Source organism: Brugia malayi, assembly GCF_000002995.4.
Source record: "Brugia malayi strain FR3 genome assembly, contig: Bm_v4_Chr1_scaffold_001, whole genome shotgun sequence".
Taxonomy (NCBI): domain Eukaryota; kingdom Metazoa; phylum Nematoda; class Chromadorea; order Rhabditida; family Onchocercidae; genus Brugia; species Brugia malayi.
In genome coordinates this window covers 6,503,754-6,564,701 of record NW_025062475.1, presented here as the reverse complement: position 1 = coordinate 6,564,701, position 60,948 = coordinate 6,503,754, and the positions used below count along the sequence as shown (strand labels likewise).

Here is a 60,948-nt window from a genome sequence, read left to right as displayed (position 1 = left end):
AAATCCTTGCCATTAACGATTTCTGCAAATTTTAAAATCATACTACTAATAATAAAAGAGCTCGGTCAACAGTTACAAAAACAATAATAACGAAGATTTGCTGCCTACAGATAATATTTATTTGTCTGAATATATAAGTTGTTACAATGTATGAGAATCTTAGAAAATAGCAATCAAAATAGCAACAAAATTAAAGTGGGGTCAGGGATATATGGTCGGTAAGTTCTGAAAAGGAAACAGATCCTAGGTTCATTCCATAAATCTTGTTATGAAGTAAGCAAAAACAGAAAAGGGAAAATTAAATTGCATCATTAATGTCTTCTGCCTTATATTTAAAATTTCATGAATTTTCCAGTTCTTGGAAAATTCAAAATCGATTAATGAATTCAACCTTAGCATGGATCGTCTCGTTGCTCGTATCCAGCGACAAAGCCGTTCAAAACAGTTTTCCGATGCATTACTTTTCACCGTACTTGGCAACAGTGATTGTAAACCAAAGCAAATTGCTAACGGAGTCTTACGTAATAATTTCTATATTTAATTCTAATATTTTTGAAGTCAGAAAATTACTTACTTTACTTGATACTTCTACTCAGCTTTTCTCTTTTCCTGAGTACAACCACTTTATGGCATGTTTGATGTAACTGTAATATTGTTACTAAAGATTACTATTATTACTTGTAATAGTTTCACATAGCAGAATTTTTAGTCACTATTCAAAAGTATGAGAGCATCAAATAATGAAGAGATTTTGAGATAAGTAAATATTGACAAATGATGCGTAAGTGATGCTGAAGATTAAAAGTAAAATTATTCGACAACGTTATTCCGAATACTGAGTATTGTCAGAAGAGTCAAGTTTTTGCAATACATTCCTAAAGACGAAGGAATGAGTTTTAATCCTTGGTGTAAATATACCTTGCAAATGTATATAAATAGTGTACAATTTGAAGGGATAAAAAGGAATTGCTAGTATTATTAAATATTAATAAATTTCGTGAATTCTACCATTATGCATCATTAAAAATCAGTTATCAATCGATACATAAAAGAGTTATGTTAAAATTTTTTAAGTGAAATCTTTTTTAATCTCTACAAAGAGCCTTTAACATTGCTATTTCCATTTATTTATGGTCGCACCAATTTATTTAGCATCATTTATTCATTTCTAAAGCAAAGTTAAAAGCTTATGCGAGAAATTTTTCTCTTTCAAGAAAGAAGTTTCTCAACTCTTTTACATATCCTGATAGCATCATTTTAAATAGTACTATAGAAAATTTGTCAAATTCACACAGTTTTTCAAATGACCAAATTATTTAGCAAAAGAATAAAAAATGAGAAAAAGAAAGAATAAAATCCTTTCTTGATAAATCATTTAGCGTTCATTGCAAATTAGGCATAACTAGAGTGTTCATTTCGTGGTTTTGAAGTTTCTCTCCTCACTGATCTTTTTTATTAAGAAAATAAACGAAAAAAATTTCCAATCCGAAAGTTTGCAATTTTCAAAGATTAAGGAAATATATATTTCGAAAATTAAGGGCGAAAAATTAAAAAAACACTTTTTTTTAGAAAGAAATTAAAAAATTTTTTTCGGCAATTTAACGTGATGCGTCAAATAAATGATCCAAGCTGTATGAGCACTTTTTTTTACTTTCAGATTTATTATTCAAAAAAAAAAAAAACTTGAATGTGTTCACAAAGTCTTCAGTCTTTTCAGAAATAAAACCGAATGGACACGACATTTTATGTTTAATTTTGAACTTTTCATGTTTTTTTTTTCTCAATATAGTACAACTTATTGAACAAAAACTTCGTTCCGAATTTTTATATGAAAATTACTTATTTTAATCATCAAATTTTATAAAAATATATTGTCGGTAATATAACATTGTCTGATGAAAAGAAAAAGTAATTTATTGTAGTTGGAAAAGTTGAAATTATTTGAATAAAATGAAATGGAGTCTATAGCGATAATAATACGACGAAAATAGTACAAAATGAGTTTAGTTGAATCTAATTTTGTTGAATTGTAAGCATTTAGAATGCAACATTACTTGCAATAAAACAAGCATACTAAATAAGCTAAGATTAAGGCCCAACAAAAAAGTTCACTAGTATTAAAGAAGCATTAAGCTTTTCTTTCAAGTATTTCTCCTTTCCTCACTTTGAGAAATCAATGAAACTTTCACTAAACGATTAATTAATTGAAAGCAAAAGGATCATCTATGATCTTTTTATTCAAAATGTTTCTCTTCCATTTTGCAGTATTCCAAAGTGGCGATCAGATTTTTTACTGGTATTTACTACTATCCGGTGAAGTTCAGCTTTTTCTCTCTACGGCCGATGTTAGTTTTCTTTCAAACGTTCTCTTTTTTAAGGAAAAAAAAAACTTTTTGAAAAGAAAATTTTTGTGTATGCATTTACTCATTATTATATTTGCATGACATTATTGATTGATAATCAATAATCAAAGGAAACTTTTGTCACCTAAATTACTATTGTGCCAACAAATTGAAGTGAAAGATTTGAGAAACTTATGTTCCTATCGCAGATATAATCAAACCTTAACTTAAAATATTCATAGATCATAAGGTATTACATTGCTGAACGTAAATCTATCATTCATATCTGGAAAGATTTTTTTCAACTTCCTCAAATTTTTTTGTAAACAATTGCTAATAACAAAGAAAAGGAAAAAATTTCATCAGAGGTTGCCAGACAGAAATAATCTCTTTATCTTATCGTTGATCTTACTTGAATGAAGCAGTTCTTGAATAAACATCACTTAGATGTATTGTAAAATAACTTGAATGGAGCTGAGAAATGAAATGATTTTAAGTCACTGTCTCATTTTTTTTTTGTATATATGATTTAAGTAATTATAAATATTATCGCTTTGAGTTTGGAGTTTTTCTGAACACTTCAGGGTAAGTTGTAAGTATGCCATCTGAGACTATTTCTAGTAACACTGAATTTTGAACTTCTCTGCTTAACTTATGCATTGCATAAAAGTGAGTCAAAAATCAGGTTAGCACTTTAGGGATGGGTACTTGATTGTAATGGTTACTGTAATACACTAGACACGATCCACTATCAACTGCTGAAAGAGGGTTATCACTCACTTTAAACCGTCAATTAGCAATTAGATTTTATGTATTCATATGCTTTTATATTCGCTTCCATATTTGGTACTAACAATTGGTTTTCTTGTTTCATTTACTTAAGAAATTTTATAACTCCAACTCGAGCATGGAAAGTACGTTTTTTTTGACATTTCTTGCTCCCTACCATTTAGTATTGCACATGGACATGGATGATTGTTAACAACAAATGATTGCTTACAGCTCAGATTTTGATTTCAAGTCGGATTTTATTCCTCATTAAGACAATAGCAGTAAACATTGAAAACCTATGATTAATTTCAATTTCAGATTTCTCTCTCTTTCTGTCTTCCTCTCATTCATTCCGTCCTGAAGCTTATATTATCAAATTGATATTGACTTATATGCTTTTTTTTTGAAATATGCACCAGTAAGAATCATTTGTGTTTCACGAAAGTTATTTAAAATAAAATGTGCGAATGAAATAAAAAACAGAGAAGCAGAAAAAAGCTGTCATGATGCTGTCAGCTTTCAGAATGAGCGTATAATCGAAACGTTACAACCAATTGCGCTTTTTGGTGAATTATCAATTTCACGGCATTCCTGCTCAGCACGTATTATTCGTCCAGCTGAAATTGTCACCATCAATCAAAGTCATTTTGTCGCCATTTATAACGTTTGTGTCATTTTCTTCGTCATTAATTTCAATAATAATTAGTTAGGGAAATAAAAGCAGCAAGCAATTATGTCGAGTTTCTTTCCTGTGCTCAGCCTCTAATTGTTCCCACTGAAGTTGCTTTTTATCAGTGATTGCAAAAATACGATGTAACGGGAGTGATTTGATCTTGTTAGCTTATTTCCGTTTTCACAAGGAAAATTCCATTGGTCATTTCTGGTCTCACAAAGAATAGAAAATAAAGCTGCAAGAAAAAAAAAAAACTTAAATTGTTTCTTATATGATTCTGTTCAGATAACCTCCTAGTTTGGGTTATACCATTTCACTTTTATTGCTTCTTCAGCGTATTTTATGTATTTCGGAAAATAAGTTTTCTTATCATAAGTTTTAAGATGTAAACTAATGATGGTAAAAGGAAACGTTACAAGAAGATTATATAGATTTTGGAACCTTTATTTTGAAATATAACACTGCTTCCATCATTTCGACTTCTGATATCTTGTGCGAAATTCTGGAAAATGTAACATATATGATGAACTTGTATGCAGAACATTTGGTGCAATTTGTATAATTTATTGGAATCGCTCTAAAATGCATGATTAATATCAAGTATATCACTACCTTGCTCTATTTACGATGTACATTTTGGAATGACACTTTTTTGTTTCTGACTATTTCCATCTAGACTGAATCAGTCAGTTAAGGGATGTTAATATCTACTTATAAAATTTATGTGAATCTATACAAAGTGAGTACGATGAGATTGACATTAACTAATTAAGCTTCTGCATAATGAGCATTAATAATAAAATGATTCATGTTTACCTGATATAATTGTTTATGAATCATTAGCTAGCCTTATATTTTTATCTTATAAATCTTTTATTTTGAACTGAATTGGCTGATATGTCGAGTAATTATTATTATTATTTTGAATAAACAAATTCACTAAAATATGAGATGAAGATTTTAGAATTCTCTCATCGATGGCACTAACTCTATTTTTGGCAGATAATAGATTTATGTTTAACTTGGCCTCATTGTCAAAGTCTTTTTCATGCGCCAGAATTAATTAAAATTATTCTTTTCTCTTCTCGCTGCTCCTTTTTTGCTTCTCTATCGTTTCATGTCGATTCTTTTTTTCAAATCATTAATGTCTTTGCAGTGAATTTCACATACTACTTTTTCCCTATGGTTTTTGTCCGGAAGCAGTTTTCTCTTTTCTCCTGTCATTGAGACAATCCTGAATTAAATTCAGCAATTTTTGACATATTTAGAACGGAAAAATTCTTCTATCCATCCATCAAATGATAAAATATTTTGCATTGATTTTCTTTGGACTCATTTCTAATGAATGTTCGTTTGTACGAAAATTGCTTTCAGTCCGGAAATTTCAAACTTCACGGACTACTCTATTTCTAATCACAGGACGACATGCATATAAACACCTGTCAATTATTCTGTCTCACTTATTTGCTTAGCTCTTTCTCTTCCTCTCTCTCTTTACCAAATATAAATAATAAGCAGATAGTGAAGTATTTTCTATACTATTAAATGGCCAATAGTTTAGCATACTATCCCTTAATGGAAATAGTTTGAATAAATATTTTGTGATATTACCGAAAAATTGAGTAAACTACTCTGAATTGCATTCTTCCATTATTCCTCCCACTCAACTGCAGTTGCTGTCGGTGCTGCTTAACTTTGATTGTGTAATTAGCAGTGCAAAGTAACAGTTTAAGCAAATTGAGCTTACGGCTGTAATCATGCCATATCTTTTTCTATTCACAACAAGCTAATCTTATTACAGAAACACGCGGATAATCTGCAACCACATATTGTCGTCATGCAAGATCTCATCTCCGATGACCTCGGTTCGTCCACTTCATTACAATTTATTTTCAGCTTGCTCTTTATTATCCAAAATCCTTTTTCTGTTTTTAGTAATAATTTACATCAAATTTATATTGTATCGTAGCATTTACTATATTCTGTCAAATAGCTGCATCTAAAATACCGAAATACTTTTAAAGAGCCAAAAGACATAGCACATTGCAATTAAACTATAATTGTTTTTAATAACTTAATAACCCGAAATGTCACATATATAGATCCCAATATTATTACTTCATACAACATTCTTTGTCAATTTCAGCAGTTAAAAATGAAATACGAAAAATCGTTTGAAGTAGTCTTCTTTTTAAACAAGCCATTTAATAAAGTCAAAAGTGTAATTGTTTTTTGATAAGAAATATATGAAATAATGGAATAAGAAATTTCTGATAAGAAATAATAGAAAAAATAATTCGAGGCAAAATCATTTGAATAACATACTTATTTTGTCGATAGTTAGAATATCAGAAAAATAAAATAATAGAAAAAGCGATCTTTTTGAATACGAGAAGCAATGCTTCCTTTTTTCAAAAAAAGTGTTAATCAGTTTTCAGATTTCTTTTTTCTAGTTGGTATGCTGAAAAATTGTTAATATTTTATTCCTTGAACCACCAAAATTACTTGATTATTTAATTGTGAATCTCTTACTTGACGGCTAAACTTATTCAACTTTGCCAAACAATATTTATGGACTAATAAGCTCAAGATTTTACTCTCTTTGCTATACAATATACGAATAATTGGTATTTCAGGAAGAGGAAACTTTTAAAGAGTTGCAGATGCTAAAAATTCTGTAGTGATTAAGATAAACAAAACATCAAGTATAGAATAATGGTATACTTTACAGCAATATTACTGTATTCTGATTCAGGAATAGGTAGCATGGATTTTAGGAATAAATGCCACACTCTTGTTGATTCTGCCTTCAATTTTTTTTTACTTTTTTTTTGTTTATCTTAACTTCACCGGAAGAGTGAAGACTGATTGATTATCGGAAATACGATATATAATATATTATACATGTATGCATATTCTTTTTTACAGACTACAGTGTAGCGGCATTAGTTCCGCAAGACCACAAACAGAGGCGGAACATTAGACTGGAAGGTGATGTAATGACAGATTTCAATCAGCCTGGTAAGTATTTCGTGATAATGAGTGAGAAACATTAGCATTAGTATTATATTGATATTAAAACTCCGTAGAAATTCGCCTTGTTCTCGCTAATTATTGTTAAAAGGCATACGAGATTTAGAGATTTAGAAGAATTCTTGAAAAAATAAATCCTGAAGGAATAAAAAAGTGAAATTTATTTTACCTTCAACAGTAATAATTATTACATATTGATATAAGCTAAATAATGCGCAAATGATTAGGTGGAGTTAGCGCATTTTACGTCTGCAAGTGACGAACATAGTAATTATTTGACGATATACGGAATGTAAAAAATAGCATTTGGACGTAAATTGTTTCAAATCAACTTAGACTAAACTGGAATTTGATTTTAATGGATTTGTGGTATTTTTCTATAGATGGCAAAATGGCTTATAATTTTTACGAAATGCTACAACGTAACAACGAAATTGCGAATGATGTGCGATATGAGCCAAATACAATTACTGCTGATATTGACAGCGAAGTGGAATGCGATTGGAATTCTCCTTCAAGTTACTTTGAGCTCAATAATTCTGCTGTAAGCATTCTTTTTACAGTTTGAATTTTTCCTTATCTTAATGTCTTATTGAGATTTTTGTCAGCTCAAATGCTCAAAAAAAGTATCCCTCCATTTCACAACATATCGAGATCTACTGATATAATTTATAAAAGTGAGTGATGCTACCTTGTTAGCATCAGCATATCTCTCACATTTAATTGAAATTATTATTGATAATAGCATTAAGATTTTGAAAATGTATTTTGCGCAAAATTTTTTAGTTCGAAGAAGTTTGAAGACCAAGTTTTTCACAGTTTGAATTTTTCTTTCGTATCAAAATTTCTAGTCACTGGAATCAAGGATCTATGAAGCAGGACATATACTTAAACAGACTATGGAGCTGCGTGACCCACATCTCATCAGGGATCGTAGAGGACATTTGCAAGTTAGAATTTAAAAGTTCATTTACAAGTTACTATGCAAGAGACGGTACTTTTCATTCCGCTATGCTTTGTTGGGTTTTAAACAAAATAAAAAAAGTGATGCGGAATAATCTGAAGCACACAAGAACATTTAGGAAATTAAGAAATATACTAAAGCACTCTAAAATAATACAACAAACGACACAATTTATTAGGTCACCGTTAATGAGGAGAGGAGAAATCAAAGAAATCAAAGGAGGGAAGTTTCATTTTCTAACACAAGAATCTCTCTTTTTTTTTTTTGATTTCGATCAAAAGTGCTTCAAAGGCAAATGTTTACTTTACAAAAAATATTTATACTCAAATTCCATTAAAAATCGTTGTTGAAAACAAAAACTTTAGTAGATAGTGTGCTAAGTAATAAATAAAATACAATCTCACTAAGTCCGTAGATCACTCAACAAATAATTATGACGTGTCATCAAAATGGTTAGTGATTCAATTTGGTTAGAAATTAATTAGATTCCTGAGATTAAAACTGTGATGTAAATTGAAATAAAAGAATTTTTTTCCTTTTTCTTCAATTTACTGTATATTCAAATTTCCGAATCATTAAAGCTTAATGAAGACTTTATACAATTGATCAAAAGAAATAATTAAGAAATATTTCTCTTCTAATACGAAGTCCAATTTAAGTATATGATTAGAGTAATAGGTCTTCAAAATTTAGCTTAGATTTTTATTTTGATCATGCAAGAGATAATTATGCAACACTGCCAACAGTACTTTTCCTTATAATGCATCTTTTATTTATTTTTCTCCTCTTCTATTCAGTTTACTTCTTACCAATTAATTCGTTGCCATAACGTAACAAGATTTAATGAATTCCATTCCGAAATATAAAACGTATGAAGTTTTATTGCAACAATGCGCATTAATTATACCTGTAATTTGAGTGTGGAGAGAAGGATCAGTAATGAAAAAGTAAAATTTCTATTCTTATAGTTATGTCTGCTTATAATTATAAAATTTAAATCTTTGGAACGAATGACCTTAGATTAATTGCGAATTTTTTAATTAATAACACTACGAGATTGCTTTCAGTCTTTCTTGTCGTGCATGATTGGCACGGAAATGGTTGATTGGCTGTGCAGTCTTACTACCAAAACGCTGGACTCAACTAAGAATATATCGCTAACACGTTTTCAAGTGGTTGGCATGTGGCAAGCTTTGTTGGAAAACGGTGTCATTGCACATGGTAAAAGAATTTGATTTCATTTTTGTCTTGTTTTATTATTCAGGCTGTGACCTAATTTAATGATTACTCTGCTCACTGCTCGAGTAAGATCTGAGATAATTAGCATAGCGTATTAAAATATGAAGTGATACACTTTTATTGTATCAGAAATAAACGATGACAAGTAAACAAGGAAGCAAAATTCATTAGTGAAGGATGACGTACGTTTGATTTTCACTTAACCATTTAGAAAACAATATTTTGGTCACGTGAAATGTTGAATTAGGAAGTGTGTTAAGTTTCGTCTTTGAATGAATAATGTTCAAGTGTGTTTTTGGAAATTTATTATTTTAAACCATAGCAAATGCATATTTGAATGATGTAAAGCCAGTACTAAACAAATAAAAATTTTAGAATCAGAAAAAATACAGATACAGAAAGTTATGGCTGCAGAAATGAACAAAGAGACGTAGAGTCATAATTTTAAGAGAAAAATTATACGGTATTGAAAAAATAAAGACTTGTCATAGAAATTTAGAAGATCATACTGATTAGTTTTCAGTAAGCAACGAACTGCAATTTGCCGACAAGCAATTTTTTTATCGTTGGAATATTGGCACCACAGCTAATTTTAATATGAGGTACTTACAATTTATGATAACATTAATCTCAGTTACAAGACAGCGAGTGCGTAATGCATATTTCTGAATATAATTTTGTTTCTCAATCAAAAAAAAAAAATCGATTCTTCATGAATTTATGCAAATTAGAATAGTTATACGTTTGAACGTATGAAAGATTTTGCGTGAATATGTACATTCAATACTCTGATTCATTTACCGCCTAATTGTGTGCCCCACTTACAAACTAGTGTTTTCGTTTTTCTTACGGTAATTTCAATTTGAGCTTTATATTGTTGATCGATTACATTATTTCACTTGATAAATCTAGTGTATTTTGTAAGATGATAGCAAATAACCTAATTATTTAATAAATTGTTAACAAATTATTAGAATGAGAGTTATGTATAGTAAAACTTCCAGGTTAATAAGTGGTGTAATGTTTGACGGAGAGCAAGAAACGGTACCACGCATTAGTGATATTGCTGCAGCCATATCCTTCCTCAATACGATTGGACCTGATTCGCTATTTCGCATGATTCTCTGCAAACCGTCTGTTTAATCTTTTTAAACTAATCTAAAAGATAAGAAGGACTGAACACAAAAGGACTTTCTCAGTGATATTTAATTGATAAATGACAAAACATTTTTGTATGCTTATTAAATATTTCATTGAGTTTTGTTTAACATTTTCAGGTCATCGGAACGTACGATGCAGGAACTAGAGCACGTTTACAGGGAATTATTACACGTAAAAGCACTAACTCATCTGAGTACAATGGTGAAGCGTGAATTAGCGGCGGTTGTTTTCTTCGAACAGCACCAACACGCTGGACATGTATTGTTCCGACAGGGTGACGCGGGTAATTGTTGGTATATTGTCCTTAAAGGATCCGTTGATGTAATTATACACGGGAAAGTGAGTCTTTTTACTTGAAGGAACTTAGATTTTTATATGCACAAGCTAAAGTTGTTCTTAATTTCTTGGCATCTTTGATTAAAATTTGAATTTTAAAGATTCTTCGAGGAATCATTGCATTATATTTCTATATTGCTATATTTTTTCCTGTATTGCTAGCACTGAAGATTATTTATCGAAACAGATAGTGTGATAATAGCTTAATATCTTCTTTGTAATGATTTAGATATAAACTATGACCTTCGTCCTCTACTTTATCTTCCTCTTTTTTTTGGTGTTTTTAATATAATCATTTTTTTCCTAAATCTAACAAATAAGATTTGAAAAAAAAAAAAAAAAAAACCAAGTATGACATTGAGAATTTCAAAAAAGTAAAGTTGAGGTTTTATATGAATGGCATTCTCTAAGTGTACCTCAAAGTATATTCAAGATAACATTTGTTCATGTAAAAAAAAGTTCCATTGTCGATATTCACTATTTCTGAGAATATTTACTCTCTTTCGGTCACATCTTTTTATACTTCTTCGCTTTCTAAAAATTTTCACCTCTTTATAGAGCAAAATGCAATTCTTTTGTCCAGATAATAATTCCATCATTACTTGCATATAATTCAGGCTGGAAATGGTTCTTTTAATTTTATACTTTAATTATGAGATATAAGTAACAGGTCAGATAATCGATTCGCCCTAATCTCTATGATTCATAAAGGTTTTTACTCCAAGGTCGACGGCTTCATTTATAGGACAAGCAGTTTTAATCTACTCTGACAACTTTATTAATTATCGGTGCCTTGAAAACTCGCATAAATTTCGCTCGAGAAGAAAAAGAAATATTAAGCATCAAAAGTGTTTTTTTTTTTTTTTTGCTATTGAATTCATTAAAAAATAGATGATAACTGAAATGTAATAATAATAAGAAATTCCAAGTGAAAGTGATGTGTTGCGTATCATAGTGATAATTTGTAAGATGATAATTTATAAGACTTCATTTTATTTTATTGTGGAAAAACCCGATAAGAAGACTATGAAAATCTCTGCTTGAATTTCATTAAAAGTAATATTTTAAAGAGATAGTTTTAAATTTCTGTTTCATTATTTTATTTTTTTATAAGATAGCAATAACTTTTTGCTCAGTGCAACAGATGTGTAGGCCAGGAATGCATGTCCCAAGAGATGGCAAAGCAATCTGTCATGCCTTTTGCAACTAATATTTTATTGGTTTCTTTTTCTGAGAAGAAAAATCTTGATATCCTGTTTATTTTGTAATAGAAGTACTGGTGATACTAAATGATTAATAATATTTTTGATAGTAGCTATCATGACGGTAGCGTCAATATTAATATGATAAGGATGATAGAATTTGTAATTATAATGGTAATGATAATGATAATGAGCCGTAAGTTTTCCCGATTTAGGGTGTCGTTTGTACTCTTCGAGAAGGTGACGATTTCGGTAAACTAGCTTTGGTAAATGATGCGCCTCGCGCTGCTACAGTAGCGCTTCGGAAAGATAAATCACAATTTTTACGTGTTGACAAAAGCGATTTCAATCGGTGAGTTCCATAAAATTCACTTGGTAAATAATTAGTAAATGATTTGAAGGTTTGATAAATAATAAATTTTCAAAATTTAATTACAAAATTACAGAGAGCTTCGCTTATCTGAATAAAACTACCCATCAAGCAATTTCGAAAAAAATCTCTAAGAGTATTATTCAAAAAAGCAGGATTTTCTTTGAAGAAAAGTTTCAAAGTTGATAGTAAAACATTGTTATAGGAATTTACATCTATGCAGGTAGGGTATGCAACCTGCCGATTGCAAGGGGTCACGTTGTTTGATTCCTTCTAGTCTTTTATTATGCGCCGAGGTTTTAAGATTTTAATTTATGCGAAATTCGAAAATCATATTCTGTGCGTATTTTCAGTAAGTCTGTTCTCTCATTCATACAAATAAATATGCTGGAAACGGAAAAATAAAACTGATTGTGGCACTTTTGAGGGAGGAGATAAGAGACAAAGCGGAGCAGGGATTGCTATAATGATTGTGATCGATTGCTTTCTTTGCTGATTTTAATCGCATTTGACAGGATGAGAGAGATGGCAAGGTTTAATAAATTGTCTGGAGAATGTTTGCATTTAGTACTGGCGCAGATGTGACCTGTTATCTGTTTAGTTTTTCTCATGAACAATATTCTTTCTTTGAAATTTTGAGATAAACGATTAAAAGAAGATTCAGATAAAAACAATTTTGGGAATGTGCTTTTTTGCTTATATTAGATCAGTGAAGAGATGCGTATTTAATTTCAGAATCCAACAAATCCACTTTCTTACAGGAAAATTCTTTAAAAAATTTAAAAAATTATTCGATTTAGTAAAAATTTAGGATTCAGGACCACTGCATTTTTGAAATAATCAAAACTCGATAAGAGTAAATGTTTGCATTCTTGGTTGTGTTTCAACATATTTTTTTTGGTTGTTTATTGAATTTAAAAGTAAAAAATTCACTTTCCATTGTTGTAGCATAGTTCATTGAATGACCATCTCCGCTTCATGTTAACACATTCATACACAGAAAACATTTTTGCTATATTTCTAGCTATTTCTGCTTATTTTCGTCACTTTTCTGTGGGACATTAACTCTTTCGGTGCTGCAAATAAAATTATTCTTTCCAAAAAACATTTAAAAAAATTATATTTGAGCCAATACTCATTTCACATTTCGGATATTGATAAAAATTCATGCATAAATTTCTGATCAATTGAATTTTTTTCATGGTTTTTACCTTGAAATTTATTGAATTTAAGAAATTTTTTTTTCCATAATTTTGCTGTTTGATGACATTTTTCTTTTTTTTTTTTTTGTTGTCAGTTCGTTATATATTTGAAAGGAAGCAATTGTAATGAAATTAAAGCACTCCCAGTGCTACAACAATTACTCGTTTTCGCTGCTCATTGGAATCGCCAGGAAGTATATCATCGTAGTATTCTTTTATTACTTCTATAATTGGTGAATATTTCATGTCCATTTTCTACAAATTTTTCCTTATATTTCCCTCCATTCATTTTTTTTTTTTTTTTTTTTTTGTTACTCAATTAATTACTATTGTGAATAAGTTCGTTTGAGGGGTTGTTTTTAATTTTTCTATTTATTTTATACTATTTTTGATCTTCAAATTATTTTAGCTTCTTTTTAGAATCAACTATTACTGTGTTGCATTGACTAAACTCTTTTACACCACTTTTTCCAGGACTCTTCCAGATTTATGATTTTTAGGATTATTAGGTTAAGCTAACAATAATTTCTCCACCTGTAACTTTTCTGCTTATATCATGTCATAATTATCCTCATATTAGGCTCCAGTTATTTATAATAATTAATCATTTTTGACAATTAATAAGCCATAATAAAAAATGTATTACCGCACAAAAAAAAGAAGTAAATTTTGTCACTATCCATCATCGTACGTACCTTTTTCTGCTTGCAAAAGATCTTACGGCATCGTTGAAAGTGTTTTTCGCCTGTTACTTTATCTTTTCAAAGTTTAGGGACAGCCATTTAGATTAATTAATTGATGCATAATTTACGATGACTTCTATTCATAGTTATTTATTATAACACTATGTGTAGCATACAAATGGAATACTGAAATCCAAAATACTTTGACTGTTTCACAATAAATGGTAACTGTAAGTGGAAATTTTGTGAATTTGTTTTGTCGATTCCGTTTTGTTTTCTGAATCACTGTGATAAATCTGGACTGTTCCTGATCAGTGTACCATCCACTGAATATTGAAACTAATCAAAATCGGAATTAATACCAGTAATGAGTCAATTAATAGTAGCTTAACAAAGAGATATTAACAGTTGTTAATATCAGTATTTTAGCATATAAAAAAAAAATCCCGAAATAGTTCTATAGGAAAAGCTGGAAGAAACAAGTGAGCAGTGTTCACTCAAGCATAGTAATATCAAGAGGCAGTGCTTAAAATTTTTCCACTGCGAAAATTTTGCTAGTATTCATCCTGTTCTCAAATTTTCTCCTTTCTACATGCGTCTCATTTGTTATTCTACCTGTTACTAAAGTGCATTTGTTATCACACTGATAAGTTATTTTGCCTCGCTCACACATTTCTAATGCTTTTCTAATTATTTTCCTGCTATAGGAAGCATCCAGAGAATTTTAATTTTTCGTACTTGCCAGATTACTTGCCAAAAGATCGTTGGAGCAAAGAAATTGTTTCTTGTCTTCTATTTAAAGAATGTCAAATGTCAACTTCGTCTCTGAATAAAGATTGGACTTTTTTTTGCCAGAAGTGGACCACATCCTAATATTAGCTCTTAATGGCACTTCATTGTATTCTCGAGAAAATGAAATTGATTTTTTCAATCCAAGATAGAATGGCGCTAAACTTGAATGATATTGTTGCTGTTGTCTTTCATGATATTTGTACTATACGAAGTGTAAATCAAATCTTATTATCTTAATAATCCTTTATCTTTCTTATCTCAAGAATTAAGCAGTTAGACTCTACATAACTTTTTTTGCAGAATTTTAAGAGATGTCGAAGCGAATACGGTGCGGTTGAAAGAACACGGGCAAGATGTGCTCGTGTTGGAGAAGATGAATACCGAGTACAGAACGTTTAACGACACTTATCACGGTTCTGTAGCAGTTGCAATTAATGCTACAGCAATAGATGCTACCAGAAATCTGTCTACAGATATAAGGCCAAGATGCTGGTTGGTGATGATTTTCTTTATATGAATTAGTAACACTTAGCATTTGTTTTTATTAAATAATTGTTCATTTCTTATTAATTTTACTAATTACGGAAACATTAAATTTTTTACAGTTAGCATTCGTCGTTATTTAGTATTGAGTAAAGTCGGGGAGGAAAGGCAAGCAACATTAAACACTTAAGTTTTAAATTTTTGTTTGTCTATTTGTCAATCTTATCGAGTTCCAATTTTATCATTTCTAATTTTGAACAATCTTTGGGAACTTCAGTCGTGATCTATTCATGTTTATATTTTTCTTTGGTATAATTTGAAGTGACCACGAATCGCTTTAGAATCAGTTTTTCACTTTTTTTTTTTTTGAAGAACAGAAACTTTAAGAAGGCGTTTATGAACTTTTAATAGTTTGAGGGAAACATTTTTTCTCAAAATTTGAAATGTATATTTTTTGGTATGTTGAAAAATTGATTAATCACAAATATTTATCTGGGGCGTGTGTTGGGCCAGTTTGTTTCCATTTGATACCTGAACTCAGTTAGTTTTAAAGAACTTTTTTGTTTTTCGTAGCAAATCCTGCCATTATTTTGCAAAAGACTCGCAGTTGTTCATTTTTGTTTTCAAAAGTTTCACAGATGTCTTTTTGATTAATTAATTCTACCATTAACTTGCTTTATCGTCTACGGTTTTAGATGACAAAAAATCAAGCATATAAATAGTTCTATTAAAAAAAAAAGAAAAAAAAACTGAAGCATTAAATAGCAGTTAAGTCGATTCAAGGATTAACGAATGAAAACATTATTAAGTTACAAAGATTATCCAGAATTATCTATCCATTAAAAATAGATTCTAGTTACTCTGTGATGGCCGGAATGCCGGAGAAAACTGTAGAATATTTGCTGGAAACTCGAATTGATGCGCAAACAGATGATGGCTTAGTGGATACATTTTTGGAGGATTTCATTCTCACTCATATCACTCATATGCCTGTGAACATTTTATGCAGTTATCTTAAAAATTATTACATGCGTGGTTCTACTGTAAGTTTCTCAGAATTTTTTTTAAGCTTTCAATCATTTGCAAAATGTCACATATCTGAATATTTTACCAACATTGCTTTCTTCTCAATTTATTTATTGATAATGGCATACATTCAGTTTGCCAGATCTTATAACTTATGAATCTTACACTAGCCTTTTTTTTTTTTTTTTTTTTTTTTTGTTTAGGTTGGAGTGGATGGTACTCTGCCAATAGATGATTATGAGCATAAAATTGTTGCAAAACGACGTGTGGTTGCCTTTTTGAATTTATGGGTACAAATTCTTGGTTTACGATTCTTCCTTGATCCTGCATCTAATAGTTTCGTTGAGGTCGATTATTCAGTTCTTCTTTACGCATTGTGACTGAGTTAATTTATCAGAAAAAGATTCTAATCATGGAACAGCTGATTACTCTTTTTGTAGTGAGTAAATAGTTTACAGGTATATAGTAATGCCAATCTGCAAAAGAAGAAATAAGTGATAAGAAATAAGTTAAATAGTTGAGATAACATATCTCCGGAAGTAAAAATAGCGAGCAAAGAAATCGAAAAGTCAGTTGTAGGAATTGTATTGTTATGTTTTGGAAGACAGTCGACAATTCCCAGAGATGTTGTCAAATCTGGAACCAATGTGCACAATTCGACAACTTCGTGAAAATGCTATGCAAACGATTAACAGGCACTCATCAGTGGTACTTGACTGTGGTATTTATTGCAGCCATGCTCCTGCACCAAACCCCGTACTACCATTTGATACCTGTTGGTTCCCTTTGCCACTTTTATTCATCTTTTCTTGTTTCTTTGTTCACATTCACTCTAGCTTACATCGCACTTCTTGTTTCGTTCCTCCAATCACTGAATATTTCCGCAATTTTTCACATTGTTATTCTTCGTTCAGTGAAGGTATATTTATTGGTTATTCTCTTCAGGTAACCAAGTAATTTACCTATCTGACACAAGTTCTTTTGTAATGAGCATAAGACTTGATAAAACTGCTGCTGATATCTGTGAAATGGCAAAAACAAAAATTCGATACAGCGGTTCTAGCGAAGAATTGCATTTAGTTGAAGTGAAAAGCAATGGAGGTAATGGAGATTTTGCAAGTTATTGAGAATTTTAAAATTCAAATCTACCTGTAATTCAGATTCTCAACAATTGTAATTACAAATACAAAACATTTCATTATTTTTTTAAAGATAGAAAAAGCATTTGGTGTAGAAATCTTTGAAATCTTATTTCTCACTACTTAACACAAGTTTAGAAATTCATTGTCATAAAATGAAAATAACAATGTAAATCAGAAATAATCACTCGTTTATACCATAGAATAGATCGCACATTTCATATAGATGGTTAAAACTCATTTCAAAGCTCAGTTCAATTTTCTGGAAACTTTGAGGAAAATACGTAGTTGCGATAATCACAAATTTCAGTAGATTTTCTTTCTCAAATGGCGCTTTGATGTTTTCAGAAAGAATAGTCTTTTCACCGAATGATATCAGTATTCCGACAATGATTTCACTGAATGGACTTTTGTACGTCGCTCACAACGACGAAATCGAAACTTTGGTAACTTCTAGTGCTCGGGTAGACTACTTTACAAGAAATCTGAATTGAGTTTAATTGAAACTAGCAATTCATTATCAATTTTACTTCATTAACATTCAAATTCTAATCATAATATTACACAATAGCTGTTGATTTTCTTCGGTGTCAATAAAGGATTCATAAAAGATACTTCAGGCTCCGCTGCCGCAGCAATATAGTCCATCGGAAGGCATCCATACCTCATTACTGGACTATTTAAGTAGTACTGATATTGCCCAACAGTTGCTCATATTTCATACCCAGCTGTTAGAAGCAACTGATGATATCGAACTTATCACTCAGGTTTTGATCCTGAATTACTTTTCTATTAAACTGTTTGAAGGAAATAGGAAATTTTCAAAGGCTTACTCAGTCTTAAAAAACTTCCGGAATTCTCGAATTATTTAAGGTATTTGGACGAGAGCAGTTTCCCAATCGGATAACATCAAATTTGGATCTTTTAATGCGTCGTTTTAACGAGGTACAATTTTGGACAACAACTGAAGTGTTGCTTGCTCAGAGCAATACGAAACGTCTTTCCGTTCTCAAAAAATTTATCAAAATTGCTGCGCAGTGAGTTTTGTATAATTTTGAACAAAATAATAAATGTTTCGGTTGATAGATTTGGAAACATAAATTTTTCATTTTTTTTCGTTTTAGTGCACACTTTAATTTCATTACCTAATTGAAGTTTATTTTAAAACTCGACTTTGACTTGCTTCACACCTTAATTTTACTGAACGGCAAAAAATAAAGTATGTGAATTCTGCAGCGCAAAAGAAAACAAGGACTTGTTATCATTGTTTGCGATTATCCTAGGTCTCAGTAATATCGCTGTTAGTCGAATCAGTCATCTTTGGGATGTGAGTTTATCAAAAGAACTTTTTCTTTTATCGTGTTTTTTTTACGGTTATCGTAAAGGTTCGAAATATTGAAAGTGCTTTAACCTTAAATACATCTAAGATTCAAGTCTTAAATAAGAGATGAAAAAGACACATTGGATAGCGGCAGTGCTCCATCAAATTTTGGATGTGATACTTTACTGATTTCAGAAACTTCCATCTAAATTGAAACAACAGTACGCGGAATTCGAAGAACTGCTTGATCCGTGCCGTAATCATCGTGCTTATCGGATGCTTACAGCCAACATGAGTGCACCAACGGTGCCATTTATCCCACTGCTCCTTAAAGATTTAACATTTACACACGAAGGCAATAAGACCTATTTCGCTGGTTTAATTAATTTCGAGAAAATGGTAAGTACCACATTCACAGCATGTATTCTTCTCTATTATCAACATTTGTGACTCTTCTTTTTATCAGAAGTAATCACTGCGTGTTTCATATGCAGGATTTAAACATTTTGATAAAGAGGTTGTTTGCAGCCGCTTCCATGAATCTTGTGAAATCGGGCATTAAACTAGCTTTCAAGCTCTTTTCATCTCATTTTTCACACTTTTCGAATTGCATTCCAAATTATATTTAATACTAGCCAATGTCAAAGTATCATTTTCTTTGCCGTTCATTTCATTATTGGATCAATAGAATAGCATGAAGAATTTTTTTTAAAAAGTGATTTTTTCATTGTTTATGCCTCCTTTGATTCAACTTTATCTCGAGATTAATCCTGAAGGAATTATTTCAAATATTTGATGTGATTGCAGCATATGATTGCTAACATTTTGCGAGGCTTTAGACAATGCAAATATCCAGGTATTTATATAACTACTGTTATAACTATTGTTTCTAATTTATCAGGAAAGATTTTGGGATAGTATGAATCATGTTGCCGAATAATACTTGCATGGTGTTCGTCGCATCATTCTCACTGTGTTTTAGTACTTAGGACATCTATCAGTGCTGCTAATATTTGGCATTGTTCTCAATATGTCTAGTACAACATAATAATTTGAACCACTTTTTTTTAGTTATTGCTTACGAACGGAAGGTTTTCAAGTCAAAAAACCTTGTTAGGTAGGTTTTTTTTTTTTTTTTTTTTTCATTATTGAGATAGTGGTTCATCTTATTGTGTATGCTACGGAATTATTACTCACTGACATTCTCTTAGAATTTTTTAGAATGTATAAGATCTTGCAAATTGTTCGAGATTTTCCAATCTTTTCAAAAATCTATTTTTTATCGATTACACTTTGTTCATCGGCGACACTTTTTCGATACTTTTTGTAGGAATTTCAAAGTGATCGACAATCAGCGGCGTATGATGGAATTATCTTATCAAATTGAACCATCGAAAAGAAAACATCTCTAGCGACTGTTAAGTGAAGTGATATCTGTAGTTAAAGCAAAAGTAGTGGTGATGATGATCATTTTATGAGCTATAATGTAATGATAAACTAATGATGATAAGACTAACAGAAATAATGATTTGATTCGGTGCTGGGCTAGCATGGGACTACATATGGCACAGTTGTAGAACTAGTAACAGGCATCGAAGGAACCATTGGTATTAGTGATAGTCATAGTGATCTTCGCCGTATTACAAACTCTAGTAGTAATGGTTGTTCTAGCGTAGAAACTCGGTCTCAAAAGACCATTCTCTAGTAGTACCAAAAGTAATTATGGTGACACTTCTGTATATTCATGTCCGTGATATGAATTCTCCCTGTTTGTACCTCCTTTCTCCGTGATCTCAGTTTCCGCTTTTTCCTTATTTTTATTAAATAATTTCTACCAACATCTTCCAATATATTTACTTACAGCTACCATTTACTTTTCTTTACAAACATCCCATCTATACATCTTGTTTAAATCATTGCAGTACTGAGATATAACATCATTGCAGTCCGAGATACAACACAGTTTCGCTCCATTAACGAAAAGACAATGTAAATGTAAAGTGAAACATTTGTGGAAATGTGAAATCTAATTTTAAACACAAATCAAAATAAATCTGACAAGTCCATAACAAAAAATCTATGGAAACATCACAGTTGGGAATACAACAATCCTTCTATTGTGGGAATATTTTCCAGAAAAACGGTGACAATATAGTATAGAAGGATTTGAATGCTTTTCCAAAAGACTGAAATCCCTTGATTCTCCATAACCTGCTGATTCAGATGAGGCAACATTGCAACGAAATATACTGACGAATAAATAGAGATCGCAACATTCATGAGAAAAACGGACTAAGTAATGTGTGTTAAAATGTTATGGTTCTTGTGCTCTGATCTGTTCAGAAAGAACAGACGAAGCAATTTAAAACGACTGAGCAAATCAACTAAATTTTTAGGAAATCTGAAATCTACATGGTGTAAATATGTATAATAAACTATCCAGCCACTGGAAATTTAAATCATCAATCGAAAAATATCATAGAAGAAGGATAATTTTGGAAAGTAAGGAGAAAAAGGAAGAAAATCTAATTTTCTACTTTTGGAAATTTGTAGCAAATTTGACAAGCAAGTGCGGGACACAAATTTCAAAACTACGAAACTCTAAATAAATTTATGGAAAAAAATGATTCAAATTGTAAGCACATCTTATCAACGCCATGAATCATTTCACTAAATTCTCAAGCTGATTTTTTGACATGATTTTGTTAAAATCCTTATACTACAAGCATTTGTTGTATATCAAAATGAAGATCCGTTGTAATGTCAATCCTTAACACATATAAATCATATACTAACAAAAGAGAGAGTAACCGCTTTTTCCTCCAAAAATAGATAATACCGGAAAAATATTTTTTCCCTGGCTACTTTGTTTACTGGTATTTTTCATTTTAAAGCGTATTATTTAAATAAAGATTCAATAATCCAACTGCAATTTCATAAACTAAGCATAACCGACGCTAATAATTTTGCTTCCACAGGTCAACAATAACACCATTGTTATTATATCACTAACAAGGCATATTGGTATGGTGTATATTGTGCATTATTAAGACGCTACGATTTCCATTTCAAACTTAAAAGGTTCCTGTCATTATCAATTTTAACAGCATCTACTCCAGAACGCAAGCAAGATTAATGCCATTTTCATCAATTTTTATACTACCAAGCTGTCCTTCATTAAACAACCGAATATGTTGTATGAAAAGTAAAATTGTTCGCCAAAGATTTCTTGTGCCGCGATCAACTTCGAAACGTTCACGGCCACCATCCAATACTAATGCAAAGTGTGGAGGATGAATGCTGCTCTGAAAACTTTGGTAAATCTAATGAATGTTTCAAAGCCTAATTGTTGTACCAACGGACTTAATTTACAAAAAATACCTGATAAATATAGAAAGATTTTTTCATACACTGCAGTGGTGATGGCTTTGCGGGTTTCTTCAGATAGAAAACTGACGAAAATGGCATTTCAATATCACTTATCAAAGGATTTGTTCCCATTCTGTAAAAAGATTTGTTCCCATTCTTTTTTGACTTCAAGTGAACTTATCATATTACTTTTTCATGAAAAGCATTCATTTATGCTTTTAAATAAAACCATGATTTAGCACTTAACTTTAGTAGTAATCATAAAATGCACAGATAGGAATTAAGACTTGATTTACCGTGCATCCATGTAAATTGAGAACCACGACCAAATAAGCTGAGCATCTGTTGGTAAATGAGGGCCCCATACACGTTCTGTTGGTGAATAATCTTGTTCACCTGAAACAAAAAAAATGACATTCCTCAATTAATCAAGAAGTTTCTCAAAATCATAATTAGTTTTCAGATACCATAAATAAATTAGTTTAAATATCAATAAAATTTTTAGACTCAAAACAAAAAAGAAATGTAATCCAAACGGAAAAATTAAAATAACAACCTTCTTCTTTCCTTTCAACAAGTTCATATCCCCCACCTTGCCAGTTGTAATTTTTCATACAGACATCAGCACACAATTCCCGACACCTTTTAATCAAATAAGATTGTTTTTCGTGTATTTTGAGATACGGTAAAATATATGGAAGAGCTGACTTCAGTAAATCACTCTTCGATGAAGCAGCAGTTTGAAGTGCCTCTACAGATGAGTGACCGATTTTCAAGTGCAAATGTGCATGGGACTGAAATTTTTGGTTTATACCACTGACACTTAGTGTAGACTTAGTTTTTATTGGATGGTGATATCTTTGAGATTATAAAACTCAATTTGAGATCAACAGTAGGTTTGCACCTATTTATTTGGTTACTATTTATATAATTCCAAAAAAAGTAATTCATTGATGGGTAATTACTGGTTATTCTACACTTAATTTACTTAATTTTATACCACTAATCATTTGAAAAAAATTTTTGATATTCGAAAAACATGCCTTTGTAAAGACAGCATTAATTTCATCAATCTTCACAAGGAGTGGGCGTAGAATTGTTTGACAAATCCAGGATCGTAAATTACGTTCAGCGACAGCGAAGCCTTCAGCGTCCATTCTATATCTGCAATATAAAACCTGAGCAGTTTTAAGACTTTTATTAATCTTCCAAAACTTTTTCCAGCTATAAGAAAAAACAAAAGAATGTAGAGCAGCAAAAATTTTTACTGATTCAATATTTCCGAAGAAGTAATCGGTATCTGTTTGCCAATAGGACTGCTTTCAATTCCGTTTAACTGCACAACACTTGAAAATTGGTTCCCAGAATGTGAATGTGGAGACAAGCTAGAATGACGACGACGTTCATTTTCTGATCGACGAAGCAACGGCGGAGTAAATCCTGCAAACTTCAGTTAGGTATCAAAAACTTTTCAGGTAGGAATTCAAACAAAGTATGTGCATTTACAAAGATATAATGCAAGTTTTCGATATATAAAAGTGCTATATTTTTGAAACAAAAACTGAATTTTGAAAAACTCTATCTCCTGAAATGATTACTCCATTTCAATCTATACTCATTTGCCAAAAGAAACAGATTAATACTTCATTTTATTTCTTATGATATACTCGTATTTTTTTAAATACCAAAATCAAATTGAATACCAAAAAATAAAAGAAATAAAAACCTTGCCCTCCTTTTGACGATCGCTTTGCAGCGTTATGATTCACACGAAATGTAATGCTATCGTTGTTAACATTACGCGCAACATCTGTTCCATCACTCGCTATACCTTTGCCATCTCCAGCGGCTAATTCATTGTCGACTTCAATCAAATTCAGTGGAATTGGCGATAATGATATGCGTTTATCAGTCACCATTATACGACTGCCTGCATACATATATGTATTCATATATGATTATTATGCTTCACAAATATTGATTCTTCCCCATCGCCATCAACAGTATGGATGCCACAAGAATATCATGACATTTTTCATTTCTTTGAGTACATCAAAAGTACACTAATAATAAAAGCATATTAAGACAAATTTACACGTTTGACATAATTTGACGAACACTTCAATTATCAAAATTTAAAGTTTCCAAAAATTTGGACTTTCCATTCTAAGCGAATGTATCAGTCTTCAAGATTAAAACTGATATTACATTACATACTGCATAATCAAATAACACCTGTCACTAAAGAAACAACACTATTTTCATCGCCCGTCACTCTCCCTTGTTCATCATCATACATAGCAGTTCCAACTTCATAACTGTTATTTTTGGAAGATGACAAACGAAATGGCTTAGAAATACCAATGATACGCTCGGATTTGGAAGATGAGAATGAACCAAACGATGTTGAAAAAGATGTTGTGACATTTTTGAGTAATTCATTGTTTCCAGGACTGAAAAACTTTGAAGTTTATTTATTTTTTCTTGGTTTATATGAAATTTGCTATTCACTCGACTTTCATCATAAGCTTTACATTCCCAAATAAAGAAAAGCAAGGTTGCTTTACCTTGCACGTTCATAGCTGCGTTAAATTTCTGTCCTTCAAAGTTTAACAAATCCAAATACTTAATTTTTAAATTTCCTCATTATGAAAGCATGAAAGTGGATCTATCTCACATTTTCGTGCTCAGGAGAGTAATAAAGAAACTCTCGACAAAATGTATTATTGTCAGAACGACTTTAAAATCTTCGTATATTTTTCTCTACAAAATATCCACAGCGTTAAAGACAAGGTATATTATTAACATGCTGGGTAATAATCACTCTAAGTAGAAACCACATTTCAGAAGTGATGATTTTATTTGGAGACTCGATGTTTTTAACCTTTTTCGAAGATATTCTTCCAACTGTTTATTTGTTTGAATTGAAGATGTCGGACGACTACGAAGGGATGTTCTTGAACCAATTTTCGCAGACAGTGGTACAGAATGGCCTGGATGTCTCTCTACATATGAAGAATGGTGATCAATCAATGGTGTTGAATGCATGAACAAGGCGCTGTCGCCAAATGCACTTCCTGACTTGCGACTAAAAACTTCTTCGGAAGTTATTGAAGAAAATTATAATAACCAATATGATATTAACCAAAAAAATTTCTGACAGCAGGATATAGTGTAAATTCTAGCATATTTGGGATTTTTTTGAGGAAATACAAAACGGTACAGAATTTGCTTCAAATGGGCATTTGGATTATCAGATCTCACTGCCAAGAGAAAGCAGAGATTACGGATTTAATTCAATTAAATCATTTTTAGAATTGATGAAAATTTTCTCAAATTAACTAACCTATTAAACGATGATCCAACTGGAGAGCTAGTCAAATTATGCCTTATGTAATTTGATGAAAATGGATTTTTCGGAACTTGTGCTGACCAGTTGCCAAAATGTAAAGCCGAAAGCCACTGTGCAATAAAATTTCTATTTGGTTGAGATAAAGAAATGTTGCAACCATCTGGAAAATGAAGTTAAAATACTTATTCAACGAAGATTATTACTCCCAATATTCAAAATATTAGACTGACAGTACACTCATGGAAAAATTACAACCGCGAAATCAAGTCTTTCCCTATGAATATTTTCTCATCAAGTTTTTTCTCAGTATTACACAAATATTTCTGCAAAGATTCTTAAGGCCAAGAAATTTGCTTCTAGAAATATTAAAGCCTCACTTTGATCAGTGATTTTTCGTGCAGAAACTTGCTGCGGTGTAAATTCCGATGGCAATCCCCTTGTGACACGGTACGAATATTTTGTTGCTTCGAAAAAACATACCGATAAATTCAACAAGCAAATGAAGAGCGCTGTGATCTCGACCACATATGTCGTTGAATAAGCTTTATCATATCGCAGTAAGAAAGAAATCAAACTGGTGCAAGTAGCACAATTTAAAGCGAAAATCTAAAAAAAATATATATGCATACGCTTACTTTATTTAAAAGTAAAGGAATGTAGTTAAAACCAAAAGCAAAACCAGAGAGTTTGAAAAACTAAATCTAGAATGAAATCGGAATGGATTTTGATAGAAACGGAATTTGATAGAAAAATCCCGATTTTTATAGAAACGGAATTTGATAGAAAAATCCGTTTGCATGTATGTATGTGACTCGTAATCAGTTACATTCAAAACAACTCACATCAAAAAGGAAACAGATCGTTGGCAAGACCCAAATTATAACTTGCCGCCATGACTGAGAAAGCCTATAAATGATTACTGCATTGCTTCAGCTTCTATGCCTCTTTAAGATTAACTAATTTTATTTTTCAATAATTAAGACTAAAAAAATCAAAATAGTTTTATGCAAAGTAAACAACATTATGTCTAACGACCAATACAGGTCGCAGAAGTGAAAACCTCTTCTTATGTAATAAATACCCTACCTACATAATAAAACAATTACTGCCTCAATTCTGGACTCACAATTTAATCTTCAATTTGTTAATTTAACCATTAATTTAATACAGACAATCACTGCAGTTTGACATAATCTCAAATATGTTGGAGAAGTCTACATTGACCAAGGCAACCATAGAAAGAGTCACTCTTAAACAGCTAAATTATATACCTTGTTCTTTCAGCTTCGCGTTCTAATGCAAGTAGTAAATGCAGTTTATTCTTTGTTGATAAGACCGTCCCATGGCGACAAGATGAATTCATTATGACACTGCAATTATAACTGATTATGTATCAGCTACATACGCTTCCATCAGAAGTTCACAAAAAAAACAAAACCTTTCATTATTTCAAAAAACAATACATACTTTTCTCTGCATTCCCATATTACGAAAAGATGATGTTTCAAAAGAATGCTTAGGAACAAACCGAATGTTCTGAGAAAAAATTTGCTGCACAAAATATGTGCTTATAAAAATAAATTCATTATTGAAAAGAATGATATGACGCACGTGCGCTTGTATTTGAGAAACAAACTGCCTTAACAGAGCGGAATAAATGCAAAACATAAGCAATAATTTTTTTCTTTTCATCCAAAATAACCATACCATGAAGAACACTTAACAAAGATAATGCTGTTTATAAATATATACCGAGATTAATGCTAACAATTCGCTAAACCCGAAGACGTTTATTTCAGTTCTTCAAAGGATTTAAATTCTAAATTCCGGTTTTTTTTTTCTTTTTACACAGATAAACAAGAATATGAGAAAATTAGCAACTGAAGCTGACAAAATTCACATGACACAAAGCAACGACGAAAATAAAGGCCTACAACTAGAGTATTGAAAGATATGTATGAATTTATATTCTTCTTAAATAATGCTTATTTAAATAAATAAGACTCGTGTGCTAAATCTTGGAAACATGCATTTTACAAACGTTGCTTGTATCCAACATATTAAAAATAAAATTCCTTGCATAATTTAAAGTTCCTTAATACTATGCTTCATATAGAGAAACAAACTGCTTTAATAAAGCATATATTACACTCAGAATGAAGTAGTAGTACCACTGCCGATTACAACAATTTCATCACAAAGCTCATAATTGAAGAATACAACCAATTTGAAATCATACACAAAAAGAAAGACGTAAAACCAATTTCAGTATTAACCCGATACTGCAAAGTTACCTAAATCTTCTTCCCGTAGAGTAATCTTGACTATGCCTTCTTAACGTGAAAAAGGACGATTCGGTTCCTGCTTGTAACAGTATTTCATCTTCTCGCTTTTGTATTTGTTTTCCGAATGTACACTCTACAAAGAAATATATTTACTTTATCATAAAAAACCGTTTTATCATTCCCACTCACTTCCTATGCAATATTCGATATTTTATGAGAGAAAATTCCGTAAAAAAGTAGTTAGTACCATACAATGATATCCATTCCTACTTAAGTGATATGCCTCCATGAAACTCCAGAAAAGGAAAATGAAGTATCTGGACAAATCTGATAGCGGAATTCAAAACCTCAAACTTCGTGTGCCCTTACATTTGAAGAAGTGCGACATTTCAACATGCAAAGCTCGAACTGGTCCGTCGCCGAAAGTATTTGACGTAATCGATGCCCAGATGTTGACTCTATCATTTTTAGCAGTATATTTTTCTACAAATATTGGCTTTGCCAGATTTTTAGATGTTTGGGTAGCAAGTTATATATGTTTATGATGAAAATAATACGTTCAGCACCAAACAAACATTGTATCTTTAATTTTAATTTTAACTGCATCAAAAATGTACCTGCTCCGGTTTCAAACAACAAGAAACGCACTGTTCGTAGTGAGAGCAACAACCAGTATAAAGATCACACCAAACACAGCTAAAACGTAGCGATTGAGTACCTACTTCACAGCAACCATTCGACATCAGGAAAGCTCTTTCACATGTATAACCTGAAATGTAAGAAAAAAAAATTCTCCCAAATGATAATCATGAGGAGTCTGACATCAATAAAAGACTAACAACTTTGTTAACAATCAAATCCGTTTCTACTACTCTGTGGAGTAATAAATATCAAATCAAGCCATGATGAGATGTGAAAGATGACAGAAAACATATAATATTAAAACATATAACTATAGTATACAGAAACTGGAAGTGAATTTTCCATTCAAAAAAAGACGTAAATACCTCAACCTCTGTATATCTTGTTTAGCTGCTGAAAACAACTGGAAGCCTAAGCACTAAAATTTATGAAGTGTACAAAATAAACTAAATAAACTTGGCCCTACCTTACGTGAATTCAAATTACCTCTGTCATCAGTAACAGAAGTCCTTCCTTGTATTGTATTACGGCAAGCCCTTCCTTCACTGTTGACAAAGCTATCATTTACCGCATTTGTATTTCGTCCAGTACTGTCTGCTAACCACTGGATATGTCTATGTGCTGTTAGTTTGTACTTGTCTAACATCTGTTCCTCGATGTCTTGCTGCAAACAGCAAATTACATGCATATTAAGTAATGTTTGAATTAAAAGGCAAAAAACGAGCAAAAGATTATACTCTATAAGGATCGGTTATTATCGGGAAATCAAATGTTTATCAATACGCTGAGAAATGGAATCAACAATAGGTCCAAAAAATTTTTGATGCATCACCAAACAATCCAAACTCATTCAAAACATGCTGAGTTTATTCCAGAAGCTGCATATTACATCCAGAATTATAGCTACAAATAAGCTGACCTGACGTAACGTGACCAAGAGAACTAACTAAAGCAAGGGTTGCAGCTTTCCGAAAATCTACGTTGAGAAAGTTGTATTTACATGGAGGAGAGAAATGTAAATCTGGACTTACCCCTGAAATACTTAACGCATTTTGTACAATCCAAGCTAGAAGCCCACTCTCGACAACAAAGTAAAGAAGGCTAAAGACAAAAAGAAAAGCAAGAACGTGGGTGGCTCGGAATGACCGGATAATAAGTCTACTCCCGTCGTGTGCCATCCGCATGTACACCTTACACCCTTCTTGTGCATTCCAACCGCACGTTGTCCACTCTTGCCGATCCACTATCCATACAAACTCATTCCAATTATGCAATCCATGCTTCTGGAAATAAATATGGTCGCAACAACACTGACCTTCTCCATCAAATTTCAACGAACTTCAACTTAGCATTGTTAGCTATGATTTCAGCCAAACCCGTACTATCTTTTTTTGTATTCTAAATGGAAAAGTATTCCGATTAATCATATCTCTACTGGATAATTCCGACATGACTTCATGAAACAACGACTGAGGAATTGAATACATGTAGGTCGAAATTTGAAGGGTAGTAGGATAGACTTTTGAGTATAGAGAGAGAGCAATCCACGACAGCTGAAAAGTTAGGGGACAGAATGCAAAAGGAAGGGATGAAAGTGCAGTATATGTCAATGAGGAAGATGAGGGGAGGGTTGTGTTGTGTGAGGTGCTGGAGGACACAAGTACTGGTGGTTGGGTGATTGCTTGGGTTAGTTGGTGATGAGAATTCTTTGTCATCTGTCAACTTCTCATACTTTGATGCTTGATGTTTGTTTTGTTTATTCCGTGAAAAGAAGAAATGGCATAGTTGGGAAAGTTAAAAGTGACTTTTGTCACAGCCACTATTTTCAGTTACATCCGTCACATACATTGATGATGTATTATTCATATAATTAAAGAAAAGTTTGAAAATGTAACCTAAACTGGAAAGAAATCCTTTAGAATATAGCTATTTTAGAATGAGATGATGATGGTTGTTATTAAGTTCGTGAGTATGCCATCTCCATCTAACATTTGCACAATGTCTCCTTTATTTTTGACTCCCAAATTTCTCGAAATTCAAAATCCAGAAAGAAAATTGAAATCAGTTCTTAGTGATTGCAAAAGTGAACAGTGCGTTTCGTTACGGTGACCTGACCTTTTTTCTATTGGCAATATCACGAGTTGGTTTACTCCGAATTTCTATTCTGGAAAAGTGTAAAATACAACGACAACATCTAAAAATTATCATTAAAATGCTTAAGAATTGATGTCCATGTTGTTTATAATGGAAGAAGAAAAAGAAAAGTTTTGGAAACTTGAATGGTAGAATTCAGTGTCTTAAGTTTCGACATTTGCTTATTAGTAATCCACGCCATTAATTAGTTAGTTGTATCGATTATCATGAAACAGATTTGTAATTGAATTTGTCGTTTTGTGAAATCATTCTATTTGATCATGGACATGAAAGAAGAGGAAAGAATTATGTGAGTAGTCTTGTGTTATTATCAGTATAAGAATTACAGAAGTAATCAATGCATTACTTAATATTTGGGATATTTTTTGGGATGGACATATAATGATAAGTGACATGATATATTCTACATGCCTGGTATAGGATGTGATATCGAATAACTTACCATGTTTTAAGTGTAATTTTCTAATTTTGGAGTGACATGCTTTAGTTTCGGATTCTTCAGGTTCTTCCAAATCCTCGCAAAATTTTTTTTTCTAATGCAAGTCACAGTATTACAACTTATGATCAATATTAACTTTTTTTTAATTTTTAGATCTGGCCTTGTGATGAATTGCTATGAATGATTTCTCGGTAATGGATTAAGGTCAATTCCACTTCATTTTTTATAATGCCTTTTTTTGACTGCAGAATTAAACAACGTCCCTCACGTATTTCGACTTCTCGAATTATTTATGTCAATCAAACTTCACAGCCTGAGAAATATCGGTCTAATGCTATCAGGTATGACACAACAGATGTATTACTCAACAACTATCTGTGAAATGCCTATTTTATGTCTTTTTTAAGCTTTCAAAGCCAGAAAACTATAGACAGCACAAAAGGATGCACCATGCTATTATATAATGGCGGTGTGGTGGATATTTTTTAAGGACATAATTCGAATCCATAATAACAGATTATTAAAAATAAATTCTAGGTATTTTTTGCTGTCATTTTCAGCACTGCTAAATATAATGCATTTTCTTTTTTCCCACGCTTTCTGAAAGAACAATTCAGACGGTACAGCAATGTATTCTTCCTCATTATTGCGCTTCTCCAAGTTGGTCTATTTCTAGAATTGTTTTAATACTAATATGTTAAATTTCTATAGCTCACAAAAAATTATTGCTGACACATCTTTTTAATTTTACTTGATTGGATGTAATTATACTGGATTTAAATATTTCTGATAATATATTTCAAACTTGGATAAATTTATTTTACTGCATTTTTTGTTTCAGTATATTTTTTTCAGCAAATTCCTGATGTTAGTCCAACAGGTCGCATCACAACTGCGGGACCCCTAATTATCATTTTAACTGTGTCGGCTATCAAAGAAATATTTGAGGACATCGTAAGCTTTGTATGTTCTGCAGTAAAGTAAAGTGCGAGATTATATAAAGTATCGTAAAATATTATGGATTCAGAATTTTCTAGTTCAATTCTTTTATAGAAGCGAAGGAAATCTGATCAAACGGTTAATAATTACCGTGCTATAGTTTTCAGAGACTGTGAGTGGAAGTATACTTCTTGGAAAGATGTAGGTTTTATTATATAATAGATGAAATAAAAATTATTTGTATAAAATAGATGAAATAAAAAGTTGAATAGATAAGAAAATGCAAAATTACAGATCTTATAATTTTTTAAAACCAATTTTTACATCTGAAACTATAAAATAATATTTGAAATAGTTCATGAAGCAGTTTTACCATTCTCAGAAAGTCCGATCATTTTTCCTTTTTTATAAGCTTTTCCGTTTTTGTAGCTCTTCTACGATATAACGCTGGAACTGTTTATAATTTATGTTTTCATAAGATTGCATTCATATTCTTATTCTGACCTTAATTCATGCCATATCTGAGTTCATACTAAATTAGATGACTAAGTGGTTCGAATAAACTGTTGAAATTATTTCTCTGAAGATCAAACTTTAAATTTAACTCTTGAGAGTGTCATGAAATCACTGGATTGGTTTTTTAAAGGCTTGAATTTGTAAACTTCAGTTGAAAGTGGGCGATATTGTACGAGTGGAAAATAATCAGATGTTCCCAGCGGATATGGCATTGTTATCATCTAGCGAACCGCTAGCTGTAGCTTATATCGAAACTTCAAATTTGGATGGGGAAACGAATTTGAAAATTCGACAAGGACTTGAATGTACATCAAATCTGACAGTTACAGCAACAATTAGAGATTTTCAGTGTGAGATCGAATGTGAAAATCCAAATCAAAATGTAAATGAATTTACTGGGACGCTACATATGCATGATTTGCGGCGGCCTCTCAGTACGTTTGTAACGTTTTCAAAAAATTGCGGTATTATCTCTCTGCAAATTTCTCTTCGAAAATTTGTAATTAATCAGTAATGAAGCATGACACACATATTAGTGCTGTTTGGCGGTTGCAATTATGAATATTTTTTTGGGATGTCCAGTTGTCTCCAGCACCTATTTTTATCTGGTCATTTGTTGAATAAACTCTTTGGGAATATTGTCAATAGGTTGTTGATTTTTTTTTTGGTTAAAAGTGAATTTAATAAGGTATGATGTGCTCGAATAATTGTGCGAGGAAATCACGATTCGTATGCTGCAATTTTATAGGTATTCCTCAACTGTTATTACGTGGTGCTCGTTTAAAGCACACACACTGGATTTGTGGTGTAGTGCTTTATGCAGGACATGATGCCAAGCTATTAATGAATTCAAAAGTAGCTCCGTTGAAACAGTAATATTTACTTTGAGACACTCTGCTACTTTTATTCTTAAGTTTTACTGCATTTCAGTTTTATTAATAGATGAACACGCCATATATTGTTATGTAATTTTAGGATTTCATGAATTTGTATTCTACTGATGTTTCAGATCCAAAATTGATGCTATCACCAATCAGCGTATTTTGTTCCTTTTTTTTGCGTTAATTGTCCTCGCTTTTATAAGTGCTACTGGAGCGTATTTCTTCGATCATAAACGGCTAATGCATTCTTATTACCTTAGCCCTCAAGGTTTGTTTAGTTTTTCCTAACATCTTTAAATCTAATTTAACATCTAATTTAAATGAAGAGTTGGAATAGGTAAGTGCTTTTTTTTATATTTTTTCATATTGCATATTGTGTTAAATAACAAAACTGAATAGTTTGACGTTTGCTAGGAAATTACTTTATAAATATATAACCTTATCTTTTCACTTTATATTCTGACTTCATTCAGTTGTCATCAGTAAACCATTTATTCTAATTTAATATAAAAAAGTCAAGTTGTTGAAAGTCGAGTTCAAAATCTTTCCATGTTGTTTTCCTATTTTCATCTGACGGAATGCTTTAATAATATATATGTATTTGCATTTATGAATAACGTTGCTTGTTTTTTTTTTTTTTTTTCTAATTTATATTTTATATGCATTTTATCTTTTAACATTTCCAGGGAAGGGGACTTTCAACTTTTTTTGGAATATGTTGACGTTTTTCATTCTATATAATAATTTAATTCCGATCTCACTGCAAGTAACCCTTGAATTGGTACGATTTTTCCAAGCAGTATACATAAATAATGTAAGTTAGCTTTATTTCGTTCATTTCATTTTATCTTATTTTCAAATTGCAAAATATCGTATGTAGCTTGCCTTGACTTCTTTGATCACAGAGAGACTTGGTTTTTTAAGTAATGTTTAGAAATTACCAATGAGAACTCAAGTCTTCTTCATTCTTCTTACTACTGAATTCAGCTTTCTTTCGGTCACTTTTTGATCGTATGAAAAACGAAATTAAAAAATAATGGTTTGCATTTAGAAATGAGACTACACTTTTGTGTACTATATTTTTAGGATATTTCAATGTACGATGAAAGGACAGATAGTTGTGCTGTTGCGAGAACATCTAATTTAAATGAAGAGTTGGGGCAGGTAAATGCCCCTTTTTTCATATTTCAAATTATGTTCTTTTTTTCATATTTCGTAGCGGGGAACACAGCTTTATGAAATATATAACCTTATCTTTCATTTTATGTTTTTCTTCAGTCAACTATCATCGGTAAAGTATAAATTTATAACATTTTAATCGAATTACCTGAAAGAGAAGAATTGATTGCTTACAAGCTGGGAGTAAAAAAGATTAGAGCATACGAATAATATTGGTTTCTTAAAAATCATTCTTAGTATATGTTAAAATTCAAGTAATTTTCTTAATTGAACATTGATGTTTTAATTTGAGGATCAAGATGGATTTTAATATGAATTCTCATCTAAAGCTTTTTTAAGCCGGAAGTGTCAAATTTTATTGTAATTGTTTTCATTAATTTCCTTATTAATTCATTTTCAGTGATGTTCAGTATTTTGTTTAAGGTAAAATTTATAATGAGTGATAAAACCGGGACACTTACTCGCAATATTATGAAATTTAAAAGATGCTCAGTTGCGGGCATTAATTTTGGAAACGATGAAGCAGATGATTTTCAAGATCGTAATTTATCGGAGCTTATCAGGACTTCTGATGTTAATTTTTGCTTTTTAAGCTCTTTTTGTATTACTAGTTCTAATAATAATAATTATCAAACTGCGAGCTAGTTTCCCATATTCTGAATTAATGGAGCAAGGAACTGAGCAACTGGTGGCTTAATTAAATAACATATTGATTATCTCAATTACTATATTTGTTATACCAATCTCTCAATTACCATATTTAATCTATAAAATGAATATAAAAAAAAAAAAAAAAAGATTTTTAGATTTTTTTTAGAGTTTTTTTTTTTTATTGTGAATAAACAATTAAACAAACAAATACGAATTTTTTTTTTTGTTGTTTTGCTGGAGAAAGGTTTCATTATCATTATTATTTGTTTATTCATAACGAAAAAAAAAATCTGAAATTCTGTTTTTTTGAAGATTTTGTATTTGTATTCTTAACTCTTATAATTGCTGTTTAGGAAAAAGCTAACTCTGTCAAAGAGTTTCTTCGGATGATGGCAATTTGTCACACGGTTTTTCCAGAAAGGGACGAAAGTGGTACGTTACTGTATCAAGCTTCTTCACCGGATGAAGGTGCACTTGTTCGTGCTGCTGCTGCTCTTGGATTTGTGTTTCATACTAGGAAGCCGCGGAGTATTCTCGTCTCAGAGGTAGTTTTTAATTGTGAGATGTCCAATTTTTATTGGTTTTTCCTGTAATTAATAATTGCAATTCTATAAATGTAAATGCAGATTAATTTTTAATGCGTCTTTCAAATTTTCGTACTTCATTTGAGTTTGCTTGCTCTATTTTCAGTTAGGAGAAGTCAAAAATTACAACGTCTTAAATGTGTTGGAGTTTACCAGTGAAAGAAAACGAATGGGTATTGTTGTACAATGTCCTGACGGTGTTTTAAAATTGTATGTCAAAGGCGCGGTGAGAAATTTATACGAAATATATTATTTTTATTCCTATAGGCTTTTTGAGTCTCATTTTTGATTTTTCTCATCTTTGAGAATGTCACTTTACAACGAAATTTGTGCGGCACATTTGCTTAGATCTTAAGATTTTTGATTTTTCGTGGCGCTATTATTGTTATCGTATGCACTTGATCTACATTTTTGATCATCGCTGGAAATCTAGCTGTATCGATCGTGACAAAAAACTTCATGAAATGGATATTTTTCCAGGATTCTATGATTTTCCAAAGATTACGTAAGGATTCGCCAGTTGTTGACGATTGTTCCGTCCATCTTCTGGACTACGCGTCGAAAGTCTGTTATTGCTTTCAAAGAAAAAAAAAAAGAAAATTTTTAGTAAAGTTTCTTATCTTAAAACTTTCATTTTTACGACACTTAGTTTCAAAGTACTTTTTTAACTTTTAAAATGAAATATTAAAGGGTTATCGAACTCTCTGTTTTGCAATGCGTACATTGGAACTAGAGGAATATAGTAAGTGGGCAGAAAAATTTGCGGAAGCTTTAATTTCGGTGGACAAACGAAAAGAAAAATTGGCAGAATGTGCTGAGAAGATTGAAGTGAATCTTACTTTAGTGGGTGCATCTGCAGTTGAAGATAAATTACAACAGGTATTTTTTGCACATATCAAATTGCTGTGATGTTGATGCACATATGAGAGAAGTGCTATAATTCTCATTTTTTAGCAGTGAGGATTACTACAACAGAGTTAAGGATTTCATTATTATATGTGAATTTGAATAACCCACTGTATTAGATAAACAGTAATTTAATGTAGTGGAATATTCCAATTCACAATATTTGCAATTATTAGAAGCGAAGTGAGTGGGATCAGCCGGTCCAGCGCACATTCCGTCGCACGTTATGCCACTATGGCAAAATCTAATTGATTAATTATGGCTGGTTGAGTATGGATAAAAGCAAACATTGAACAAATTTCGTTTTTCTGGTTAAGATGATGGGTTCTCGAAATATTTCTATTCAGAAATTGCCTTTGGAAATACAATGTAGAATGATTAGATAAATTTGAGCATTGAAATTTTATAAATTGAATACTAATTAATGGTTTCTAGTATGTACCAGAAACAATTACGGCGTTACTGGCTGCACAGATACGTGTTTGGATGCTAACTGGAGATAAGCGTGAGACAGCCATCAATATAGCTCGTTCAGCGGGTCTTGTTCACTCGGATATGAAATATTGGTTTATCGATGGCAGTTCATGCGATGAAGTTTTTAAAAAACTTTATGATTGCAGTAGTAGTGTTCAGTCATCTACCGTTCGGTACCCATTGGTTATCGATGGTTCTGTAAGTTCAATTTTTTGATTTTGCGGTATGTTCAAAATCATTCTTATCTATACATTTCATTCATTAACACCAGCCATATTCACACAACGACAGTCGTCACTGCTGCTATCATTATTATTCACAACTTTGCTTTGTCAAAAGTTTGTTGAATTTGGAAGTAATGATGATGAGCAGATATATATTGGAGATTTTTTCTTTTTATTGCTTATATTTATGTTTTGCAGAATATAGCAAAATGGATGGATTAATTTCATATTTCTTTTTTTCATTTTATTAATTTGATTTCATGTCACTTTTAAATAAATGTGATAAGTATGGAAGAATAAGGAGCTGAGAATATTTGCATTTCTTTCACTGATAGTTAGGTTGCATAGAATTAACATAATAATATTGATAGGGAAAATGAAACATAACTAAATTTAGAATAAAAACTTTGGGGAGAATGGATTTCAAATTTCAGACTCTAAAATATGTAGTTGAATCGAAATGTAGGAAAATCTTTGTTAACTTGGCAATGATTTGTCCCACTGTCGTTTGTTGCCGGATGACCCCCATGCAAAAAGCAAAAGTTGTCGAGATGGTCCGCGAAGCCACTGATGATGTGGTTTTAGCAGTTGGTGATGGTTCTAATGATGTTGCCATGATACAAGTATTTTTGATCGTTTATTTCTTTCTTAGAGATAAATAAGGTGAACAAACAGTAGCAATAACGCCCATAAATTTTTGGGCGCAAGATAGAATGCAATATACGAAGAATTTTTTCTAGATTTTTTGCCAGTAGCTTTGAAAATTTCAGGCAGCGAATGTTGGCGTGGGAATAATCGGTGAAGAAGGTCTACAAGCAGCATCTGCTAGTGATTACTCTATTGCACAATTTCATTTCTTACGCAGACTTTTACTGGTTCATGGTGTTTGGAATTATGAACGAGGAGTGAAGGTTACTTTATTATTTCGTTTTTCGATCTCATTACTCATTATTTCATTTTCTCTTACAAATTTTTTGAAATTAGATTTGATAGCTTCAGGTGATATTATATAGCTTCTATAAGAATATATGTTTGTATTTAATCGAATTGTGGTTTGCAATCCATTCTGCATTCTCTGGTCAAACAATATTTGAACGTTGGACTATTGCTCTTTTTAATGTAGTATTTACTGCATTACCGCCCGTAATGATTGGATTATTTGACAAACCACTTCCTGACCGAATGATACTTTCCTATCCTGGCTTATATGAGAGTTTTCAGAAACGAGCATTCACTATTACTGTGAGTTATACTTAATTAAAAACTTTCTTTTACCATTCCAAAATTTATTGTGAGAAGTGTATCACTACCTTGCAAATATTTAGCGAAGTTGATTGATAACTTTTCTATTTTTTGTTGGTTTTCTTTTCATTTTAAATGTATAACTTGCTGCATTTATTTTAGCAATTTGCAGTATGGATCGGTTTAGCAGTTTGGCATTCGTTACTTCTTTTTTTTTTATCTTTTGCTTTTCTATATGATCCTGTTGTGTGGGAAAATGGTAGAGTTGGAGGCTGGTTGATGCTTGGAAATTCATGCTATACGGTTCGTCTAACTTTATTTCTTTAACTGAATTGGGATATCAATTTATAAAACAAAAAACGGTAATAAAAAGTTTTGTTGATCAGCAGAATGAAAAAAACATGTAACGCAATTAGTCAATTAATCTGGTTTCCCGGCTTACAGTTATATTTGAATGAATATAATGTGAAGTGCTTTTGAAATTTGCATTATCCACAACTTTTCAGTTCGTGGTAACAACAGTTTGCCTTAAAGCTTTGTTAGAATGTGATTCTTGGACAATTGTTATATTATTTTCATGTTTCGGCTCGATTTTATTGTGGTTTATTTTTCTTCCGCTTTATTCCATGGTACTTGCTTTATTTTATAATTTATTGGATCATAGCTTATTCACTTATTCATTTGGTAAATGATTATCTTTTTTATAAAACGTAATCTATAATTTTTGAAAATCACGAATCTTTACTTCTTAGATTTCTTAAAAAAATGAATTATAGGTTTGGCCAATTTTACCAGTTGGTGAGTATATGTCTGGTATGGCAACCATAATGTTGAGCTCATCATCTTTCTGGCTGGCATTCATTTTCATTCCTTTAACAACGTTATTTACTGATTTTATCATCAAAGTGTAGGTCTAGATTTCTTAGCAGTCTGAACTTAATTTTTTTTTAATTCTGATTAATTTCTGGAAATGGAGTAGGTAGTTTAAAAAAAAAAAAAAAAAAAACAATATGTACGGGAGGAAATTGTACAGAAATACATTATTCTAGTTTAATCGCGATAACAAATTTTATTTATAAAATTTAACTGTCTTAAATCAAGTAATTTCCCGGAGTATGCGTACTTTTCGTATTTCCACGTAGAAAAAGAAATGCTGGAAAGAGAGCTTTCAGGATCCGGATGACTTTTGCGCCGACCCCTAGAGAAATAATATATTTCCATGAACATTTCAAAAAGCAGAGTCGTGACATATACTGCGAGTTACATTGGTAATCCTTTTTCTTTCGGCAAAATTTTAATTTTTTCTGTTGCTAGATCCGTATGTAACGCTGTTCTTTCCATGTGTTTTTTTTTTTTTTTCTTTTTTTCAAATCCATAAAAAGATTAGAGGTTATTATATTAATTGAGATGTATTACTATATTTGTAGGATCTTTTCATAAAATATCATTGCTCACCAATAGATTTTTTTTGCTTGCCCTTTGTTCTCACAGTAATTCAATATGCCCTTTAATGAAATAAAATGATGTAATATTTACTGGATTCTGGATTTTTCAAGCTTTCCAACTCATCACACATTTTATGAACCGGAACTGACATCCAGTTGAAATGCCCTTCTATGCTTAATTCAATTCATCGGAAGAGATATTAGATATGTAGAACTCTATAGCTAAGGTATTCTACGTAATTTTTGGGTTTTCATTTCGATATGTGCATATCGCTCTAAAGTTTCAAAGTCATATTTCTTACTGCAGCATAACTCCAGTCGGAATATCTAGGATAATTTTTAATAAAATATAAAATTGGCATTTTTTGCTTACTGTAGTGTAGTTCCGTGTAAAATAATAAATTTCCAGTTCAGGATTTCACAATCCTACAATTTTCACACATTTTTGTAGCACATTACAGCCAGTAGTAGTGGTACATTTATAACAACGCGCTTTGTATATAATGATACTGAACTTTTAGTATAATATATATATATATATATATATATATATATACTGAGGTTTTGAATATAAGGTTGCGAAAACTGCATTTTTTCTGTTGAAGGAAGTTGGTTCTATAAGTCACAAAGATTATGTAACTGCTTACAGGTTACATTTAAAAAAAATGTGGTACTGTTACATCACTGTGTAGAATGTTGCAAAATCAGGAAATTTTCGGATCCGCTTAATTCTGTATTCTGTAAATTTTTTATAAAAGGTGGAAGTAGAAATGTGGGGATAGGTGCGCTCTTCATTGAATTTTTCAAATATTTTATGTTAAGAGTGATCTCTCCACGTATTTGCTATTCTAGGCGAATTTGTTTAAGAAGGAGTTACATTAGAAGGCATAATGCTGCACCCAGTATAGATCTGTTTTTTTTAAAAAAAGTTGTTTATTTGTGTCGACTAATTGTAGTTTACGGCGTACTGAACAATTTGATCGATCAGAAAAAAATGGTCATCAATAAACGATGTGATAGCATTAGTGAGAGTCGTGCTTTAAGATTAGTTGGAAAACATCGGTCTGATCAATGACTGAAGTCATTGCAAAAAGTCACTAACTTGAATTTTAAAGCGATTATATTTCTTTTTCCCCAGTAATTCTTAAGTAAGTTTTACTGAATTAGTGATTTCACTTTTTAGATGTTAAATTCTCTGTTACTACTAGCTCACAGAGATTGTTTTAAATTGTCCATTCTATCTGATATTTTTATGGAATGTAAAACTTTCATGTGTTCAGGAGATCGTCCGTTTTGGAATATGATGAAATAAACAATTGGTCCTATCAAGATATTGCCTCCGAAGAACAAGTAGATTCAGTCACAGTCTCAGAAGGTGCACTTTTAAGCCTAAAGTTTCCTTGCAAATGTAGAGAGATAATGGCAGATAAGAGATGAAGTGGAACAGAGATTTCCAGCTTTTTTTAAACAAATGACCGTGACAATTTCGTGTTTTTAACATAAATAAAGATCTAAGTGCTAAAAAATCCTCAGTGAGGATTGCAAAAAATACATTCAGAGTATAATCATAACTTTTTTCTCAGCAAGGAATTAATACGCAGACGAAGTGGTTCAATGATACTGCTCAATGAATACAAAACCTGCGCTTTTTTAATTCTTGAATTAATAAGTTCACTGTCCATATCTATTACTATTGTTGTTATCGAAAGTTATCGACTTATGGGAAAATCAGGAAATCAGCAGGTCAAAGACGCCCTGGGTAGAATAATGTAGTCCACAGAATGAATTATTTTCATGTCACAGATTTCTTATTCTATCTCTCTAAAATGCATCTTGCAGGCCTATAGTTTTTTCATTCTCTTACTGGTTTTTACAAATTTACCAGTGTCTTTTTAAATCTCTTTCGTATTTATCCAAAGAAAAAATAGGGTTTCGTGTGAGATATTCTAAAGTCAGTGAGGAAAAAATTCTGTATAGTTCTTCTTCTAAACTGGTCGCTACCACTGAAATCATTGCTTAGTAATTTAACATTAATAGCATATCTTCAGAATAGGTGCCGAAATGCAGAATGGTAGTTTCAGCTAGTTTTCAGAAAATTTTTGAATTTTGTTAATAAGTAAAATGTTTAAAAAATTTATTTGTTTTAGTTATTGGTTTATTTTATTTTCTTTTGTCTCTTTTGTCCTGTTAACGTCTATTTATGCTTTTCTATTTATGCCTTTCTTATCTCTCCGTTTCTATTTATGCCTTTCTTATCTCTCCGTTGCAAGTCCCCAAATAAATGAATTCTTGAGTTCTATTTCGTTCAATATTATTTGCCTCTTCTATTTTAAGCAAATGATAGTAGATTAGGTTTAAAACTATCCAGTGAAAACAAGAAAAGTTTTAGTCTTCGAAAAAAGTCTATTCCATAGGAAATAAATTTAAAGGTAAATCAGCCTAAGTAAAACAAAAAGTAGTGATTTTGAACCAGTGCTTTCGAATTCTGGGGTAACTGAAGTAAAGGGAAATAAGGAAAACAATTGTGCAAGATGAGACAAGACAGTACCTGTAGGAAACAGGTGATAAAAGTATTACATTAGTAGTCGCAGATCTACCGATCTTTGGGATACTTTAATCTTAAACTGGGTAGCTGAGACAAAAAGCAGTTTCCCAACCATCTTCCTCGCTATTCTGTTTGCTTACCCGCAATTCTGGTAGTTGTGTTTATGATAGCTAAGTGATTTTATTCCCCGCATTGATAATTAATGGATAGAAAGTATATTTCTACATTAATTTCAAAGCTTTCAATATTCCCAACGTTTCGGCGATGTGATAAAAACTTTCAGAAATGTCAAAATGTCATTTCCAGCAAAAAAAAAACAATATCAATAATCGGTCTTTTTTCTCACAAAAACTACGTAGCAGGAAATACCACTGGATAAGAGCGACAAGGATTCGCTCATTGCTTCTTTCACGTTTTACAGTTTATTCCTAAAACTTCTCGTTAAAATATTTTGGTAATGAATGAGTTGACTTGAATTTCTATTTATTTTCCTAAAAATCCTCTGAATACTACTATAGATAATCAATGTAGTTAATTCTCGAATAATCCCCAGTTAAATTTTTGCTATGTAATTTTAGCCTATATTTCCCAATAGTACCTTTGTGTTTGCCCATTATTAATGTAGATCTTCAAACAAACGATATTTATCTCAAAAATTAATCAAAAAAATTTAGAAGAAATGATCGAAATGTTTTTTCGCCAGTGTATGTACACACACATAAATTAATCAAAAGAAATTTCCGAAAAGCAACGAGTACTTTCGAAGCTCTTTAAGATGGGGTTATAAGGCCTACTTTAAATCTCAAAAGGTAGCTAAAACGCATCTGAGTCGCTAATTATTTTCCACATAAATTATGAAAATATTATACAACAGATAACAAAAATTTACTATTCACCAACAATCCAAAAGAATCAATAAATCTATCATTGCTAGAACTATGAGGTGAAGAAATAATTCGGTGGAAGGATGAAACACAGAAAAGAACAATTAGAAATATTCCTTTAAAACTTACTTGTGCCAGTTTAAGGGTTTCTGTAAAAACACGAACTTAAAACTGATTACTAATTATATTTAACTAGCCAGGATCAAAAGGACTATTCTTTTAAAAAGCTAGATAAAACTAGCTCTATGATGTGATCTCCCCTCTTGCTGGCAACAATGGCAATATAAGTCATAGTAACAATAAAAACAACAATAACAACCATAATAACAATAACTGTCAAAATTATCGATCATTTGTGAGACGAATCACAAAAGCCAAGAAATACCGTGCATATCACGAAGTGTCACAGTTTGTAATGTTGATGATTAGAAACGAGAATGCTTGAAGTCTTGATTGGAACTTTCTAAATAAAAATATTGAGGATCTTGGAATAGTAGAATAAAAAACAAGAACACGTGAAACGTATAGAAATAAAGGCAAGATATGCTAGATATACATTCATGGAAACAGTATAGATTTCAAACGACAAATGCAGTTCCAGCTGTCTAAACACAAAACGTCCAATGCGTCACTGATTACACATTTCGTTAAGGTCTTGGCACCAATGCTTCTCACAAATCTCTCCCATATATCTAACTTTTTAAGTGAACTTTTGATTGATCCTAAAAAAATAATTTTTCTGGAGTTAAATAAATAAGAAGTTTTTCGGAGATCAGGAATTCAGGAAACAAAATTTTAATTTGATCAAATAAATCAAAAATCTGTAAACCAAAATAAAAAGTTAATTAATAATTTTGCAAGAATTTTATAATAAAAAGAAAATAATTCGTCACAAAATACCGGGAAATTAGTAAAAATGAAATTAATTCAGTCGGATATAATGAAGAAAATCAATTTAAGCAATGTCGTGCTCGTACTTCTATCATTTCTGCAAGAAGCTAAGTAAGCTGTTGAAGCTAATAGCTATGATTAGTCAAATCTAACTGCATATAAGCTTATCATAACGAAGAACTTAGATTCACAATAGACTAGCATTGGTTTTATTCAAATCAACGGCGCTTTTCTGAGGTAGTAGAAAGAGGGGATTCGAAAAAGCACGGTGTGTGTATGCTATAACTACAACCTCGGGAAATGAGACAGGACACTTCAAAACTTGCAAAATCGTAAGTGGTGATAATTTGCAAGCAAAGAAATACATTCAACATAGGACACAGATAAGTTATTCTAATAATTACATTTCTTCTTTAAGCAACTGCCATATACAAATGTTTAAACATGAAAGAGATAAAGTCTAAGAAAGCACAGAAAATCTAAAAGAAACCAAAAGCCATTCCCAATTATTACTATGAAAAGCCTAACAAAGATAATCATCAGCAGCTATTTTATTTCGCAAATTCAATGACTTCAAGGCTTCTATTTCATCTTTGTTTTAGCATAAAAGTTTCGGAATCAAAAATATGTTACAGAAATATAGGAAGACAAATCACTAGCGTTAACGAGGAAAATAAAATCGTTTGGTATCAAGCGTATCACAAAAATATTTGCAGGAGTGAAGAGAAAAAAATTACGGATGTGATGAAAGTAAAACAGTTCAAGTGCAAACTATTATTTTAAAATGACAAATATAAACAGGAAAACTAAAACAAGCATAAATATTATATTTCATTATAACAAAATTGCCCCGGTCGTCTTGAATGATTTACAACAATTTTCTTTTTATATTTCTTGGAAAATTTTTAAAACAATGAACTATGATATTATGAGAATACAAATATTTAATTTCAATTATTTAAATTATTATTCCTCATATATATATTAAAATTCCTCCTATTACAACGGAATCTGAAATGGTCTACTGCAGTGCGCTAAAAAATAGGAAGTCAAAGACATATTTTGATTCAGAGGAATAAAATTCCCGAAAAGTGGACAAACAGGTTTATGATGCACTAATCTTTATTTAGAATCGTGGTATTAATGTTCGGTTGAAGCGAAGCATTGCATCACGCTCCATTCTTGCAGGTTCATCGATTGTTTTGATCAGTGTGATCGGATCAAAGGTAACACAGCTCAGGCCATTGCCATTTATATCAGTACTGCTCTCGTTCGGTCCATCTAGTGAAGAGGTTGCAAAAATTCGCTCCAGTGAAACAGTAGAAGAAGGAATTGTCAGTAGTTCGGTAGCTATCTCGGCTAGTAGTCCGTATTTAACGGCATTGAACTGCCAGTATTGCAGTGGAGCTAAATTTCGACTGTTTAATGTTATTGGAAGCGCACTTGTTGCTATCGCAAGTGATGATGGCGGTGTTTGATTGGTCCCAGCCTGAAATCTAATTAGAACATATTGGTTACTAGGAATTCAGTATAACCTCCGAGAAAGTCTTCCGAGAAAACTCTTCTCTGATAGCAAATCTTTGGAATGCTTATAACAGTATGTCAATATGTTTAATTGAAATTGATAAATTTGCTTGTTTTGAGCGAAATTCAAAACTTACAGCAAGTTCATCGAAATAAGACTGTACAATTGCTTCGGCATAACGATTTTTAGCAGCAGCTTGTTGCTTTTCCTAGGATTTTAGTAATTTCAAAACCAATTTAGAATAAGAACTTCTAACTTGGCGGTTAAATTAGGCTATTCTACATAACAATTACATAACAGTTATTTTTTTATAAGGAAGTGCAAAGACTTGCAGAAAGTTCATCGAAATACGACTACACTATCCCCAGTTTTAGAAGAAAGTTTCTAAGTAATCGAACTCTCAGAATTCATTACTTTCGCTGTCTTAATTAACACCTTGTTTATAACCTAGCTTTTCCAATGACTCGAATTATGTGAAGGTATTTTTTAAATTAATGTTTTGAAAAGGTAAAATTACTGCAAAATAAATATGTTAAACAATTTATGATAATCCTTAACAATACCTTCATCATTTTTCGGCGTTCATTTGCAGCATGGATAAGGTCCGGATAGAGAGAAGTACTTTTTGTAATATTCTGACACGAAAGTGATATATCGCTGTTTCCAATATTACCGATACTCTTACTGCCATTTCTTGAACTGCTGCTACTCATTCCAGAAGCTGCTGCCAACGACGAGGCAGCAGATGCACGATCTGTTACTGTCACAAGCAGTGCATCAACGCCACCATTTAGCCGTGCAGTACGACGAGCCACTATTTCTTCCGCCACCCTCATACGTTCGTTTAACTACAAATTATTATATGGATCTTTCAGTCCTCCAATTTAGAAACTGTCAATTCTGTATTTAATTTCCATATTTTGGATTCTAATGTGGAAATCATTTTGAATTAGTTAATTTCCATATCAAGTTTTGTGCCTTACGTATCTTGAAATTTGAACTTTGTAATTTATAACAGTATCCATTGAGCTTCTGCACTTCTTTACAAAACAGTTTAAGTGATTTGCTAAACAAAGGAATAAACAAAGGAGTATATATATATACTAAAAAAGGAATATATTTTGCTCAAATTTTACAATTTCAGTTTTTTCCAAAGATAATATCAATGATTCTTCTGTACAGTGGTCATCTCTTTTTTCACTTTTTACCAACCAAAAAAAGTTGATATAAAGATTCTTCAATACCTCTTGCTCGATAGCATTCCTAGCATATGATAATTGCTCGTCATCCAATAGTAGAGCTAAATGTGGATTCAAAGCTGTTGCTTGAATGAATGTTCCATCAAAATCAGGAGCAGTAATATCTAATATTGATGCCGTACGCTTCTGTAAATCCGTTTTCAACTGAGTCGCTAAATCTCCAAGTACAGTAAAATCCTGGAATTTGACGATTTTAATTTGGAATTTAAATTTCAATTCTCATATATATCTTACAATCTAGCAAGAAATATGTTCGCTTTACAAGATCAGTTTATAGACACGTTAATTTAATGTATTAAAAGATCTAACATAGAGCTTTTTTGATTTCAAATAGCAATACTTTAAGCTAACTTCTGCTCGTGCACTCCATATTAAAGAGGTATATTTTTGAGATCTTGATAATTGAAACCGAATTAGTGGAAACAGTTTCACTCAGAAGAAGAAAAAAAGGAACTGGGCCAAAAATTTATAAAATCAGACTCGTTTGTTTGTTAAATTTTCATTCTCTCTCCTAGCTTCGTCAGCTTTGTCATATATATTGCGATTCAAGGAGTAAATATACAAGATCTGTTTAAGCATTATAAGAAAACTTGGGTAGTAGTGAAGGGAAAGAACTCGAGAAATAATTCGAAATAAATATGTAGGTTCGGAATAATATTTTCAACATCAGCATTTACTGAGCATGATCTTTGTTAGAGTAGCTTACAGAACAAAACATCTATATTTTAAATATGTAATGTGGAATTCTTGTTTTTTTTTGCAAATATATAGTTCTAATGAGGTATTTGATTTTCAACTGTGATTACTTTTCGAAATGTGATTATATAAATATATATATTTATAGAGAGAGGGAGAGAAAGAGAGAAAGAGGGAGCCTTACTGGGTGATTACCAAGAGAGTGTTTGTTTATCATAATAATTGTAACTTTTAACAAACCGACTGAACAAATGATTTTTTCATGCAAATAGAATTCTTCGATTCGCCCTATTTTCCACTTAATAAATTATTTCTTATGTAATAAAAGATACACACTTTCTCAAGGGAAAGTTGCAACTGCATCAGTGACGGAACAACACCATCAATTGTTGCATAAACGCCATCCTGTATTACTTTCATATGAGTGTGAAAGAGCCGCAATAGCTTTGAGACATTTTCCAGAACTTGCCTTAATATACAATTTATTAGGATGAGGAAAAATTGTGAGATTTGATGTATGGCTATTGTTTTTTCTTGTCACTTGCATTGGGAACATGTTAATCTACCGCCCTAGTGCACTGTAACCGTCTATTTAATAAATTGTCGACCTTTTTCTCCTCTCTTAAGCTTGTTATATACATTTCATCTACATAAATATAAAAATAGAAGCTGAAAACTTTAGAAGCTAATAATTACCACTGGGATTCGCTGATTGTTTCAACTGGGTATTCAAAAGATACTTGCGCACAAACACATAGGAATGCATCTTTCAGTTCGAGAATGGCATCAATGAGAACAAGAAACGAATCAGCAATGGGTATTGATACTGGGTGTCCTGAACGTACTTATCTTGCTTATGCTGAATTTTATGATAAAAATACGTAAAAATCCTGTACATTAAATTTTACCGACAGTCTGCTGCAACAACTGCATAGCATTTGGTCTTGTGACGAAATTCAAAATCATGCTATAGAAGCTTTTCTTTAGTTCTTCAATTCCTTCATTTGCATCTATTACATTCAACAAAGACTGGGTCAACTTTTGATTGTATGGCTCCAGCTAAATTAGTTAATTGCATGAATTATATTAATTGCGAATTTTAATTTTCATTTTGGGAATACCGTCAAGCAGAAAACAAGAAGCAAATGATTTTTTTTTTTTTTTGTTTTCTGGATTCAGAAGGTTTTCTGTATTGATTAAGAACCATAGACCTGGACGAAATTTTCAGTAATGTGAAAATCAAAATAGAAAAAATCAAAATACCATCCGAGGGAAGATATCTTCTGGAGAAACACTAATTCCAACTAATTCACATACATCATTACAGAGATGGCGCGATACTTTGTCACTTGAGACATCAAAATCTGAGAGAATCTGAAGATATGAAAATGTTTGATTGAAATTAATTACCGTCGCTCGCCATATAAATTTTATCAAAAGTAATTTATAAAAAAAAATTTATTCGTTCAACGAATAGTGTATTCTAATGTATTGTCTAGAATGATGCATTGAAATGAAGAACAATTATTATCTTGAATAACCTGCTCAACTGTAGATTTGATAGCATCTGCGACATTTAGTTGATCAGCAAGTGGTCGAACACCAAGTAATGCAACTTCTACTCGTTGTGCTAATGGACTGTGGAAGGCTACAGATACACAAAGTCGAATCAGTGGTCGCATTTCCTCCATTCGCGTAGCAGATGATTTCGGCGATTCCGTGCCAGATTGATTCTCATCAGACACTTCGAAACCACTGTCTGAGTTAATGGATGTTGAATCTTTCGACTCCAAGTCCTTCGATTCTTCCTCAAATAGATTCATTTATCTGTTTCCAGTAAATAGATTAGCATTGAACAATCTAAGAAAAATGGAAGTTTTGAATTCCATTTTCTGAAAATTTTCTCAGCCTTTAAATTTGAAAAAATAAAATCGAGGGCTTTCAAATATTTTTAAAGAAAGATCCAACAAATACCTTATCATCAACACTTGTAGGAAGTGCAGCAGAGGATGCTGATGTATTTAATTTCAATACATCAATCATGACAGCAACTTTTTTTGCAGTGGCTAGTTGATTTTTTAAATTGATAACCGTTCTTGTATGCTCTGTATTGATTATCTAAAATTACTATCCTGCTTACCATTATCTTTTTTAAAGTTTTAATGTGAAAATTGTTGTCTGAGCAATACCGGCAGGAATGTCAATTTTGTAAGTTGTTTTATAGAGGAAATACATACTAGAGATATTAGACATTTACTGAGAGCGTTAGCTCTATCAATATGGCCTTGAAGAGAAAAAGGAGAGACATTCCTGAGAAAAAATTTACGCATTACCGATTAAAGCTAATGAAGTCAAATTGTTTGACATTATTTCTGGAAACTAAAAATTTTTTTTCAATGTCAGAAACGTAGTTTGCAAAATACAGAATATAAATCACAGACTTCCTCTATATAGTTAATGTCATGCGGCATCGAAAAACGTGGTTGAACATATTCCATGAATTCACGAAAAAATGAATTTTCGATGATGTTTAATGGTAGCTGACTGGCAGAAAGCATTAGTGCCAATTTAACTTCCATCTCTTTCTGCTTTCGATCTTCACGATTCCATTTTCGACCGATCGCTATTGCACCACTTGTCGCACTACTGCTAGCAGCCATTAATAAATTTGCAGTCAACACATCTGCCAATGAACTATCTGAAGGGTGAGAAGATATTTTGAATTAACGTGCTCTTACTCTATGACTTAGAATTAGCATAACAGATTTTTTGAAGATTAAGTAAAAAGTTTATCTCTATATTATAGATTACTAAACTCGTGAATATATTTAAAGCTGCAGAATAACTTGAAACATTCCACTTCTTTTAATCCCTTAAAAATCGTACAACTGTCTCTTTCTGCTTGTTTTTTTTTTTTCTGATTCATTACTTAACCAATTTATTCTTCGTTCAAAATTACCTAACCAAACAATTTATAAAGAGGCAATTTAACAAAGATATGATAATTTTCACAATTAGATCGAAAGCAATAAAATTTTGAATGATGAACAAAAAAACTAACTGCTTTTGATTGGTGGTGAATTTCCGGATGCACTTCGTGTGTTGCTAATACCACCACAGTTGTTACCATTATCATGTTCTGAGTTATTGAAAATGGCAGCAATTGGATTTTGTAACAAATGACCATTTCCACTAGCTAAAGCTGCCACACTCGCCCTTGCATTTAAAACATCCAGAATACTACTTAAAAGACTTGTTAATAATTCGAATTATGTATTGGATCTATCACATTTATTAGTGTATTGAATTATTCATTACAAACAACTGTATTTTTGTCTGAGAATAGTTTTTTAAGCTAAGTTGCTGAATGAAATACAGACCTAACATTATGAGCGGATTGCTTTCCGGAATTAGCAACAATATTTGAGACAGGTGTATGTTGTCTTATAGAATTGAGTGAATTTCCTGACGAACAACCATCATGACCATGACTTTTCAAAATATTATTGCTACCACTGTTGCAGCTATTTCCAGCTGTTCTCACACGGCTGCTACAACTGTTTAGCTGTGCAACGTTGCCTGATCCGGAAGACGCAGGAGCAGGAGAAACTGACATCTGAGAAGAATTACTGCTAATGTTATTTAGACGGTCACGTGAGTAGATAGCCTGAAACTATCGAATTTACTGCTTATGACTAACTGCAGATTTACTGAAATGGTCCTATGTCCCTCATATACCTACTCCAGGTTGATCACTCTTAAGCTCATTCTATAGTTTATGAATTTACAGATGAGAGCAAGTTTTCTTAAGACTAAATAATTAGACAAACCTTTAACTTTTGGTATTCCACATATTGGGGTGGATGTTTCTTAAGATGACAAGCAAGTGTACTGGTGTGCGGTCCTTTCAATACATACGTACAATTACCAACAATACATCTGTAAAAATTATCTTGCTTAATTTAACTGACCGTCTAATACGTCTAATACTCAGAAAACTTCGAAAGCCCACCTGCTCAGGTTTTCAGCCTTGTTATAAACAAAGAACTTCCAAACCGGAGTCTGCTTATTGGTTCCACCGCTTCGGATAGCTGCAGCTGGATTACGATGCCAAGACCAGTCATCTTCACTGAACAGAGCGGCAGCTGGCGATGATGCTGCAGCTATGGCACCCGGAATTGGTGGTCCTGGTGGCACTACAAAACTGTCTCGCTATATCAGCAATTTTCAGGTTACGAAATTAATGGATTACTAAAAATCAGACTTCAAATCATTTAATTTAAAATTTTTCGGAAAGGATTTTTTAAGTCTAACATATTAATATAATAAACAACATCGTACACAACTTCACACATAATTTTGCGACAAATAAATTGGAAGTGGGTCATTTCAGTAAAATATTTACCACTTGGAGTAGCTGATTTGCCGCGGCCTTTTTGATTCGTAGGTTGCATTTGCTGCAATAAAAAAAATAATTCAATTGGTTAATAAAAAAAAACAATACTTATCAAAAAGCTAGCTGTGAATGAAATTTTTAGTTATGGTAAGCCTCGGTTTTTATTAGCAAATAAGGCAATATCTTACTTTCATGTATGCATTGGTAGCTTGAAAGATCATTGCTGTGGAAAATGCATCTACGAGACTTTGACCACTTCTTGGATACATCAGACTGTTGCTATTGCTGCTACTATTAGCATTTGCGCACAAATCATCTCGTTCCCGTTCCTCTTTCATGAAAGATGTAGAACTGGATGAACGGGCCGATGATGGACCTGCAGGTGATTGACCTCCATTTGCTGCATCATCCAGAGGACTGCCACTATTTTGGTATGTAAAGGTTGGCTTTTCCACAATTACCTGCAAATTGAATTTCGAGACGCAGCTTAAGCCTAATATCAGTGTCCTATGCTTAATCTCCACATTATCGTGTCATAAAAAATTTCAAATTTGAAGATGTTACTTGAGTAGGTAGAGATGATCGAAATTTTTTAGGCTCAGGAGCTTCTCCTTGGACAACGATACTCATCGCTCGCTTCTAAACAGTTTCTTGAATTTTCAATGAATTATTTGTATTATCCTGCAAAGATTTAGGAGTTTTCATATAAAAGTGAATAGCTAGAAAAACGTCTCAGAAAGCGTGAATTATTTGCTTGAAGCATCATGAAATATCGCCAAATATTATTCACCATAATAATCAATAAGATCATATAAATATTAGCGACGAAGTTGAATACGCAAATTCATGTAATGTCTCTAACCAAAATATTCCGCTCTCTTTCCATATCTTCCGTAAAATTTCACTAGAAATTCTGGAAATGGGATCAATCAAGTTCACATAAAAATTGCTTCTCTGTTCTCACATCTTTAAATATTTATAATCTATATGTACTTCAAAGGAAGAGTTCATTTTTTACGCGTAATCCCTAGAACGAACAATAACTTTATGATATTGAAAGGATCAGCGTTTTTAATTTTAGGTAAAAGGTGAGTGCATAACCAACCTATACTAAAAAGACAATGATGTCATTCCTTTCTGACCAATTTCTATTACCTAATCTTACTTGTCCGTGATTAATTTCGAGCTCACATATTCTTCTGGTTGAATACTTTACTTCTTTACTAATTTTAATTTATTTTGCTATGTGACATTTGTGTATATTACATCAATTTATCGAAAATTAGTGTATATATTTAGTTTTTGGAATAAGCTTTTAAAACTTTTCCTCTCAAATTCCTCTGGGTCAGCTAGAATGACCACTTCAAAAACTAACTGTATGAAATCAACGTTCACCTTCCCCAGCACGAGCTGCAACAATTTGCAAATCAACAACAACAGAAAAGAGATTAGTTGTACCTAGCGCTACCCAAAACTCTAACTTCCTTCTATCTGGATCTATAACTCATAAGTGATTCCATCCTAAAGAACCACTGGCATTTCCTTCTCACAAAACAGGAAGGATTAAATTATGAGGTTAAGATTAAATACTGGAAAAAAACGCATTGTAACTATCAGATCTGAAAATGATTTTATAAAGCTTATGAACTGTAAAGTATAAATTCCTAATGGAATTTATGTGAAAAAATTCTTGTTTCTCCCTTCAGTGATTTATAAATTTCGAAATAACTTATTCCAAACAAAAGCAAAGGAAGAAGAATGTACCATAGATGGCTTAAGCAGTTTAAATGTGCTAGGATGGAAAATAGATACTTAAAATTTCCTTTTACTTCTTCTCTTGTTCGACTCATAATATAAACATTGCGTTCAGGCTGAACAAAGCTCTTCAGTAGGAGCTAACTACTCGTCTCTTCTGGATTACTAGTAAACTTAAACTGACAAGACAACTGACAAACTGCTCGGAACTCTGTCCCACATTCTTATTCCTTTCATTTGCTAACATCCACTCTCAGCAATCTTTTCTTGCACTAATTATGAAAGAATTTGAATTACATGTAACACTGATCAACTTAAATACTAAATGCTGCATCCATTACACAATCCATGTAAGCCTAATAAAAATATTAATACATGTTACAACTGGAAATGAAAACAAGCAAAGCAATCTTAAAGCATCATTCTTTCATTCCCAACTGTTAACATATTATGAATTGAAAAGAGAGGCGAAAAAGTCATTGAATTCAATGTGCTAGTAGAATCATTATTATATTATATTATATTACAGTTACTTCATTACACATAAAACAGAAGATTTTCTCCGTGAAGTATTCTAACCATTCCTCATGCCAGTTCAATGGGATTTATGGTATTGCTATCATTTCACATCTACTTTTTTTTTGAAAGACTGACTATACATCAATAATGCCAGCCAAAAGTTCTGCAGCACTTCAATCTACGCTTTGAATCAACCAATGATCCTAAGTTCAAAATGTTTTTAAAAAATTTAATTAAAAATTATGACTTCATATATGTTTTTAAATCCTTTAAATGACATCTTGTTCACGTGAACTGAAATAGTTGTTACACAAAAGTACGAGGTACAATAGGGTATACCGCGGAATAGCTTAGCAAGTTTTCGAATGCTCAAGTCACTGAAGTGTGCGCTAATGTGCTGTTCTCGCTATTGTATTCAAGCCACTGAGTAGTTTCTAATTCTTCAGTGAAGAGTGCATGTGCAATCAAGAAGTGAGATAATTAAGATTAAACAATAGATGGTAATTAACTGTTTACTGAGTTCCAGTCCTCTTTGACCTCTACATTTAAGAGTCAATGAAGCAAATAATGTGCTTATGTTCGATCGTAATATAAAGATTTCCTAAAAAAGAAAAAGGCTTATCTGAGACAAATTTTTGCGCTGACAAAAAAGTCTGCCTTATTTTAAAACAACATTTAATTACTATTGTCTGATGAAACGTGATTTCAAAACAAAGTGGTATCAAATTAGTACTTTAAAGAATAGGTTCTTCTCGGACAAATCGTTAAGCAATATATCAAAACATATTTAATGGTCAACAAATTTTGACCATGATCAAGTTGCTTTCATTGTCTACGCAAATTTTATGTTCATATGGAGAAAAAAGGTGTTGAATATGAAATCTTTAAGGAAGAATAGATATTTTCAGCTTGCGACTTGAAGCATAATAATCTGTCATTCTCATTTATCCACTTGTGAAATGTTATTTCTTGAATTATTTCGATCTATGGTCATTTACTTGCTTCTCACACTACACTAATGTGTTTGTTTCAGTGATTAAATTATCATTTACAAATTATTACCCATTTTGTTAACTTCAATATAACTAATTAAGGCTTCCAAGTACGGTGATTAAATTCTTAATGCAAAAACTGGCTGAATAAAATAAAGCAAACATGAAATTTGTCACCAACAGGATGCTTCCTTTAATATATATCAATATGCCATCATATATCAGTCTACTGATCTCTCTGGTTTTATTCCACCTGTATGGCTCATTTCCAGTTGGCCAGACCAGAAGTATTATGCTTCATTGCCAATGTATAAGCAAGTATTTTCTGTGATCTTTGAAGGTTATTTGAGAACATTTTCTTTCAGATGCAACCAACGTAATCTACTTCTTCAAGCAGTGACTGCTTGCGTGACAAAAAGGAGAATCCAAATAAAAAAGAGACAAGTAAAAAAATCCGAGAAACATCTTGTTGAAACGACAAGGATGTCTCTGCCTTTCTGTTTATGATAAGAGAGGGTGACACCATTGAGATGACAGACGACCGTAATCATACATGTGGCCAGACACAGTAATGCTATCAGTTATCTCTTTCTCCTTTCTTTACCACAGAGGAAAGAAACGGAGAGAGAAAAAGGTGAATGAGCAGAGATGACAAACAAATTAACCTAAGAAAGGTAACCTCTCAGGTAATGGTAGACAGACAATTAGAGAAATCTCTTTTTCAGACTGACCAACATTTCCACATACACAGTCAAACTTTGCAATTGCACATTCGCACTTGCGCACTCTGCACTTGCACATGCACATGAGCATGCACTTCACCTAAGCAACAACCAACCAGGAGAGCACTGCGCGACAGATTTGTTGACTGGGAAGAATGAATGGTTGATCTGCTGTTGCGTCAGATCTGCAAAAAATTCCATGGACTACGGTAGTTTCACGTCTTTTTGGTACAACGAAAGTAATCTAAATGAGAAAATCAATGACCTATTCATCCGGTCACTGCAGATCTGAAATAAAAGTCATTAATTTCATTGGCAAGAAGTACAGGTGAAGATGACGACAGAGACGAACATAATGAAAAATCATGTATGATTGATTGATTGCTTTAGCACAATTACTGGTATATGCCAGGAACAACTGTACTTACGACCAAACAAGGTGGTCACGTCTACGTCATAACTGTCAGTCCAGAGTATATTATGCTGTTAACAAGGAGACATATTAGATTGTGAGGACTAAGCCACACGTTACTTTCTCTTTAAAGAAGTTACTGATATAAATCAAGCTACTCTTTTAATACTCAAAGCGATTAAGTAATTTATTCTGCCTATATAGCTCGGGAATGCTTTTTGAACACTATCATTCGTGTATTACTGTAAACTATTCAATTGAAATTATGCAAATCGGCTGAAAGACTAATTAGCTAATAAAAAAAGGAAGAAAAAAGAACAGTGTTGTCGGTAAGTCGTATCAAGCATGATCGAAATCCAACTTATTACATTTCTAGCTGTGTTCAAACATCACTGAAAAAACATTCATGTCACAATTTCGGTTTTTGAATGGTAGAGGAAGAAATTTAGCGAGCAATGTTTGCGCGTTAATTATTAGAATCGAAAAATTAAATTTGATTTGGTAAAACTGCTATACCAAGTTGAAATTTCTTGAAGGAATGGGTATTTAATTTCCCCGTTTAAACTCACCCATCCATTCAGTGATTCGCCATGCATTATAGATCCTTTGCACCTCCGTTGCTATCGTTGTCATCATTACCAACTTCATCGTCCTCATTTTAAAGGATCAGGTAAAAACAGAATGTAAAAATGTGCGCATAATATACAAAACAAATTAACAGCGATAGATTCTTATCTTTGTCACCTTTCCTTTTTTTCTCGCTTCCATCTTTCCTCTCAAAACTTTCTTATCTTTTACTTTTTTCTTTTTACCTAATTTCTTTTGCGTGACCTTTTCATGAGTGAGATGCAAGTTTTCTTTTTTTGTTACTATGCGCTGCCCATTAAAAATTCACAAATTACTGCTTTTTTTAAAAATTATTTGTTAAGATGCAGTAATGCGGAATGTCCTGATTTCGGCCTTTAACATGCTAAAATTCCTTCAATTCTTCACAGACTGCAAAAGTCATTTAAATTACAACACTTATAATTCCAGTTTTTCTGTTGATGGAATGAGAAAGCAAGCAATAAGTAAAGTTTTTACTTTATATCAACTTTATATTCATTCTTTAACTACTAGAAAATTTAGGACTTACTAAAAATATTTTAGATTTGTAGTCTGTACCAAAATTTTACTTTTACAAGTGACCAAACGACAAAGGCACGGCTCTTACCACACTACCATTGTTATTTCTGTCAGGTTATTGTAGTAGAATTTCACTACTAGTTTTAATTATGAACACAGATGCGTTTTGTAACACTAGCTTATACTGAAAGTCTTGACATTTAGCTGATTATAATTTCAATTTGGGTCAGCTATTGAACGTTGGAAGTACACATAAACATCTGAATAACTTGCAAAGTCCAAATATTAATATATATATATATATAAGTTGATCACCGAACTGTTTATCTCAAACATTCTTATATGATAAGCAATGCGAGAAAAATGAAATCAAATAGCATAAATGTATGCTCGACAATATCGACGAAAAAGCAATACTTTCTCAAAAAAAAAGTTACCAGAACATTTGAAATGAAAAGAGATTTTTTGACTAAAACTGGTCAAATTTTTAAGAAAAATGAAAAATGGACACTTTGCAAAACAAATGAAGGAAAGCATAAGCATATATTTCCATATACTTTTCTTAGAATCTCAGATTTAGCTTTTTTGTGGATTACCTTGGTTACCTGTAGTTGACAACCACTATTCCATTACAACCAATACCACCAACCATCACCGTCATTCGCTATAAACAACCTCTAGTAGCATGATAAACTCATACTGCAAAAAAGACCGATTTCAGTCGAAAATGAAAGGTAACCGGAATTTCAGATGAAAAAATAATTCGCAGTTACCATTCATATATTTAAATTGAAAATGACAATCTAATGCTAAGAAGTTCAAAATATATACGACCAAATATATATAAGTATTAAAAATATATTTTCAATGATGCAATCAAACAAATTTTTTGAGAAAATGTTTCAAAAAAAATTGAAGCGAAGAAAAGCTATTTGTAGTATATTGTAATGTATAAGGATAAAGTGATTTAGTTTGTAATATCAAGATGAACAAGATATATGATAAAAAACTGATAAGAAGTAAAAGCACTATAATGGGAAATTTGCTTTTGAATTAAAAAACATACTGCTAGATTTTACAATAAATTGACAACATAGTCTACACTTTAAAACGGATGAGAATTTAAGGTCCGGTACAACCTCGTGTATGAAGTGCAACATTTTTTCTCCAAAGATGATTAATGAAAAGCATCTAATTAAAGTAGATTAAATCTATAGAAATATTTAAATTCTGAAATTTAACTTGACAACAAACAAAAAATCGAGATATATTTGCCAAATATTTAATTCAACTACACATTAATAATCAATGTATTTAAATTATTTGAAAGTATTGATGTAGGAGATCGCATGCATATTGCATGAGAGTAAAGGAGGAAGGGAAAGAAATAGAAACGAACTTTTAAGTTTGATGAAGAGAGAAATAAATTTCTAGTGGTGAAACTCGTAATAAAATACTATCATATCATAAAAATTCCTCCGCTACTTTTTAAATGAGGATTAGGAGACATTAAAAAAAGAATTGTGGTAGTGACGGTAGCAATTTGTCAGTGGTAATATTTGTTGTTATTATTATTGCTTATACATTAGTATATTAGTATTAAGAGTAGTATGGTAGTTGTAGTAGAAGTGGTAGTAGTAGTAGTAGTAGTAATAGTAGCAGTAGTAGCAGAAGTATAGTGGTAGTGGGACTGCTGCATTCTCCAGCAACGATGGACTCAATTACTCCACGATCGGTGGCATATATTCATGGTCGACCCACCGGCATTATCATGATATTATTTTCGTATTTGTTCTGCAAAAGGACGAGTTAAATTTCACCAATAAAATATTTTCTTCTATATATCAATTAGTCCGTATAAATTTAGAGGCTTTTTACTATATACCTTTTGAGGTAAACAATGGACTATAAAAAAGAACGGAGTTAGTACTATTTCGTACGAATAAGCAGTAAAGTTGTTTTTATAAGTTCTTAGTAAAAATGGCATTATAATAATTTTCCAGTAAATATTATTCTGCCCACTTCATTCTGTTGCATAATGTGGAATTAATTAAAATTCATTTTCCAAGTAGTAAACTAAGCAAAATAGTGATAACAGAAAAATCAAATTTTTTTAAGTCAAAATAAATCATCATTGAATTTATATTTGATTACATTAGAGAATAATCGAAATAATTGATTGACGATTGGATGCAATAATTTGTTTTATCATAAGGATATGAATTTACGGACTGTTTCTGACTAATGATATGATCTCTCTGAGTCTCTTTGAGTATATAGATATAATTAGAAAATTAAGTCATAAGTGAAGGAGAAATGCCATGACAACTTTTCATGATGACTAAATCAAAATTAAAAGAAATAAAGTACGTTTCAATGTTTCCGAGTCATTTCCATATTATTTAGCAAATCCCAATTTGTGTTTATTGGAATATTTGCGCGCTTTGCAGCTTCGTAGAGCACTCTTTGTACTCTTGATCCAAAGATTCGTAGAGTTCATTTTATTTGATTTAAAGTTCACTAAACTTATTACTGAGTAAGCCGAGAATTTGTTACAAGATTGAATATTTAATCTTTTTTCATGGCTTTTGTAAAATATCAAAATTCAAAATAGTTTTATCAACAAGTTTTTAGAAGAGCCAAAATATTTTTGATGAAAACTAAAGAAGTGATAGTTCATGAATTGCTCATTCTGTATTTGTATTACTTACATATATTAGGTCCTTAAATTCATTCCGTCTAAGTAAATCGAATGCAATTAGAAGCAGCGCTTAATTTTTCAGAAAAATGAAGATAAAATGACGTCAGGTACTATGAAATCTACTGTATAATTGATGATGTTGGCGATCAGGTTTCATCACAATTTCTGAAGGGATGTTTTTGCTGGCGGGTATATGATGGTACGACGGTAATCATTATACAAACCTATAATATCGTCTAATTATAACATATACCATACCAATATGACGTCAGGTTTTTCATATATACCAATGGTAAGAAATCCGAAAGGTTTACTCAGCCAAAATTTTGTGTGAGGACAGTTAATGAAATCTTAGTATAGGTAGAAATTTTATAAGTTATTGTAAACAAATCGATATGATAATTATTTACATGATTTCATGTTTGCAACATCTTTCTTCTCTATGGACTTGGATCATTTGAGCAACTCTCAGTTAATTAATTCGTCTTAGTGGTCGGTTCATTGTTG

General features: G+C 31.7%; 5 protein-coding genes across 6 annotated transcripts; 2 read left to right on the top strand and 3 right to left on the bottom strand.

Annotated features, from left to right (window-relative positions):
- Positions 1-397: 397 nt before the first annotated feature.
- On the top strand, positions 398-20,149 carry Bma-epac-1 (Guanine nucleotide exchange factor for Ras-like GTPases; N-terminal motif family protein; the record flags this gene model as incomplete). The annotated part of the gene is made up of 25 exons (XM_043076791.1): positions 398-521; positions 2,266-2,345; positions 3,637-3,777; positions 5,588-5,651; positions 6,715-6,807; positions 7,203-7,363; positions 7,671-7,769; positions 8,851-9,004; positions 9,546-9,624; positions 10,027-10,155; positions 10,300-10,522; positions 11,937-12,073; positions 15,069-15,260; positions 16,108-16,294; positions 16,481-16,624; positions 16,857-17,052; positions 17,223-17,378; positions 17,765-17,862; positions 18,037-18,183; positions 18,290-18,453; positions 18,653-18,743; positions 18,933-19,136; positions 19,545-19,593; positions 19,809-19,854; positions 20,068-20,149. 25 exons carry the CDS (start codon positions 398-400, stop codon positions 20,147-20,149), a joined length of 3,240 nt encoding a protein of 1,079 aa, XP_042932725.1.
- Positions 20,150-21,847: 1,698 nt separating this feature from the next.
- Bm1817 (Uncharacterized protein) lies at positions 21,848-26,821 on the bottom strand (the record flags this gene model as incomplete). Its single annotated transcript, XM_043076790.1, has 13 exons — positions 21,848-22,042; positions 22,119-22,239; positions 22,403-22,502; positions 22,663-22,900; positions 23,150-23,270; positions 23,375-23,546; positions 23,833-24,036; positions 24,342-24,559; positions 24,991-25,194; positions 25,453-25,618; positions 25,836-26,064; positions 26,301-26,364; positions 26,730-26,821. The coding sequence occupies 13 exons, from the start codon at positions 26,819-26,821 to the stop codon at positions 21,848-21,850; spliced, it is 2,124 nt and encodes a 707-aa protein (XP_042932724.1).
- Positions 26,822-27,748: 927 nt separating this feature from the next.
- Bm18576 (Uncharacterized protein) lies at positions 27,749-29,569 on the bottom strand (the record flags this gene model as incomplete). Its single annotated transcript, XM_043076789.1, has 5 exons — positions 27,749-27,874; positions 28,113-28,226; positions 28,361-28,512; positions 28,872-29,049; positions 29,417-29,569. The coding sequence occupies 5 exons, from the start codon at positions 29,567-29,569 to the stop codon at positions 27,749-27,751; spliced, it is 723 nt and encodes a 240-aa protein (XP_042932723.1).
- Positions 29,570-31,206: 1,637 nt separating this feature from the next.
- On the top strand, positions 31,207-41,456 carry Bma-tat-1 (phospholipid-translocating P-type ATPase, flippase family protein; the record flags this gene model as incomplete). The annotated part of the gene is made up of 23 exons (XM_043076788.1): positions 31,207-31,319; positions 31,539-31,638; positions 31,834-31,932; positions 32,032-32,118; positions 32,585-32,867; positions 33,182-33,305; positions 33,443-33,582; positions 34,001-34,128; positions 34,401-34,478; positions 34,917-35,066; positions 35,498-35,689; positions 35,835-35,954; positions 36,209-36,292; positions 36,419-36,607; positions 37,070-37,306; positions 37,767-37,955; positions 38,103-38,243; positions 38,332-38,574; positions 38,737-38,877; positions 39,081-39,203; positions 39,351-39,481; positions 39,747-39,842; positions 41,300-41,456. 23 exons carry the CDS (start codon positions 31,207-31,209, stop codon positions 41,454-41,456), a joined length of 3,345 nt encoding a protein of 1,114 aa, XP_042932722.1.
- Positions 41,457-45,465: 4,009 nt separating this feature from the next.
- Positions 45,466-52,845, bottom strand: Bma-mig-39 (hAT family dimerization domain containing protein; the record flags this gene model as incomplete). 2 transcript variants are annotated; one of them, XM_043076786.1, is made up of 18 exons in its annotated part: positions 45,466-45,828; positions 46,001-46,072; positions 46,428-46,712; positions 47,109-47,300; positions 48,156-48,288; positions 48,516-48,654; positions 48,728-48,878; positions 49,083-49,193; positions 49,361-49,627; positions 49,794-49,937; positions 50,261-50,517; positions 50,881-51,062; positions 51,200-51,486; positions 51,650-51,758; positions 51,832-52,015; positions 52,225-52,276; positions 52,404-52,676; positions 52,780-52,845. In XM_043076786.1, the coding sequence occupies 18 exons, from the start codon at positions 52,843-52,845 to the stop codon at positions 45,466-45,468; spliced, it is 3,267 nt and encodes a 1,088-aa protein (XP_042932720.1). The 2 variants fall into 2 exon arrangements, with proteins under 2 accessions (XP_042932720.1, XP_042932721.1); XM_043076787.1 differs by having other exon boundaries at positions 50,261-50,502.
- Between the last annotated feature and the right edge of the window lie 8,103 nt (positions 52,846-60,948).